General features: G+C 40.8%; 2 protein-coding genes across 3 annotated transcripts; both read right to left on the bottom strand.

The window, feature by feature from the left end:
* Positions 1-25,680: 25,680 nt before the first annotated feature.
* cox7a2l (cytochrome c oxidase subunit 7A2 like) lies at positions 25,681-43,724 on the bottom strand. The gene is made up of 3 exons (XM_073050712.1): positions 43,566-43,724; positions 37,800-37,934; positions 25,681-33,488 (listed from the first exon to the last, which is right to left on the bottom strand). The coding sequence occupies exons 1-3, from the start codon at positions 43,635-43,637 to the stop codon at positions 33,345-33,347; spliced, it is 351 nt and encodes a 116-aa protein (XP_072906813.1). The 5' UTR covers positions 43,638-43,724; the 3' UTR covers positions 25,681-33,344.
* A 17,884-nt stretch (positions 43,725-61,608) lies between these two features.
* Positions 61,609-71,512, bottom strand: kcng3 (potassium voltage-gated channel, subfamily G, member 3). Of its 2 annotated transcripts, none has more exons than XM_073050709.1 (2): positions 70,572-71,512; positions 61,609-68,130 (listed from the first exon to the last, which is right to left on the bottom strand). In XM_073050709.1, exons 1-2 carry the CDS (start codon positions 71,207-71,209, stop codon positions 67,485-67,487), a joined length of 1,284 nt encoding a protein of 427 aa, XP_072906810.1. In that variant the 5' UTR covers positions 71,210-71,512; the 3' UTR covers positions 61,609-67,484. The 2 variants fall into 2 exon arrangements, with proteins under 2 accessions (XP_072906810.1, XP_072906812.1); XM_073050711.1 differs by having other exon boundaries at positions 70,602-71,512.
* Between the last annotated feature and the right edge of the window lie 577 nt (positions 71,513-72,089).

Genomic DNA, 72,089 nt, shown 5'->3' with positions numbered 1-72,089 from the left:
TGACGTGCTGCCTGCATGGAGTTTGCACATTCTTCCTGTGGCCACCTGGATATGCTGTGGTTTCCTCCACTTCCTGAGTTGCTAGGTTAACCGGCCACTGCAAACTGCCTCTAATGGCTGGTAGTATCAGCTTGGGGGGGGGGGGGGGGGGGGTGCGGGGTTTGCTTATTTGACTGTGGCAAGAACGAAAAAATTCAGATTCAGATTCTGTTTATTGTCATTTAGAAACCACAAATGCAATGCAGTTAAAAAATGAGACAACGTTCCTCCAGAAATGAGATTAATGTAGGTTTAATGTAAATTGGTAGCAGATGGAGGGTGTTGACTCAGTGAGAGGAAGGGGCCGATTTCATGCTGTATCCTTCTGACTGCATGCTTGTATGCTGTCACCTGTTGTTATGTCCAACTCAATGATAGAAATTCAAACAAACACCAACAACAAAAAGGTTACCAGAATATTCAGCAAATACAGTATCAATTACAGTTTTCACAGAAAACAATGAAGGACTAAGGATTTATCTCATTTCACCAGCACTCCTACGGATAGTGACTGAATAGCTGGCTCCAATATTTTCTGGGTTTCCTTCAACTGCAATGGAGTTTCATGAAATTACTTCCAAAAGCAGAAAAGAAATTTAATTTTCAATAACAGAAAAGCAAACAGATGGCAAACCAGAACAAAGCAGGAGGTATATTGAATTTCTTTCAAGTTTGCTCCTCTAAGTAAATACTTCTAGAACATCTCTTTAATTCGCTGATAAATATATTAATAATAGCAAGTTTATGCAACATTTGTCTTCTTCTTCTTCTTCCCCTTGGGGAAAGGAGTCCATAAGACATTGGAGCAATATTAAGCCATTTGCCCCACCAAGTCATTATGGCTGATCTATTTCCCTCTCAACCCCATTCTCATGGATTTTCCCCATAACCTTTCATGTCCTGACCAATCAAGAGCCTACCAACCTCTGCATTAAATACACCACACCTAATGATCCAGGCTCCACAGCTACCTGCGGCAATGAATTCCTCAGATTCATCACCCTGTAGCTGAAGAAATTCCTCATTCTAAATGGATGACCCTCTATTCTGAGGCTGTGTTCTCTACTCAAAGATTCCTCCAGGAGAGGAAACATCCTTTCCACATCCACTTTATCTAGGCCTTTCAACATTCGATAGGTTTCAATCAAACCCCCCCCCCCCCCCCTATTCTTCTAAATTCCAGGGAGTACAGACACAGAGCCATCAATCACTCCTTGTGCCCCAAGCTTTTCATTCCTGGAATCATTCTCATGAACCTCCTCTGACCCTCTCAATGTCAGCACATACTTTCTTAAATAAAGAGCCCAGAATTGCTCACAATACTCCATGTGAGTCCTCACTAGTGCCTTATAAATCCTCAGCATTACAGCCCTGCTTTTATATTCTAGCCTTCTCGAAATTAATCCCAATACTGCAATTGCCTTCTTCACCACTGACTCCACCTGCAAATTAACCTTTAAGGAATCCTGCACAAGAATTCCCAAGTCCCTTTGCACCTTGGATTTTTCAATCTTGTCCCATTTTAAAAAGTCTATGCATTTATTTCTTCTCACAAAGTGTATGACCGTACACTTCACTACACTGTATTTCATTTGTCACTTCCTTACCCATTTACCCTGCTTCCTCAACACTACCTGCCCTTCTACCTATCTTCGTATTGTTTCCAAACTTGGACACAAAGCCAACAACTCTGTCATTCAAATCATTTACATACAATGTAAAACAATGCCTTCCCAACACCAGCCAATGCGGAACACCACTAGTCACTGGCAGCCAATCAAAACTAGGCCCCCTTTATTCCTACTCTTTGCCTCCTGCCTATCAGCCTATCTTCTATCCAAGCTAGTAGTTCTTTCCCGTAATACCATGGGCTCTGATCTAAAAGCAGGCTCATATGCTGCACCTTGTCGAAAGCCTTCTGAAAATCCAAGTACGCAACATCCACAATTCTCCTTTGTCTCTCCTGATATTTCCTCCAATAATTCCAACAGACTTGTCAGACATGATTTTCCCTTGAGGAAACCATGCTGACTTTGGCTTATTTCATCATCTGTCTCCAAGTACCCCAAAACCACGTCCTTAACAATCAACCATCTTCTTCCCAACCACTGAGCTCAAGCTAACTGGCCTACAATTTCCTTTCTTCTGCCTCCCTCCCTTCTTGAAGAGTGTGAGGCATTTGCAATATTCCGGGTCTCTGGAACCATTCCAGAATGTAGTGATTCTTGAAAGATCATTACTAATGCCTCCACAATCTCTTCAGCAACCTCTTTCAGAACCTCTTTCAGAGCCCATGTGGTCCAGGTGACTAATCTATCTTCAGATCATTCAGTTTCCCTAGCACCTTCTCCCTAGTAATAGCCCCATGACACGCTCAACTTCTGACATACTGCTAGTATCTTCCACAGTGAAGACTGATGCAAAATATTTATTCAGCTTGTCGGCTATTTCATTGTCCCCATTACTACCTCTCCAACATCATTTTCCAGTGGTCCAATATCTACTCTTGCCTCTCTTTTATCTTTATATATCTGAAAAACCTTTTGGTGTCATCTTGGATATTGTTGGCTAGCTTATATTCATGTTTAATCTTTTCTCACCTTATGGCTTTGTAGTTGTCTTCTGTTATTTTTTTTAAAAGCATTGCAATCCTCTAACTCTCTACTAAATTTTGCTCTATTATATGTCCTCTCTTTTGCTTTTATGTTGGCTTTTACTTCCCTTGTCAGCCTTGGTTACCTCATCATGCCTTTAGAATACTTCTTCTTTGATATCTATGTATCTTCTGAATTTCTCCCGGAAACTGCTCCCATAGCAGCTCTGCCATCAACCCTGCTAGTGTCCCCTTCCAATCAACTTCGGCCAGCTCCTCTCTCATGCCTCTGTAATTCCCTTCACTCCACAGCAATTCTGACACATCTGACTTCAGCTTTACCCCCTCCAATTGCAGGGTGAATTCTTTCATATTATGACCACAGTCTCCTATGGGTTCCTTTATCTTAAGCTTCCTAAACAAATCCAGATCCTTAAACAACACCGAACCCAGAATAGGTAATCTCCTAGTGAGTTCAACCACAAGCTGCTCTAAAAAGCCATCTTGTAGGCATTCTACAATTTCTCTCTCTTGGGATTCAGCACCAACCTCATTTTCTCAATCCACCTGCATTTTGAAATCCCCCATGACAGTCATAACATTGCTCTTTTAATGTGAATTTTCTATCTCCCGTTGTAATTTGTAGAACATATCCTGGTTACTGCTTGGAAGCCTGTATATAACACCCATTAGGGTCTTTTTACCTTTGCAGTTTCTTAACTCTACCCACAAGGATTCTACATATTCTGATCCCATATCACCTCTTCTTAAGGATTTGTTTTCATTTTTGACCAACACAGCCACCCACCCTCTCTGCCTATCTCCCTGTCCTTTTGATACAGTGTGTATCATAGAACCATAGAACATTACACCACAGAAACAGGCCTTTTGGCCCTTCTCGGATGTGCCAAACCATTTTTCTGCCTAGTCCCACTGACCTGCACCTGGGCCATATCCCTCCAAACCCCTCTCATCCTTATTCCTGTCCAACTTTTTCTTAAATGTCAAAAGTGAGCCCGCATTCACCACTTCATCTGGCAGCTCATTCCACACTCTCACCGCTCTCTGCGTGAAGAAGCTCCCCCTAATCTGCCCTTTAAATTTTTCCCCCTTCACCTTTAATACATGACCTCTGGTTTTTTTCTCCCCTGGTCTCAGTGGAAAATCCTTTGGTGTTTATCCTTGGGTGTTAAGCTCCTAATTATAATATTCTTTCAGCCACAACTGAAATTTATCTTCATGTGAGTGTTGGCACGTGGCCTAGTGGACAAGGCATCAGACTAGTAACCTGAAGGTCACTGGTTCGAGCCTCAGCTGAGGCAGCGTGTTTGTGTCCTTGAGCAAGGCACTTAACAACACATTGCTCTGCGATGTCACTGGTGCCAAGCTGCATGGGTCCTAGTGCCCTTCCCTTGGACAACATCGGTGGCATGGAGAGGGGAAGGCCTGCAGCTTGGGCAACTGCCGGTCTCCCATACAACCCTGCCCAGGCCTGCGCCCTGGAAACTCCAGGCGCAGATCCATGGTCTCTCAAGGCCGACGGATGCCACCACGATATCTTCCACAGAAATCTGAAACACTGCCCTCTGCACCAATGTCTCAGCCACACACTCATCTGTTAAGTAATCCTGTTCTTACACTCACTGTACGTGTCACCGGCAACAATCCAGAGATTGCTACCCTGGAGGACCCATTTTCAGTTTTCTTCCTAGCTTCCTGAATTCTCTGTCCAGGATGTTCTCACTTTCTCTACTTATGTCATTGGTGCTAATATGTACCAAGACTTCTGGCTACTGACCCTTCCCCTTTAGAATGCTGTGGACGCGATCCAAGACGTCCCTGACCGTGGCACCTGAGAGGCACCGTAACATCCGGGAGTCTCTTCAACAGAATGTCATGTCTTCAAACTATGGAATCCCCTATCATTACTGCAGTGCTCTTCTCCCCCATCCCTTCTGAGCCACACCACCAGACTCGGTGCAGAGACCCAGATACAGTGGCTCCCTCTGGTAGGTCATCCATTCTATTGTTAAGTGCTGAAATGGCTGATGAGGCCAATGTGGCAAAGAGAGATGGGGCGAGTGATTGTCGATTGCAGGCAAGTGAGTAGTTTGCAGATGGTAAGCTCTTTCAACCTGTGCTCCTGCTGCATGGCTTCGAGGTTCTTAATACTCTACTTTAGAGCAGGGGTTCCCACCTTTTTTATGCCATTGTCCCCTCCCATTAGCCGAGGGGTCCATGGACTCCAGGTTGGGAACCTCTCGACTAAAGGCTCCGAGGAGGCAGTGAGGATGCTACATTTCTTGAGTACAATGTGGAATGTTATTTTCTCTCCCTGCCTAGTAATTTCTTCCCATAATTAAGTATGGAGTAGTATTTAGGGACGAGTATTTCCAAGTCAATGCATTCTTTCCCCAAAAAGTGGCTCCTGAGATACAGGATGTGACTCATTTATTACAGAATTTCGCTATGAAGCTTTGAGAGTAGTGTGGTGCAGTCTGGTTTGTGAGTATTAAACGTAAGGCACATGCTCTCATATGTAAACAAGTTAACAACATCTCAGGGCTTGGGGTTCAACTGTGCGGAAATGTGAATATTGGCCATACAGATTGCTCATCCACTGAAGATCAATTGAGTTTAGGTTTGGATTGCAGTTGCTCTAACTGAACCAGTTCACATTAATTCCAAAGGTTAGCTCCAATCCCAGCAGAAATCTATTAGAGCTGAAGTTCAGCATTGGTGCAAGAAAGTTTGAGAAAAATGGTGAGGCAATGTCAAAAGTCTTCAGTAAGATTGACATTGACTTGTAAGGGGGTTTCTTCTTTTGTGGGGGTTTTTGTGTAAGGGGGTTCTTTTGTTACTGCTTATGTTAATCAAAATGGCTTCTTTGTTTTGTTAAAAGTAGGAATGCTTCTTTGTTATGATAAGTGCTTTCTCGCGCAGTTTGTTTGGGTTTAGAATTTACTGATAACGAGAATTGTATTCATTTGTTAACCAATTGGAATTAACGTTATTCTCTCTCTTCTGAGTCCGTAAGCTATTGTTGGCGGGCTTTTGGGGAGTCGGCGCGAGGGGGTGAGAAAGAGAGAGGATGTGATGCTGTAAGCTGGGCAATGGGATGGACCCTGTGCGGGGGTCCGAGGCCAGGAGGTTCGGCGAGGAGAGGAGACGAAGACAGACGTGCCGGGGGTGCTTGGTTGATCACTTTGCATGGTCCTGAGCTGTGAGTCGGGGAGGTCTGAGGGGATTGAATGGTGGCCAGAAGACTTCGTTAATTGAGCTCCAATGTTTGTGCACGAAGTGGTTTGGACTTTGATAAGTTCTGGCGCCTTTTCTTTATTTTATTTTCCTTCATATATACTGTATTGTTATTAGTCACTTAGTTCTAGTAAGATCTATAAAGTGTAATCATTTAATCGCATATGGTGTACTGTCTGTTATTTGGCACAGTGGGGACATCACACAGCGTCCACACAAGCTGATTACCCAGTTTGGTGGGGCCGAAGGCTGCTCCCCCAGACAGAAGCGAGCTGAGCGAGCCTGAGGCGTGCCAGGGGGCTACAGACTTATTGTTTGGCATCATGACTTTAACAAACATGACACAAAGGTAAATTTCTATGTGTAACCAAATTGGAGGATGGTGCTCACAGCCTTTCTAATTGGTGAAGTAAAAGTTTATTATGAGGTTAAATAAAGATCATGTATAGTGGCTGGTGTTGCTTACTTTTGAAGTCCGTTGTATGTTTTAATGAAAGCAATCCACATAGTGATTCTGGAAGTACTGCTTTGGCCATTGAGAGGAGTACTCTGGCATTCATTTTACCTGTGGGAAAATCATGAAGACCCCTCTACAGATACCATCTTTTGATTTGTCTCTTTTCATGAAGATTTTGCCATTTCTGAAGTGCACTGGAACATTTCTCTCTTCCCAGATGTGAATGATGTGACAGTGTTAGAGAGTCCAACGGCTCAGGAATTACACTTAGCTCCACCATGCCTGTGCTAGCCCAGATGCACAAATCATACGCTATGCTTCCTCTTTTTTTTCTCTAATAAAACCTTCAATAACCTTGTCAGCAAAGATTCCCTAACCTTGTCATATTTTTCTTTCACCCTTACTAGCTGTCCCTGAAATCTTGACAACTCTCTTTTAAAAGCTTCCCACATGCACCTGCTCTGTTTTCTCTAGTTTCTCACATGTGCCATCAAAATCAGATTGTGACATTCAATGTCTTAGTCATCTTTAAGAACTGATTTTTCTTTGATAACCCATTTATCTTTCATTAGATTGTCATCATGAAGCAGTGATGTCACTGCACAGATGATTTAATGTTTTATATAGTAGTACATTCAAATGACCTTAAATTAACTTATTCATTCTTTGCTTAATGATTTCTTTAGGGACCAAAACATTCTGTAGTAAACATTAAGTAGTTTTCTGCATCAGCAAAAATTAAATGGAAACAGCTTACTGGTTTGCAGGGGAGTGGAGTAAGAAGGAGGATTAAATTTAGGTCAAACAGGATTTAAGCACACTAACAGACACTATTCAGCCTATTCATTTAGTGGAAATGATTACTCCCAATATCAGCAGATGGTTTAATCATATATGCCTCTGCTTGTCACCATATTGCATTTTCCTTCACTCATCTAGTTAACCTTTTACGTTATTGGCATGTTCTATGCCCTTGTCACTAACCCTAATGGAGCATTTCACAACTTCCCACACTGTGTAAACATAAATTTCTTCGGTTTTCTGGCCTAAGTATACATAATTTTTTATTCTTATGCCCTTAGCTCCTGCTGGGACTGTGGTCAGTTAATACCATAGGCAGTTATTAGTAATCCTTGATGCACCAAGCATAGCAACGTCTCCTCATGAATGTTATCACTGCAGGTAGGGCGACTTTAGATTTGAGTTTCACCTTGCTTGAAGAACAGCAACAAGCAAACATACAAAGGAAGAAAGAGGTTCTCAGCCCAATTTTTTAACCTCTAAATGAATTTAAACCACTTTACATGATATGTGTTTAATTTGCATCTGTAAATTGCTCTTGGCTATAACTTCTCAGTATGTGCAATGTTTATAATACACCATGTATTACTTACACTCATTCAGCACTGAATAACTCAATATCCAATGACTAATTCTGAGAGCAGTTAACACAAACCAGGCATTTTTTTGTTAGCATGCATGTCCTACAGAAATTCACTTTGAATTTAAATTTAATAGTTTTCACAAATTACCTTCACAACTGTGTGCGTCACAGAAGTCTGAATAATATAAAGAAAAATATAAAACCGATGTGTCAAAGGTTCATAACATAGGTGAGATGGAGCCACTAATGCAGCTTTAGTTATTCGTGCCCTTATACTGCCTTTTGATACCAGAGTCGCATTGACACCTTAAAAATATCATTTATAACCTCTGCATTTGCTTATGTTGGTTGCAAGCAACTATGTTGTCAAAATAAGGCTTTATTTTGCTTTGCTCAGTGGCAGAAGAGCATCACTAAAGCAAATTCTACCTTTAACTTATTTTTTGAAAAGCTTTATAAAGATGTGCCTGCATTTAAATCTCTGTAAACAACTGATCCCTGCCTGTAACCCCAGTCAAAAAGCAGATGACACAGGTCAAAAGCCAGAAAGCGATAGAGCACGTATGTGGAATTCTTGCCTCCACCTCTAACCCCTACATCACAGCACTGTAAACATAGTAACAATGAGTCATAGCTCACTTTGTTATTTGTGCTTTTTAAAAGAAATGGCTTCTGAATGTGGATTTTGTTTTATTGTCCATCTCCATTTGCCCTTGAAAAGGTATTAGTGAAGCATCATTTTAAACGTTAGCAGAAACTGTGAACATTCTCCTGCGATACCATGAGATAAAGGATTTCATTACTTACACTCAATCATGGTGAAAGAATGGTAATTTATATCCAAGTCAGGAGAAAATGAAACTTGTCATTCCAGGTGGTAGTGGGTGTAGGTATGGGAGATGCTGTCAAAGACAAGCTCCTGAAATGCAGTTTTCAGATTATACTCATTTCAACCAGTGTGCCAATGGTGGAGGAAGTGAATTTTACAACAGAAGGTTAGGTGTCAATCAAGAACTTAGAACAGTACAGCAATGGGTAGACTGTTTGGCCCACAATGTTGAGTTGATCTTGATGCCAACTTACCCTAAATGTCTTCTTCCTGTGTGTCATCCCTATCCCTCCATTCCTTTCATATTTCTAAAAGCCTATTAAATGCCAGCAAACTGCCTCTGGTAACCCACTTCAGCCACCTACCCTTCTGCGTTAAAAAAAGTCTTACCTCGCGCAAAGTCAGATGAACCAAAGTTTCTCCAACCTTTCCTCACAGCTCAGAGATCATGCCCTCTAATCCAGGCAGTATCCAGCTAAACTTCTTCCGCACCTCTCCACAGTCTCCATCCCTACAAAAGGGCAACCAGAACTGCACGCAATACTCCAAGTGTGGTCTCGATGAAGGGTCTCAGCCAGAAATGTCAACTGTTTATTCCCTTTTGTAGGTGTTGCCCAGCTTACTGAGTTCCTCCAGCATTTTAGTGTGTGTTCCTCGAGATTTCCAAGATCTGCAGAATCTCTTGTGTTTCAAGTTTTATATGGCTGCAGCATAACTTTGTGCTCTTACAATGAAGGCAAGCATGCCATAAACCCCCTTTAACACTTTATCCAATGGCTTAGCCATTTTCAGTCACTATGGATTTGAACCCAAGATCCCACTGCACTTTAAGTGCTATTACGAGGCATACCATTAATTGTATACTTCCTCCTGTTATTTGACCTCCTAATGTGACCTCAAACTTGCCCAAACTAAATGCCATCTTCCAAATCACAAACAAGAGACAGTCTGCAGATGCTGGAAATCTGAGCAACACACACAAAATGCTGGAGGAACTCAGCAGGCCAGGCGGCATCTATGGAAAAATGTACAGTCGATGTTTCAGGCTGAAATCCTTCGGCAGGACTGGAGAAAAAAAATGCTGAGGATTAGAATTGAAAGGTAGGGGGATGGGAGAGAGAAATGCCAGGCAATAGATGACATTTGGAGAGGTGGGTAATGAAGTAAAGAGCTAGGAAGCTGATTGGAGACAGTAGGCCACGGAAGAAAGAAGGGGAGTGGGGGAGCATCAGACAGAGGCAATGGTCAGGCAAGTGGATAACATGAGAGAGAGTCAAGGGGATGGGATATGGTGGAGAGGGTTGGGGTGGAGGTGTTATTGGAAGTTTAAGAAATCTATGTTCATGCCATCAGGTTGGAGGCTACCCAAACAGAATATAAGGTGTTGTTCCTCCAACCTAAGTGTGGCCTTATCCCAGCAGTGGAAGAGACCATGGATGGACATATCGGAATGGGAACAGGAAGTGGAATTAAAATGGGTGACCACTAGGAGATTCCACTTGTTCTGGTGGATGGAGCATAGGTGCTCGGCAAAACAGTCTCCCAATCTACTGGGAGCATTGAACACAGTATATGACCCCAACAGACTCACAGGTGAAGTTTCACCTCACCTGGAAGGACTGTTTGAGGCCCTGAATGGTAGTGAAGGTGGAGGTGGAGGGGCAGGTGAAGCACTTCAAGTCAAGTCAAGTCAAGTAAAGTCAACTTTTATTGTCATTTCGACCATAACTGCTGGTACAGTGCATAGTAAAAATGAGACAACGTTTTTCAAGGACCATGGTGTTACATAACACAGTACAAAAAACTAGACTGAACTGACTTGTTCTGCTTGCAAGGATAAGTGCCAGGAAGGAGATCAGTGGGAAGGGACGAATGGACAAGGGAGTTGTGTAGGGAGTGATCCCTGCAAAAACAGAAAGTGGGGGAGGGGGAGAGAGTTTGGTGGTGGGATCCATTTGGAGGTTTCAGAAGTTTTGGAGAGTTATGTGCTGGACGCGGAGGCTGGTTGGGTGGTAGGTGAGGACAAGAGAAACCTGATCCCTGGTAGCATGGCGGGAGGATGGGTTAAGAGCTGACGTGCGTGAAATAGAAGAGATGCAGTTGAAGGCAACATTGATGGTGGAGGAAAGGCAGCCTCTTTCTTTGAAAAAGGAGGACATCTCCTTCATTCTAGAATGAAAAGCCTCATCCTGAGAGACTGAGAAGGGGATGGCATTTTACAAGTGGCAAGGAGGGACGAGGTGTAGCCCAGGTAGCTGTGAGTTATAGTCCATGTAGTTGGTTTATAATAGACATCAGTGGATGAGCTGTCTCTGGAGACTGTCAGAAATGAACCAGGTGAATTTGAGGGCCGAGTGGAGGTTGGAGGCAAAGTGGATGAAATCGATGACTTCAGCATGGGTGCAGAATTTATCATCACGGGTCACCCCAGTTTTACCCCATCAGATACTTTTTCCTTTCCTCATCCTCCCTAAAGCTTAACAAGCTTCTTTTGTCGTCTTCTCTGTTCTGACAAGAAGGATATTTGACCTGAAACATCTATATCTCTTTCCACAGATACAGCCTGATCTGCTGAGAATTTTCAACACCTGTACTTTATCTAGAATAAATTTGAGATATAAAGCTGTGGTGACTTTTGGCTGAGATAATTGATCACCAACAATCATAGATATCTTTGTTCTAGGTATGACTCCAAGCAGCAGATATTTTTGTAATGTCCATTGACTTTGATCTTATTAAGACTTCTTCATACCAGTTTTAATATCAGAGGCAGGGACTCTTAACTCAGCTATGGAATTCAGGTCTTTTTTTCATCTTTGGCCCAAGATGCCTGAAGCTCAGAGGCCCTGCTGGACGTATGCTGAGTGTCAGTGAGCTGGCCATTATTACGCACCCCTTGGGGCAGTCATTAACTCAATTCTCCTGCCTTTTTGTGGAGTGGAGATTCCTTGACTGTTTTTCACATTGTTGGGCAGTAGGTATTTGATAGCATAGCTTTCAGTGATACTGGTTCTGGAGCATATATCTTCAGCAATACAGCCCAAATGTTGCCGGGTCTCTATAGCCTTTACTACAGGCAGTGTACCTAGCCTTTTCTTGGTATAACATGGACTGGATGAAATTGACTTCTGAATAGCTTCTCAAATGGTGGGCATGTCAGGAAGAGGTCAAGATGGATTATACATTTGACACTAATTGACACTCACAAATCTTTATATGTTCTTGAAGCCTCCTTTGTCCTTAAATATCTATCACCATCCCTGAGTGGATCTGGAGGATGCTGGGCTTTCAACTGATTGGATCTTTAAAGAATAATCTACTCCTGTCGATTCCATACTGTTTTTACAATTTACTATGTGTACAGTTCTGTTGTGGCTTGAGGTTGGTATATGATTTTTACATATATCGGATGCTGCTCTTCTACAAGCATTGAACCAAGGATTCCCAGAAGGCTTGGCAGCAATAAGAGAGTGAGTGACATATCTGACCATGAGGTTACAGATTTAAGTGAAATAAAATGCTGCTGATGCTAATGATGATGGGTCACAGTGCTGTATGTTAATCGCTATGGGGCCATGCAATACTGTCTGTCTGTAATTGCTTTGGATGTTTATGAAAGACATGATAAGGTGCTGTGCAATTTCACCTTCCCTTTTTTCCTTCTTTCTCTTTTGTCCTGTTGGTTTGGCTGCTCCACTCAACAGATTCATTCAACCAGTACTAACCCAGACAGAGACATCTGTGACAGATAAGCTGGTGACTTTCAGAGCTGATCAACGGTGATATAGACATTAGTCTCAGTGAAACCACTCATTGAAGGTACATGATAGACATTTTCACTTACTCCAAAGCCAACAATGAAAATTTTAGCTTGCTTTTTAGGGTGATTTTTTGTTAATTTGCCAATTTTCCGCATTCTCTTTCTTTAAACTCTTACCCACTTTTGTGTTATAATTTAGTGAGTGACGTTAATGCAAAACACATACAATGAATATCAGCAGTGTATTAGCACTGCCAGTTCAGTGTAGGTTACAATAAAACCTTTTGATCAGACATGTTTTCTTCTATGATTATTGATTGGTATAAAGGATCCCAATTATTCTGTTCTTCTGAGTCTCATGTCAATGAGAACAACAGTGGATCTCCAGTGTTGAAGTCACTCAAGTAAGTACCTACTAAACAGTAATATGTGAGAACCTCTGAGTTACTTAGTTTATGTAATTATGCACTATCTTATGAAGGACAAAATCTACCTAATAATAATTCTGCAATAGATGCTTACAGAATGTATACTATTTTTCTTAAAGAAAAATATTTCATAAAAGCAGGTGGAGAGCCAAGCAAATAGGACAAGAAAGAAAGCAGTAAAAAAGGAAGGTGAAATTGCACAGTGCTTTATCATGTCTTTCATAAACATCCAAAGTAATTACAGACAGACAGTATCACATGGCTCATAACTATTAGCATTTGAAGGTTGAAATATAGTAAGAACAGTCACAGGTTTTTTGCTTTGAACCTGAAACTATGAATAAAGAAATATATTTGATATTTGACTTTGACCATCAGTATTGGTTTTGATCTTCAACCCACTATTTTTTTAAATTTTCTTTTAAAACTTTCTAAATCTGCTCTCTGTGACATTCTTGCAAGATCTCTAAACTAATAATTGTACATTTTTAGCAAAGTGAATGTCAAAATTTAGAATTCAAAAAGTGAAGAAAAGTAAAGTTCAATTTTTTCTTTATGGACAGAAAAATTGGTGCAACCTTTATAAACAGACTTTGATGTAAGTGGCCTGCCTTACTCATTCAGCTGCAAGATGTCAATCAAGTGTGATATTCAAACATGCTTTTTTAAAGAAGCCCATGGACTTCAAGAGGTGGGGGTCCTTTTATAACCTCCAAAGACCTCAGGACTTTGATTATCTCTGAAGATTTAAGGCTTTGTTTTGTTTGATTCCAGCTGAACAGAATGTTTATTTTTTTTTGGCCCAGATATATCTTCCCCACAACACCTCCCCACTCCTGGGCAACATGTAAGTCACAAGTATCAAATGTAAAAGTAGTTAGGAGAAAGACAGAGAGCAAAGATAAAGGAATCAGAATCAGGTTTATTATCACCGGCATGTGATGTGAAATTTGTTAACTTAGCAGCAGCAGTTCAATGCAATACATAGCCTAACAGAGAGAGAAAAAAATAATAAATAAGATAAAACATAATAACAATTAAACAAGTAAATCAATTACATATATTGAATAGATTTAAAAGAAGTACAAAAACAGAAATACTGTATATTAAAAAAAGTGAGGTAGCGTCCAAAGCATCAATGTCCATTTAGGAAACGGATGGCAGAGGGGAAGAAGCTGTTCCTGAATCGCTGAGAGTGTGCCTTCAGGCTTTTGTACCTCCTACCTGATGGTAACAGTGAGAAAAGGGCATGCCCTGGGTGCTGGAGGTCCTTAATAATGGATGCTGCCTTCCTCAGACATTGCTCCCTAAAGATGTCCTGGGTAATTTGTAGGCTAGTGCCCAAGAAGGAGCTGACTTCTTTCGGTCCTGTGCAGTAGCCCCTCCATACCAGACAGTGATGCAGCCTGTCAGAATGCTCTCTATGGTACAACTACAGAAGTTTTTGAGTGTATTTGTTGACATGCCAAATCTCTTTAAACTCCTAATAAAGTGCAGCCACTGACTTGCATTCTTTATAGCTACATCAATATGTTGGGACCAGGTTAGATCCTCAGAGATCTTGACACCCAGGAACTTGAAGCTGCTCACTCTCCGTTGCTGAGATGTGACTATTGATGTATCAAAGGGATATATGTACTGGATGACAGAACAGAAACAGAAAAATAATTCTCTGGATCATTTGGAGCTTACAACATTATGATGAATAGATTTCTGTCACGTTAGAATTTTATTGTAAATTGACAACAGGTAAATGAAAAAAGCCTTAAATCTTCAGAGATAATCATAGTCCAGAGGCCTTAAGAAGCTAAAATGTGGATTAGTCAATCTAGTCTGGATCTAATATCCTATGTAAGTCTGCTGAACTGGAACCCTGTAGTAACCTAGAGCTCTAAATCTGACTCAGCCTCGACCTTGACTGACTGCATTTCCAGGCCGAGAACTCCAGTCTCCCCTTCATCGACCACCACTCTGCAATCCCCTGTTTCTCAGGTGCCACCATCAGCTCTTGGGTCCTCAGAGACTCCATCTTCCTTCCATCCCACCAACCCTGAAAACCCCAACCCTCTCCTCTCCTCAGATCCCTACCAACCCTCTTCCCCCTCAGATCCCAGCTCCCATCTGTGCCAGATCTTCACAGTTCCCTCTGAGGCAGAACGTTCTGTCCTCAGTAAGGGCCTCACCTTTGCCCCCCTACAGCTGCACCTCAGTGCGTTCCGTGCCCACCATGACATTGAGCTCTCCTTCCACCGCCTTCGCCTCCATGCCTTTGGCAAGGACTCTCCACCCTGCACCGATGACCCCTTCTCCTGTTTTCAAACCTCCTCGTCTTCCTGGACACCCCGCTCTGGTCTTCTGCCTGCTCTGGATCTTTTTATTGCCAACTGCTGAGTAGACATCAACTGTCTCAACCTTACCACTCCTCTCTCCAACTCGAACCTCCCTCCTTCCGAATGCACTGCTCTCCACTCCCTCTGCACTAACCCTAACCTCACCATCAAACCCACAGATAAGGAGAGTGCTGTAGTAGTCTAGCAGACTGTCCTCTACCTTGCTGAGGCCGGGTGCCAACTCTCAGATGCCTCTTTTTACACACCCCTTGAACAGGACCCCACTAAGGAACACCAGGCCATTGTCACCTGCACCATCATCAACTTTATTAACTCTAGGGATCTCCTATCTACTGCCACCAACATCATAATTCCCTTACCCTATACCTCCCAGTTTCTACCTCCAACCCAAGATCCATAAACCTGTCTGTCCAGGCAGACCCATTGTTTCTGCTTCTTCCCACCCCATCAAACTTATATCTGCGTACCTCAACTCCGTTTCATCCCACCTGGTTCAGGCCCTTCCTACCTACATCCTTGACATGCTCCGGATCTTTTCAATGACTTCAAGTTCCCTTGCCCTGATCATCTCACTTTCACTATGGATGTCCATTCTCTATACACCTCCAACCCCATTAGGAGGACCTCAAAGCTCTCAACTTCTTTCTGGACACCAGAACCAACCTGTTCTCCTCCACAACCATTCTCCTCCATCTGGCGGAACTGGTCCTCACTCTCAATAATTTTTCCTTTGGATCCTCCCACTTCCCTCAAACCAAAGGTGTAACCATTGGCACTCACATGGGTCCCAGCTATGTCTGCCTTTTTGTCGGCCTCATGGCACAGTCTATGTTCCAAGCCTACACTGGAATCACTCCCCAACTTTTCTTACACTGCATCAATGACTGCAATGGTGCTGCTTCATGCACCCATGCAGAGCTTGTCAACTTCATCAACTATGCCTCCAACATCCACCTTGCCCTCAAATTTATCTGGTCCATTTCCAGCACCCTCCTCCCCTTTCTCGATCTCTCTGTCTCTATCTTTGGAGAGAGTCTATCTACTGATATTTTTTTATAAATCCCCTGATTTTCACAGCTACCTGAACTGTACCTCTACCCACCCTTTCACTTAAAAAAATGCCATCTACTTCTTTCAGTTCCTCCGCCTCCACCACATATGCTTTCAGGATGAGGCTTTTCATTCCAGAATTAGTGAGATGTCCCTCCTTCTTCAAAGAAAGGGGCTTTTCTCCCTCACCAGGTATAGGGTTCCTCTTGTCCTCACCCACCACTCCACTAGCCTTCACATCCAGCACGTAATTCTTCAAAACTTTCGCCATCTGCAATGGAATCCCAACACCAAGCACATCTTTCCCACCCCCCCAACTTTCCACTTTCTACAGAGATCACTCTCTACCCAACCTGCTTGTCCACTTGTTCCTCCCCACTGATCCGGCACCTGGCACTTACCCTTGCAAGTGGAACAAGTGCTACACCTGCTCCTACACCTCCTCTACCATCCAGAGCCCTAAACACTTCATCTGTGAGTCTGTTGGAGTCATTTACTGTATTCGGTGCTCCCCGGTGTGGCCTCCTGTATATCGGTGAGACCTTTTTGCTGAGCACCTACACTTCATCCACTAGAAAAAGTGGAATCTCCACTTTTTATTCTACTTCCCATTCTCATTCCAACATGCCCGTTCATGGCCTCCTCTACTGTCATAATGAGGCCACACTCAAGTTGAGGGAGCAACACCTTATATTCCATCTGGGTAGCCTGCAACCTGATGGAATGAAAATCAATTTCTTGAACTTCCAGTAAATCCTATTTCCTTCTCTCACCTTATCTCCTTACCTGCCCATCATCTCCCTATGGTGCTCCTCCTCCTTCCCTTTCTTCCATGGTCTTTGACTCTCTCCTATAAGATACCTCCTTCTCCAGCCCTTTATCTCTTTCACCAATCAACTTCCTAGCACTTTACTTCACTGATCACCTACCACTTCGTACTTCCTCTGCCCTCCTCCACCTTCTTGCTCTGACTTCCCATCTCTTTCTCTCCATCTCAGCTGTTCACTCATTTTCCACAGATGCTGCCTGGCCTGCTGTGCTTGTGTGTGTTAACTGTAGTATGAGTTCCACATTGAAATATCTGACTGGTTGTCCTATAGATCAAGTAGTAGTGTTTGACGGCCATTTAGAGTAGAAGTTGGCCTAGCTTTTGCCGCAGACATAGTACTTCAGCCCTGTGCAAACTTTTGATCTGAAACTTTGACTTACACCCTTGCCTCCACGGATGATGCGAGTTCCTCCAGTATTCTTTTATTTTTGTTACAGTACTTCAGCTGGTGACAGTCATGGAGTTATCGAGCATGGAAACAGACCATTTGGCCCAACTCATCTATGCTGACTGAGCTGGTCACATTTACCTGTAGTAGATCCATGTTAATCTAAATCTTTCCTGTCCATTTATTTATATATATATATATATATATATATATATATATATATATATATATATATCTCTCTCTCTCTCTCTCTCTCTCTCTCTCTCTCTCTCTCTCTCTCTCCTCTCTCTCTCTCTCTCTCTCTCTCTCTCTCTCTCTCTCTCTCTCTCTCTCTCTCTCCTCTCTCTCTCTCTCTCTCTCTCTCTCTCTCTCTCTCTCTCTCTCTCTCTCTCTCTCTCTCTCTCTCGCCAGGTGAATCTGTGGAATTCTTTGCCACAGGCAGCTGTAGAGGCCAAGTCTTTATGTATGAGGGGTGATTGATAAGTTCGTGCCCTAAGCTAGAAGGAGTCAATTTTAGAAATCCTAGCACATTTATTTTTCAACATAGTCCCCTCCTACATTTGCATACTTAGTCCAGCAGTCATGGAGCATACAGATCTTGGACCTCTAGAACATGTTCACAGCAGGGGTGATTGATAAGTTCGTGGCCTGGGGTAGAAGGCGATGAGATATACAGCTCTCGTTACATGCACCTGCAATTCAACTCTTTGAGTGATTATGCAGAAAGTTTGAAGTTAATAACTCATCTCCTTCTACCTTAGGCCACAAACTTATCAATCATCCCTGATGAGTTATTAACTTCAAACTTTCTGCATAATCACTTAAAGAGTTGACCTGCATGTGCATGTAACGAGAGCTGTATAACTCATCTCCTTCTACCTTAGGCCAAGAACTTATCAATCACCCCTGCTGTGAACATGTTCTAGAGGTCCAAGATCCGTATGCTCCACGACCGCTGGACTAAGTGTGTAAATGTAGGAGGGGACTATGTTGAAAAATAAATGTGCTAGGTTTTCTAAAATTGACTCCTTCTACTTTAGGCCACTAACTTATCAATCACCCCTCATATACTTATGGCAGAGTTTGATAGATTCTTGATTGGTCAGAGCATGAAGGGATATGGCGAGAAGGCAGGAGGTTGGGGCTGAGAGGAAAATTGGATCGGCCATGATGTAATGGCAGAGACGAAGCAATAGGCCAAATGGGTTAGCTCTGCTCCTGTACCTTATGGTCTTATGGTCTAATCGTTCCCACATCTACAACTTCCTCTGGCAACTTATCCATATATCCACCATCCTCTGTATGAAAGAGTTGCCCCTCAGGTCCCTATTAAATCTTTCCTCTCACTCCTTAAAAATATGTCTCTATATTTAGACTCCCCCAGCCTTGGGGAAATGACTATGACTGTTTACCTTATCTATGTTCCTCATGATTTTACATATCTCTATAAGATTACCCTTCAGGAGAAAAATTCCTAGCCTCTCCTGCTAACTTAAGTCCTCCAACACTAACAACATCCTTGTGCATTTTTTCTGCATCCTTTCCGGCTTCATAACATCCTGCCTCGAGCTGGGCAACCAGAACTGCACATGTCACTTCAAGTGTGGTCTCACCAATGATTTGCACAAAAATGACATTCCACTCCAGTACTCAATAATCTGATGATGAAGCATGTCAAAGGTATTCCTCATCATGCCATCTACCTGTGTCTCCATTCAGGGAATTATGTACCTGTATCCCTCAATCTGTCTCTTCGACAAAACTCCTCATGGCCCTGTCACTCAGAGCAAATGGCTTATGGCTTACTATATCAAAATGCAATACCTTGAACTTGTCCAAGTTAAATTCCATCTGCCATTTTTTGGTCTAATTCCTCTGTTGATCTAGATCCCATTGTGTTTTAGATAACGCTCTTCGTGGTGAGTTTTGTCAACTCTCAAGTGAGCTGATCAATTTAGCACATGTAGACATGTGTAATGGCTTAATAGTTCAGACACAGAAGGGAAAGATTACACTTAATGGAGCACAGAATTGAGTTGCAAACTGAACACTATTAAGGAAATGTGTTATGTAAATTTAGAGTAATTACATGAAATTTTTGATTTAAGGTTGTTCTCTTTGTATAAGTTCAGAATGGTTAACAATTTGCCAAATACTTAATTTCATTGTAGATTCCTTAAAAAAATACTGAGAAAATCTGACTTCCAAATTTCAAAAATATTATCAAACTTTGGAAAAACAGTGCTTTAACCTATCAATTTGTCTTCTCCTTGAGCTTAAAAATCTCCAAGTTAAAAATGAGTATGAAGGATCTGAGACCTGAAATGTTAACCCAGATCTTGTTGCCATCGTTCTGGTCACCTACCTACAGGAAGATTGAAAGAGTACAGAGAAATTTACAAGGATGTTGCTGGGACTTGCAGACCTGAGATATAGTGAAAGGTTCAATAGATTAGGATTTTATTTCCTGAAGTGTAGGAGAATGAGGAGAGATTTCATAGAGGTTTCCAAAATCATGAAGGGTATACGGCGATTACAAGCAGGCTTTTTCGACTGAGTTTGGGTGAGACTAGGAGGGTCATAAGGGTTAAAAGTGGAGTAATTCAGGCAAAGCTGAGGAGGAACTTCTTCACGCAGAAAGAGGTGAGAGTGTGGAATGAGCTATCAGAGGAAGTGGTGGATGCAGATTCGATTTCAACATTTAAAACAAATTTGGACAAGTACATGAACTGGAGAGTTATGTTGCATGTGTGGGTCAATGGGACTACTCGGAGTAACAGTTCGGCTTGAACTACATGGGCTGAATGGCTTGTTTCTTTGTTCTAGTGCCCATCAAATCTGTGTCAGTTTTCTATCAGAGCAAAAGTAACTTGGTCACTGAAGGTTAAGGAAGAACATTCAAATCCTCAAAAAATGAAAAGACTGTAATTGCTTGACATGTTAATGCTTTATATGCATTATAATTTTCAAACCTGTGTATTTTTAGAGAAAGAAGACTGGACAGCAGGTACCAAATTGTTTTAGGAAGCCATTTGGTTATTCAAAGATTGATGCTGGAACTCTTGCATTTAATTATATTACAGTTTTAACAAGGCCCATCTTCTGTTGGGGGCAAGGCTATGAGAAGAGCTGATGTACAGAAAGGCATGTTGTAGAAGCCTGTTGATTCTCAATCAAAGCTGTTCCCCTTCCAGAATTTGCAGTCACTTGTGTGTCCCCCTTTCTCCTTCAATGACCTGTTGATGTACTGTGTATTTAAAATAACTGGTGAGATACTGCTTCAAATAAAGAGGGACTCCTTCGCTTTTAAATTTCAGCATTCTTGAAAATTATTTTGCAACTTTAACAGCCTTAGTTGATTGCATAAATTACTTACATGAGTGATGGATTCTTTCAAACCATGCAACTTATGTAAATGTAAACATTTACAGATATTAGTAATTCTCCATATATAACTTAATAAATGGGTACTTGAAGAATTAATCTCCTGGATCAAAAAAATAATTGGCAATTGCTAGATTTAGGTGTATTTTAATGGACATCTGAAGTACAGAAGAATTATTAACCCCTGAAGAAGGAACTCCATGTATCAACTCCCGTCAAAGTTAGGAGAGCAAAGTAATGGTACTGTTGAAATCAATGATTTTAAAATGAGCAATCATTGGAATATGGTGAAATACTGATATGTCTTCAGTATTTATTATTTTCCTTTTGCGTTAGATGTTTTCCCTCCTCTAATCAGGATCCAGGTATAAGCTACCCAAAGGGTCATTTTCAAGTGTTGCCACCAAAACTAAGCAAGATTAGGCTACTGATCACAAAATGTATTGTACCAAGTTTCATCAACTCAACCATTCTCTCCACAAATCTGATGTAATTGTACATCAGACAGTACAATTTGGAGGTAGGACTTCTTAACAATTTACCTCTCAATCTCCTGGCAGCCAATGATAATCTCCTGATGCACCCAAGATTGTGAAATTGAATGAAATGTAAAAAGGGCATTGGTCAGACTACATTTGGAGTATTGTGAGCAGTTTCGGCCCTCATATATATGGAAGGATGTGCTGGTGCTGGAGAGAATCCAGAGCAGGTTTTGATGATGATCCCAAAAGTGAAAGGCTTACATACAGATGAAGAGCATTTGATGGCTCTGAAACTGTATTTGCTGGAGTTTATGAGGATGGAGTGGTGGGAATCTCATTGAGACCTACTGTATATTGAAAGGCTTGGATAAAGTGATGTGGAGAGGATGTTTCCAGTAGTGGAAGAATCTGGCACTGAAGGACACAGCCTCAAAATAAAAGGACATCCTTTCAGAACAGAAATATGCCATGATCAAATGACAGCAGATTCAATGGGTCAAATGGTCTAGTTATGCTTCTGTGTCCTATGGCTTAACAGGGAAAGGTGTATGCTGTTTTCTTTGGTTTGGAAAAGGGGAATGGCTTAATTAATTGCCTGTTGAAAGGAGTATATGCAATAGCAACTCCAAAAAAAATGTAGGTGAGTTTTTTGATATATCTTATGATACTCAGAAAGTGGTGGGTGCATGGAATGCACTGGCAGCAAATGTGGTAGAAGCAGATACTGTAGGGTATTTTAAGAGACTCTTTGATAGGTACATGGAGCTTAGAAAAATGGAGGGTTATGAAGTAGGGAAATTCTAGGCAGCTTCTAGAGTAGGTTACATGGTCGGCACAACATTGTGGGCCAAAGGGCCTGTAATGTACTGTAGATTTTATATGTTTTATGTTCTATATAATACACGCACACACACATACAAGTTCAAATATATCAAGGATATATTTTGATATATCTTAGCTATAACATAAAAATCAAACTGAACTCTAAAAAATTTGAACTTCCATAAACCTCAAGTATGTAAAGCAAAATCCTTCAACAAGTTTGCTTTAAAGGTGTAAATTGATTAACAGACAGTGGGACATATCTAGTTGATCTTGTTTTAAAATTTCCACCATTTTCTTACCTATTATATTAGGCTAATCAGTCTGTACTCTTGAGTCAGATCTAACCTTTTTAAAATATTGCTATTATATGTTGTGTCTTTCAGGACTATAGCCAGTGCTAAACAAATTTTCTCAGTCTCCCTTGACTTCCTGTTACAATCCTGGTGATGTGAATTAGTCATATTAGTCAGGTTCGTGCAAATACAGTTAAATTAGTTTCTTTATTGTCACATACGCTGATGTAAAATGAGAAACTTGTTTTGTGTACCATTACAACAGTGTATTGAAGTAGTACAAGGTCAAACAATAATAGAATGCAGAATAAAGTGCTTTTCAGGTACACAATAAGATGCAATGTCAAGATTTCATCTTATTGTACTAAGGAACCATCCAATAGTCTTATAACAGTGGGATAGAAGGTGTCCTTGAGGCTGGTGGTATATGCTTTCAGAATTTTGTAATCTGCCTCATGGACGATGCAACATCATATCTCGATTCAAAAGATATAAGTATTTTGGAAGGACCAGTATTTAGGATGAAAAACCAGTTTTATTCAATGCAATCAATGGTTTATTCAATGGTTTCTCTGAGAAACTAGATTTATTCTATGCATTTTGAAAAATTGAATGAAATAGTCTCAAAATGATATGCTAGTCAGTGGTTTAAGTTGGTTTGAAATAGCTAGCTCATCCTTCATTTTAAAAAATATATACTTCTTATTCAGGAACATTTCAATTGATGTGCAATTATTTGGAAATATACTTGCATCTAGAGTATTTCAGCTTTCTGTATAATGGAAAGGCTGAGGCCTTCAGTTTCCATGGTAACTGAGGATAGTCAACTGATTACACAAGTTCTCTCATGGGTGAGAATTTGCTTTCAGAAGTGCACATATTTTCTTGCAGAAAATACACAAAAAAACTTACTTAACCTCATGCTCATCAAACTGTCTGTGACAGCTGCATCCATGCTAGCACTGGTGGAAACTCCCACCTCACAAAAGCAAAGTTCCATCCTCACTGCACAGACAACATCCACTGCTGAGAATCAAAGAACGTCCGCATGTAAGAAATGTGAAATAAAAACAGAAAGTGCCAGAAATGCTCAACAGGTCAGACAACATTTATTGGAGAGTGAAACAGAGTTGTCACCTTAAGTCAATGCCCCTCCACTACAACTGGAGAAATGAGTAAATAATTATGTTTTGTGTTCCAGAGAGAGGTAGTCTGGTAGAGAGAATAAAGGGAGGAGATCAAAGTACAGATCTATCTAGTTAACAAGTAAATGATAGCAATTAGGGAGAGAAGAAAACACTAAAGAATAGGCTGTAACTGTGAGAAACAGCACCACATAGTTGTTGAAAATCTGAAAAATGAGAGAATGATTGAGATACCCGACAAATCAAGCAGCACCCATAGAGAAAGAAAAACTGAAGTAACATAAATATGAAAAGATGGTCACCTGAAAAAGCAAAATACAGATATTGAAATCCAAGAGCTGAAGGTCAATGAGGCATTTGTTGACCTTCATTGGAAGTGTTTATCATGTTGTGTGGTACTACGATTATCCTGGGTCGGATAAGCTCAGCACACATCTGGCAGACAGAGCTAGATATCTTGATATATTGTGGACTAACAGCAACAATAGGTATGTACACCACATTATACCTGTCCTCATAACCCAGCATATACCTCCTTCTGCCTTAACGATCAGGCCAGAAAATCAACAGTGTAGAAGGGAATACAGCAAGCTCACTGAAAATAAAAATAAGGTGTCCGTCTGTTGAAGCTGAATTCAGGACTACCGAAGTGCTAAATAGCAAAGGTAGCATGTTACAAGCACAACTGGGAAATCTCACACTAAATGGATCAAATTAAAGCTCTTAAGTCACATACTTGTGAACAGTGAATAACAAATAAATAGTGAAAGAGGTGTGTATAAATATATATATATATACACACACACATATATTTATGTTGAACAATGACATGGCCCAACATTTGAGTGCTAAAGATGTCTTCAGCCAGATCTGCCAATGGATGATTCATCTCCACTTCCTCATGTGGTCCTCACCTTCACAGAATATATACCTGTCTGGACACGCCCCTCTGCTGACCCCTGTATGAAGGCAGTTGGAGGCACTTATCCTCCCTCAGTCTCCAGGATGTTGTGTGGTGGTCTCTTGCTACTAACCATGGTTTCTTGCAGCTAATAAAAGCCTATCGTTTGCCTCCCGTCTCCGATGAGTTATTGATGGTGCATCAGGTACGTAGCATAGCTTCCCCGTGGCAGAATTATGTTGCTCACATGGAAATGAATATTACATTACATTACATTACAGTGAATGACAAAATTCACGATATAATGAAGACACCTAGCTTTGCCCGAATGGAAGCACAGATATCTGGCAGGTAGTTTCTTGTGTTTCTCCTGAACATATATCTGATAGCATCAATTATTCCATGTGCTACCTTCTGTTTGTAACATTATGTAGTGAATCCAAAATGTAATACTTGGGAAAAATTCAGATTGTGATTTAATTTTCCTAACAAAACCAGGGCTGTGCTAATGGTCAGATCAGAGAATAAAATTATCCAAATAACAGGTTTTCTTAATATATATGTGTACTTCCCTGAGAAATAAAGGATGTGAAATGGTGTTCACAATCACACAAATATTTACTCAAATTAGTTTCATTCTCCATTTTGAAGTTTCATTCTAGATTCTAAACATTTTTCATAAAGTAAAATAATGAAAGCTTAACAGTTTTGCCATTTAAACTATTTTCTTGTTGGATTACTCTTACAACTCTTTTGCAGTCCCATTTCAATTTATAAAAGCACGTCATAGAAATCCTATGAAATATAGAAAATGAGTTGGAGCAAAGTATCTTTGTCCAATGTTTAAGCTGTAACACAGCATTAATGTGCAAGTCATGCCATCCTCACCCTTCCAGTCTTTATTTTAGGTTTCCAGTATCTGTGTTTTTTTTTTAAAGTTTTCATTTACTGTAACATTCTGACTGAGTACATCTTCCAGAATCAGAATCAGTTTTCTTTTCCCTGGCATCTGTCGTGACATTTGTTGTTTTGTGGCAGCAGTACAGAACAATACACAAAAAAACTAATAGTTACAATAAGAAATATAACACACATGAGTAGTGCATGGGTGAAGCCCTCTCAACTATTGAACACGTATACATGAATCGTTGTCATAGGAAAGCATCATCGGACAGCCCCACCACCCAAGCCATGTTCTTTTCTTGCTGTTGCCATTAGGTAGAAGGTACAAGAGCCTCAGGACTTGCACCACCAGGTTCAACAACAGTTACGACCATCAGGCGCTTGAACAAGCAAGCAAGTTTATTTGTATAGCACTATTCAAACACAAGGCAGTTCAAAGTGCTTTACATAGAAGAAGATATAAAAATCAAACATCAAATTTCAGACAATGCAAGAGAATAAAATCGCACAAAAATAGATATACTAAATAAAAAGTTACAGTGCAAGATAATTAAAAGCTACAGTGAAAAGTCTTAAGCCTCGATTTAAAAGAGCTTAAACTTGACACAGACTTCATATCCTCTGGAAGGTTATTCCAGATATGTGGAGCAGAGTAACTAAAAGCTACTCCATCATGTTTAGTTTTGACCCTGGGGATGCAGTAAGCAGACCCACCCAGACAACCTGAGAGCTCAGGAAGGTTCATAGTGCAACAAGAGATCAGAGATGTATTTTGGTCCTAGATCATTCAGTGCTTTATAAACCAGTAGAAGTATTTTAAAAGTCAATCCTCTGATGGACAGGAAGCCAGTGCAGCGATCTGAGAATTGGAGTAATATGCTCTACTTTCTTGGTCTTAGCAGCGGCGTTCTGAATGAGCTGCACCTGTCTGAGGGATTTTTTTTACGGAGACCTGTGAAACACCATTACAGTAGTCATGACTACTAAAAAAATGCATGGATGAGTTTTTCTGGATCTTGTTGAGACACAAACCCTTTAACTCTCGCTGTTTTCTTTAAGAAGTTAGTAGACTGACTTTGTAATTGCCTCAATGTGGCAGTTAAAAATTAAGTTGGAGTCCATCTCAACATCAAGGTTTCTGCCTTGCTTTGAGGTCTGGATCGACAGGGATTCTAAATGACTTTTGGTTGTTCTTTTTTGGCAGCAAAAACAATTATTTCAGTTTTCTTTTTTTTTAACCAGAGGAAATTTTGGCTGGAAGAAAGAGGATAACTACACACACTTGTCCATCCATTGAGGTGTTTCCTACAACCAATGATCTCACTTTAAGGATTCTTTATCTTGTTATGTCAGGCTCTCCTATTTATTGCTATTTATTTATATTTGTGTTTGCAGATTGTTGTCTTCTGTACTCTGGTTGATCTTTCATTGATCCTTTTATAGTTACTATTCTATAGATTTGCTGAGGATGCCCACAGTAAAATGAATCTCGGGGTTGTATGCGGTAACATACATGTACTTCGATAATAAAATTCACTTCGAACTTTGAGCAAGAGTCCACAGCATTTCTGTAGAAATTTGCTGGAATGTTTGGTGAGATATCAAATTTATTCAAACTCCTAACAAAACATTACTGCTCATATGCCATCTTTGTAATTGCATCACTATGTTGGGCCCAGGATAGACCTTCAGAGATGCTGACACCCAGGAACTTGAAACTGTTCACTGCCGACCCCTTTTAGGAGTGGTATGTGTTCTCCTGACATTCCCTTCCTTAAGTCCACAATTAGTTCAAGTTCAAATTTCTTGTCATTCAGCTATATACAGTGTATATATATATATATATATACAGCTAAACAAAACTCCTCTGGGACCAAGGTGCAAAACACAGTTCATATATCACATGCAGCACTTGTCAAGCATATACAGTGGTATCAAGAAAACAACCTCTCACTCAGTGTCGCAAAAACAAAGGAGCTGGTTGTGGATTACAGGAGGAATGGATACGGTCTAATCCCTATTGACATCAATGGATCTGGGGTTGAGAGGGTAAACAGCTTTAAGTTCCTCGGCATCCACATCACCGAGGGCCTCACGTGGTCTGCACACACCAACTTTGTGGTTGAAAAGGCACAACAGCGCCTCTTTCACCTCAGACTGTTGAGGAAGTTTGGTATGGGCTACCAAATCCTTGTAGAACTTTCTACAAGGGCACAAATGAGAGCATCCTGACTGGCTGCATCACTGCCTGGTATGGGAACTGTACTTCCCTCAATCACAGGATTCTGCAGAGTGGCGCAGACAGCCCAGTGCATCTGTAGTTGTGAACTTCCCATGATTCAGGACATTTGCAAAGACAGGTGTGTAAAAGGGGCCTGAAGGATCATTGGGGACCCAAGTCACCCCAATCACAGTCTATTCCAGCTACTACCATCTGGGAAACGGTACCGCAGCATAAAAGCCAGGACCAACAGGCTCCGGGACAGCTTCTTCCACCAGGCCATCAGACTGATTAATTCACGCTGATTTGAGTGCATTTCTGTTACATTGACAGTTCTACTTATTATAAATCAATATAAATTACTCTGATTGCACATTGTACATTTAGACAGAGAAGTAACAAAGATTTTTACTCCTCGTGTATGTGAAGGATGTAAGAAATAAAGTCAATTCAATTGAAATTATATTAACATAATATTAACAGATAAAAAAGTATTCGGTATTCGTACAAATTGACATAAAGTGCATATATGACATACAGTTAAATACACAGCAGTATTACTGGTACTGGCACTGTCATAATGTGTACTAACAGGGTGTTCAAAAGTCTCACAGCCTGGGGGAAGAAGCTGTTACCCAGCCTAACAGTCCTTGTTCTTAGACAGGGGTACCTCCTGCTTGATGGTAGGAGGTTAAGAGATTTTGGGATGGATGACAATGCTGAGTGCTCTGCGAAAGCAGCATTTCTGATAAATGTTCTGGATAGAGGGGGGGAGGGATGGAAGGAAGACCCCAATGATTCTCTTAGCAGTACTCTCAATCCATTACAGGGTCTTGTAGTTCCCATACCAGACGGTGATGCAGCTGGCCAAGACACTCTCAATAGTGCTTCGGTAAAATGTGGTTAGAATGGGTGGGGAGCCTCACTCTGTTCAATCAGGAAGTATGCTTTCTTGACCAAAGAAGTGTTGAGGGACCAGGTGAGATCGTCCTTCCTTGGCCTTACTGACGTTGAGTGCAAAACTTGTTATTACAGAATCATTGAACCAGCTGATCTATATCTCAGTCCTGTATGCCTCCTCATCACCATCTGAGATTCTGCCATCAGCAAATTTATAAACGCCATTCAAGTAAGGATTTCAGGTTGTACACTATATTCATCCTCTGACATTACATTAAACCATTGAATTGTGCTTAGCCACACAGTCATGGGTGTAGAGCGATGGGCTAAATATGTATTCTCCAGTATGCCTACACTTGTCAGTCAGGAGATCACAACTGAGATCTCCCAACAGGGAAATCAAGGATCCAACTGCACAGGAAATTACAGAGGCCCAGGCTTAGAAATCTGTTACTTAGTACCAAGGGATCCATTGTTGCCTCAAATTTTAATATACAGTATATTTTGAAAAATTAATCCATCAACCTCCAGTCAAGGAAATGAAAACTTGTTCTAGCCTGAATTATACACAAAGACCAATGATATTAAAAGGTAACTTAACAGTGTACAAGTGTAATCAAAAGTATTTCAGCGAGGTGAAGCACAATAATAGATAACGAAAAAATATTTGAGAGGTGAAAAATCATGCTGATATAAACAGGTTTTCTTTTTAAGGTTTGAGTAGGGATTTAAGACCATTTTGGCTCAAAAATCAAACAGAGCACCAAGGTTTCGTAAAGGAAGATTATTTATGTATTTAAAGATTAATTATGTATTTAGAACAGTACTTTCCAATCCAATGATCTGTGATGTCCAGCAAACTACCTATTTAACACTAGCCTAATCACAGGGTACTTTACAACGACCGATCAGCCTACTATTTGATATATCTTTGGACTGTGGGAAGAAACCGGAGCACCCAGAGGAAACCCGTGCAGTTATGGGGAGAACATAGAAACTCTTTACAGGCAGTGCCAGATTTGAAATCCAAACTCCGATGTCCCAAGCTCTAACAGCTTCGTGCAATTTGAAGCCTAATGCATAAATAATTACAAGCATTTGATGAATCCTAAAATATCAAAATCCTTTTGCTCTCATTTTCCTTTTTAGATTTAAATGTTTAAAACATTAAACAGAAAAAGTTATGCTAAGAAAATTTGGATGTTATTATTTTAGGATTGATTTCAACAACACAAGAGTTTATTTTTAGCCCTGCACAGTGCCAGTCTTAAATTTAAATCACCCCACAACTGCTGAAATTCATTATGCCACCTTCACCTTTCACCGATACTTTTTACTGGAATAGCTTCCTCCTCTTCTCTTACAGAATGCCATTTATTTAGTACTCCATCACTATTTCCCATTCCAGAGGACTATTTCAAATATGTCACAGTCACAAAATAGTATTACCCTACTTTACCTCCAAAGTCTCTCTCAGCCCTGTTTCGTCACATCTTTTGCTCCTCAAGATCCCTTTGTTCCTATTGATTTCCTCTAGTCTTACATTTAGTAACATACTGTATTATTCAGGAGCGTCTCGGGAGGGGTAGCACCTCTGGTGAAGGGGCTTGTTGTGTCCATTCTAGGGCAGCCCACTCACCTTTTGTCCCCATCAGACACTCAGCTCTCACCTGTGACTCGATTTCATGTGACAGCAGCCACACCCTAGTACACGGCTTTGACAGGTGGACTAAACCAGCAGACCTCATACCCCAGTGAGATAGGAATGTTGCTGTACTAGCATGTGTAGTCAGCTCTGGCAGACTGGGTGGATGAGATCAACAGTGAGGTACAACAGCCAGGAAGGTGGCTCTGCAACACATCATGGAGAGCGAAGGGCATGGCAGAGCACAGAAGAACTCGTGGTCATTCACGTCAAACAAGGAAGTCCACACTTTCACACTTTGTGATGACTACTTGTAACACTAGACCTGGACTTCCAGGGTTGAGTGGAACTGCTCCAGTGCAATGTACTTTCCATTGTAAAAACGTTCCCACCCAGGTCTCCCGTCATTGTTGGATACAATGGACAACCATCATTCAGCCTTCATGATCTTACAGTCTTTCTATCTCCAATAAAACCTCTTATCTTTTAACTATGCCAATAGACTTCAGTTCAGCATTCAACACAATCATTCCTCAGCACCTGATTGGAAAGCTGAAACAGCTGGGCCTGGACACCAAAGCATTTGGGATCTCACAACCAGACTGTGCAAGTTTCTTCCCCCAATCCATTAGACTCCTCTCAATACTCAGAGTCTAGACTGACATCTACATCATTTATTATTATATTGAAATTTGTCCTCTACTGTGTCTAATGTCTTGTTTATTATTTATTTATTTATTTATTTATTATTGTACTGCCCTGCACTGTTTTGTGCACTTTATGTAGTCCTGTGTAGGTCTGTACTCTAGTGTAGTTTTGTGTTGTTTCACGTAGAACCATGGTCCTGGAGGAACGTTGTTTCATTTTTACTGTGTACTGTACCAGCAGTTTATAGTCAAAATGATAATAAAAAGCAACTTGACTTGACTTCTGCCAGGCCAACACTCCCATGTTATTCTCACTTGGCTATGTTGGCTTGGCCACAGCAAGTGCATGCCCAACAACAGTTTCCTTAAACAGGCATTCAATTCCAAACTCTCTTAAGGCAGACAGTGAAAGATTTGAGGGTGCGATCAAAGCTTGGGATAGTCACATAACTCTGCAGAACCTCTGGCTCAAAATCACTCAACAGAGAAGCATTATTTGGGAAACTTGAGGCCCTGTATCAAGAGCGGAAAGAAATCTTGCACAAGGAGCAGGAGTGTACTGCACAACCTACCCACCCAGCTGCCCCATCAGCCACCTGTTAACCTGTCTGTGGAAGAGTCTGGCGTTCCCAAATCGGTTTTGCAGCTTTTACTGTGGTCAGATTTGCCAAAATGAGCCACTGCTCAAGGAGAATCCTCTCTCTTGTTTTTCCTTTGTAAAATGCTTTGGCTAGGTATTACAACCTTAAAAATCCATCATATGAAGGATTTTGCTTATAAAAAAGTAGCATTACAATTTACCCATTTGTGTAAATGATGGCAATATAATCTGCAAATCATGTTGAAAGAGAAAAGTTTGGATGAAAAGAATTAAGAAAAATATTAAGCTAAGATTTTTTCAATACTGACTAATCTACTTCACAATATCTACTTTCTCAATTGCAACTGATAGAATTTAAATTCTACAAATAAAAGCTAAAGGTCTAAACCTAAGTATTAAACCTGATAATCACTACAAATTTAGAACATAAGTATGCTACTTATTCTCATCTCCATGATTTAAATAAACTACTGCATCAATAGACTCAGAACTGATGGTCACAATGCCACAGAAAACTGAGGCACAATAACAACATGAATCTGTGTACATCTCAATTCAAGATCACCTATTACACTGATAATCCATTCTGTTGGTCATATCATTTATATTAAAATGCAATTCCATAATGATTTTACACAGAACCAATAAGTTCTCAGTCAACGTCTTAGTCACTTTGTATTGCTGTCGTTAGTATAAAGATCAATGACAATTACTTTACCACGTCCCACTATCAAATGAGCATTTAAGTCCAATTCTGCTCATATTAACCGTTCTTTTTGATTAAGGGTATTTTCTATAATGCAATATTTTTCCTCCATTCAGACACAGCCCAAATTATTGGTTGACATTAAGGAATAAATCACATCTCTATTAAATGAATTGTCTACATAACAAAAGTGATAGAAAAAAACCCACTAACAATGTACAGTTGGCATACCAGCCAGACCAATCACAGGATCTACAGGAAAATACTGTATACTTTACCACAAATTTTACTGCTATATTGCTCGAGATAAAAAAAGTTGAGAGATTTATTAATTGGAAATTGAGTAATTAATGGTGATGGGGGGGATAATAAATGAATGCCAATGCAATGAAGAGTACTGGTGAAAAGCTGGAGGTGACAATGGCATTGACACATTTCAGTAGATAAAGGGCAGCACAGTAGTGTAGAGGTTACTGTATTAAAACGCTAGCAACCTGGGTTCAATTCCCACCACTGTCTGTAAGGAATTTGCACTATCTCCCCATGACACATGGGTTTCCTCCAGATGCTCTGGTTTCCTCCTACATTCCAAAGATGCACGGATTAACAGGTTAATTGGTCACATGGGTGTAATTGTGCACCGCAGATTCATTGAGCCAGAAGGGCCTTTTACTGTGCTTCATCTCTAAATAAAACAAAAATAAAAATGATGGCGACCAAGATTGCAGAAATAAGGAGAAAAACATTCCAATTTGATAATGTATTTTAGATAAGCACGAGCTTGTTATTAGTGGTCATTTGAATTTATTGAAATATCACAAGTTTCCAGATGAACAACTGCCTGTGCAGATGTTTGAGACTGCATGAAGATGTACATAAGATCTCATAATTATGATAGTGAACATCAGCATTCCTCTTGGACATGACAGATACAAAAGTCCTTTTATCTTTTAAGTGAAAAGACACATTCATATTCCACCACAACTACCATTACGTTCCATGTAAAGTGCCATCACATTTCACTCATCTACTTACATTCAACCATTATCTTCCTGAACACTTTCCGTGATTCAATGGAAAAAATTTCTAATTAACCTGATCATTATATTTGTTTTTATCATGATTAAGCAGGATTCTGAAATTTGGAATCCTCGATAATAAAGAACAAAATTGACTGAAATGAGCTGCAGGGAAATCCCTGCTGAGTAAGTATTAGAGAAAGTGGTGCACCAAGAAAGAAAACCTTGAAAATGAAGTGCGAAGCGTTGTATGCCAGTCCATATCGTGAGGATTTCAGAAGTACCAGTCACATCAACAGAGTCAGTTCAATGCTGCTTTTTGGGTTGAGCTGCCAGAAACAGTGCTACCAAACAGTAAATGGCCCCTCCAATTGTCAACGCCATTGTAGTCCTGTATAATAGTCGATCGGGAACTCCTCTCTTCAGATGTACAGGCACACCATCTGACTTCTGCAAAGTAAAAATTATAATAGCTTTAAATTAATGGGATTAAATGTGCATAAATTAGTAATATAATCTTACTCATAAAAAATACATATCTCCCCTTCAAAACTTATATCCAGAATGATGCAATCAAGAAATCAGTGACAATGCCATCAACTTCTACGTATAGACACTATAAAACAATGCATTTTATTTAAATGTTTAAATATTAATGGAGAACTGGGAAATTATTTTTAAATAAGCACTTTTTAGATAGTTTGAACAGTTAAAAGATCTAGAGAAACAGGAACTGAATTTCTGGGTATGACTGATGTGCCTAAATTAGGAGTCGAGTAAAGATTGTCAATTCACAACTCTCAGTAATATATAATGCAAAAGATGTTGAAAATGGATCTCCTACGGGATCTCCCCACCAAGCAGATCTTTCCCTCCCCTCTTCCAACTTTCCACAGGGATCACTCTTTACGCGACTCCCTTGTCTACTCGTCCCTCTCCACTGAGCTCCCTCCTCGTACCAATCCTTGCAAGCGGAACAGTGCCATATCTGCCCTACAGCTCCTCCCTCACTACCAATCAGGGTTCTAAACAGTCCTTCCAGGTGAGACGACACTTCATTTGCGAGTCGATTGTGGAACTGTATTCGGTGCTCCCAGTGTGGCCTCCTGTATATCAGATTGCGAGACTGCTTCATCTAGCACCTACACTCCATCTGTTCTCTGTGGATTATCACCTTGTTGTGGTGGTGAAGTTTGTGTGGTCCTGAGATCCCGAGAGCGTTGCCGTCTGGAGCTATGCTCCTGGTAGGGTCACCCATGGCGCTAAGGTCGAGGGTGAGGTCCCTGACAAAGAACAATCCAACCAAGACCTCAACAGCAGAACAGGTGGGCAAAGTTACTTTGAACTCAATGGCTATGAAGGATGAAGGCTGCAGCAAATCCATCAGCTCCAATCGTTGTGGTTTCCATGCCACTGGAATCAGTTGGTTGATTTGTGAAGTATCGTGTGCTTCTTGGAGTGCAACATTAAATACATGTTAAACAAATACACGCACAGGCATCTTCACTCTGTGGAAATGGAACGAAGACCATCATCCTTGACCTCGAGGGATAGCCATGACGACTCCATCTGCCAGAAAAAGTCGGGTCACCCAGTGGCCACGCATTTCAATTCTAGCTCCCATTCCTATTACAACATGTTGGAAGGCCATTCCAAGGCCTCCTCTACTGCTGCAACAAGGCCACGCTCAGGCTGAAGAAGCAACATCTTAAATTCCATCTGGGTAGCCTCCAACCTGATGGCATGAACATCAAATTTTTGAACTTCCAGTAACTGCCCCACCGTCACCATAATGCATTCCTGTTTTCCTCTCAACTCACCAGCCCATCATCTCCCTCTAGTGCTCCTCCCCCTTCCCTTTCTTCCATGATTTTCTGTCCTCTCCTATCAGACTCCTCCTTCTCCAGCACTTCATCTCTTTCACCAATTTCCCAGCTCTTTATTTCACCCCCTCCCCATCTCTTGCTTTCACCTATCACCTGCCACCTTGTACTTCTTCTTCCTTCCTTTCCAGTCCTGAAGAAGGATCTCAGCTTGAAACATCAACTGTGTACTCTTTTCCATTGATGCTACCTGGCCTGCTGAATTCCTACAACATTTTGTGTGTATTGCTTTGGACTTCCAGCATCTGCAGATTTTCTTGTGTTTGAGATGTTTAAGAGCGTTTGATCATGACCATATATTTCTAAGTGGTGTACATGGGGTATTGATAAGTTCGTGGCCCACAGTAGGAGTCAATTTTAGAAAACCTAGCACATTTCTTTTTCAACATAGTTCCCTCCTATATTTACACACTTAAGGCTGATTTATACTTGTGTGATTGGGCTATGCCGCAGCCTATGCTGTAACACTGATTTTCACTTCTGCGTCGCTCTACGCCATAGCGAGCATGCCTTGGTGTGCGCCAAAACGCTAGTTGACGGTGGGGTTTCTATGCCACTGTGTTGAGTTTCTTTGTGAGAGACATGGACAAGGAAATGCATTTCAAACATTTTCGCATGTCGGCAGGTAGATTTGACATTTGGTTCATCTATTTCGCATCGGTGTACGCGCAGCCTACAGAATTGGCGGAGAAGAAGCAACCGGAAATACGTAGGAGGAAATGCGATGCTACCAAGCGGAACAATCACAGTTGTTGTGGTCTGTGTCGCCGTGGCACGCGAGTAACTTTTCTGGAGAGGTGCACGTCAACCTACGCGCGTAGAGTATGCAATACCTATAGCGTCGATGCGACCCACAAGTATAAACCAGCCTTTAGTTCAGCGGTCGTAGAACATACAGATCTTGGACCTCCAGAAAGTGTCCACAGCAGGGGTGATTGATAAGTTTGTGGCCTAAGGTAGAAGGAGATGAGTTATGCAGCTCTTTTTACATGCACATGCAATTCAACTCTTCGAGTGATTATGCAGAAAGTTTGAAGTTAATAACTCATCAGGGGTGATTGATAATTCATGGCCTAAGGTAGAAGGAGATGAGTTATTAACTTCAAACTTTCTGCATAATCACTCAAAGAGTGGAACTGCATGTGCATGTCATTCTACCTTAGGCCACGAACTTATCAATCACACATCTGTGGACACTTTCTGGAGGTCCAAGATCCGTATGCTCCACGACCGCTGGACTAAGTGTGTAAATGTAGGAGGGGACTATGATGAAAAATAAATGTGCTAGGTTTTCTAAAATTGACTCCTTCTACCTTAGGCCACAAACTTATCAATCACCCCTCGTATAATCATTTCATTTACTTGATTGATATACCTCAAACTATTTTCACCTTTTGATGAGCTTATGACCTTATGATGATCACCTTTATGCAAGTCAATTCAATTTTGTTAAATCCTCAGCTGTATTCAATAAGCACAAAGTTGAAAGAACTCAATGAGTAAATAGAATCTGTGGAGGCAAGAGATACTGTATCAAACCTTAAGTGTAACCGGAAAGATTGCAAATGCAGGAGATTTCAAAAGCGTTTGAGAATAAAGGCCTCACCCTGAGAACAAACAGGTGGAACAAAGCAATTGAGAAAATGGAACTGAACCCTTACAGGAGGCAGGGTGTGAGAAGCTATAGTCAAGGTACCTATGGGATTCAGTGGTTTTATAGAAGACTGTCTCCTGGGATGAAGAGGGCATGATCCAGAAAAGGAAGATGCATTCAGGGATGGTCCTGTGCATTAAAGTGCAAGGTGTAAGTTGATGGTGCAGGTGATGAAATTGGAGAGTTCTGCATGCATATAGGAGACAACACTGGTGCCGTCAGCTGTATTCTTCCAATTTTACTGCCTACAGACATCAGTGTTCAGTATATTCAAAATTCAAGAAGGCACCAATACTTTTAAAGAACATTGTCTATTTTGGCAGAAACTTTAAACCAACCATATGCGAGGAGGAAAGATGTCTTTGGAGTATCAATACAGTTTGAAATCATAATTCAGATAATAAAGAAAACAAGTTAAGGGGCAAAGAGAATTCAAAGGTGTTAGACTTAATTTGCCAAACAACAAAGAAACTTTTTGATAAACTCATAAAGTAGTTAGATTTTTGAATGCATTGTCTGATAATGGAGGTGGAAACAGATGCAACAGTATCTTTCAAGGGCAAATGGCAAAATAATTGAAAGAAAAATTCAACGGATGTAAGAAATATAAGCGGTGTGTCTACATAATAATTCCACAAAAGAGTGCAAGGAGACAATGGTCCAAATGGTTTTCTGTTATATTGTACTGTTCTGTGACTCAACACAAAATCAGTACAACAAATTGATGTAATAAAAAGGGGAATAACGGTTATTTCTAGACAGATAGAATATAAAAGATAGAAAATATGGAACTCATGTAGAACCTTTCTTAGGCCATAAAGACTACAATGAACTGTTCTGGTCTCCACAAAGAAACGATAGAGAAATCACAGAAGGTGTAGTCAAGACATAACAGAATAAACTGGTAAAGAGTGTTTTACAGCACAATGAAAATTAGATAAAGTGCAAGAACAATTCAAATCACCGGCCCAAATTTGAAGATTTATGAAATACTCGACACATCTGTCACATAAGGATTCTTACAATAAAAGGATATTCTCATTTTCCCCAGAGCAACACACAATTATCCAACAACACAACCGTAGCTTTAATTTCACAAATGTCATCACATTGCAAAATCTAAGATCACTACTTTCTCATTTACAAAATACTTTGTATCCCTTAAAAATGCATTAAGATAGCAACTAAAGAAAACTAAAATGAATTCAGCCATGAGTGTTTTACCTGAAAAAGTTTCTGGAAATCAGGCACTTTATTTTGTCCCAGAAACTGGACTCCTTCTCCTGATTCCGATACGACATTTGTCGGCATGGCAAATACCACAGTAGAAGATTCTGTGGAAACCAGAGGCTTCAGACCCTGCAAGTGTGAATAAACAAAAGAAACATGTTCATGAGTAATAGGAGTACATCATGGACACTGTACTTATTGATATCAGAGGGGAAGTATTCTTTAAATGGGATCATTTTAGCAAAAGCATTGAGCAATTTGTTGCAGTCCCTCACATCGAGCATATCCTTGCTTAGAAGACATTAAACCAACCATCTGTAACACAAGAATCAAATCATGCTTCATTGTATCGATGTCATAATTACCTTCAATACACGTAACTTAGAAACATTAAAAGCTGTTAATAAGGGAATGTTACAGTAGCAAAGTACCAGAGGAATATATTCAGTGGTGTTATACAAAATTAAATTTAAAGTCTTCATGCAAAATGTATAAATCTTTTTTTTTTTTTCTAAATTTTATTTAATTAAATTTTTAAATGATTACAAGTGAAGAAAAAAGGATATGTGACCCTTCCCCCCTCCCCTTAATCCCTCCCCCCTAACTTCCCTATATAAAAAAAAAATTAAGAAAGAAAGAAAAGAAAGAAAGAAAGAGTGCCTGGTTGTTGGAAGGTCTCCACATGCTCCATGGAGTTCTTAATAACTTTAGTATATGTATTTATTTCTTTCCCCAAGTAGCCATTAATTTTCTCTTCAGAGCACCTATATATTTAATCCTGTCTTTTGTAAATAAGGGCCCCAGATTTTCAAAAATGTTTCATATTTATCTCTTAAGTTATAAGTAATTTTTTCTAATGGAATACAGCCATAGATTTCTTTTTTCCAACAATCTATACTTAAATATGTATCTGATTTCCAAGTAATTGCAATAGCCTTTTTGGCTACAGCCAGCGCAATTTTTATAAATTCTTTCTGATATTTATTAAGTTTGAGTTTTGGTTTTGTCCCTTCAATATCACCTAGTAAAAGTAATATTGGATTATGAGGAAGTTTTATTCCCGTAATTTGTTCCAATAAAAGTCTTAAATTTGTCCAAAAAGGTTGAATTTTAGAGCAAGACCATGTAGAATGTAAAAATGTACCAGTTTCTTGGTTACATCGGAAACACTGATCAGATAAACTTGGATTTAATTTATTTATTTTTTGTGGTGTAATATATAATTGATGTAAAAAATTATAAATGGGAATCTAAATGGATACGGGAAAAGAAAGAATCTCCTATATTAAAACATTTGATTGATTTATGGAATAAGATAAATGTTGATGATGAGACAAAAAAATCTTTATTAGCAAAGAGATCTTTAATTCAAAATAGACTTATTCCTTTTACAATGGACAATCAACTTTTATATAATTGGTTTCAACAAGGGATTAAATATATAGGAGATTGTTTTGAAGGAGGTATATTAATGTCATTTGATCAACTAAAGAATAAATATAAAATATCAAATAACACTTTATTCTGTTACTTTCAATTAAGGGCTTATATAAGAGAAAAACTAGGTCAAACAATGTTATTGCCGAAATCTAAAGAAATAGAAATTTTAATTCAAAAAGGAAATATTAAAAAATTTATATCTTGTATGTATAATTTGATTCAAAACCAGGCAACTAAACAAGGAGTCCATAAGTCAAGACAAAAATGGGAAAATGATTTGAATATTAAAATTGAAGAAACAAATTGGTCAAGACTGTGTCTTGACAGTATGACAAATACAATAAATGTTCGGTTAAGATTAGTGCAATATAATTTTTTACATCAATTATATATTACACCACAAAAAATAAATAAAATGTATAAATCTTGATTTAAGACTTGAACATTAATGGTTGCCATTTGTACAAGTAAACCACTGAAGCGTTGGAAGTATATCAGTATCCAAAAAGGACAATGTGTTGTAAAGTTGATTCATCTTAAGTTTCCAATGCTGTTAAGATGCACATAAACACCTTAAAATAAAAGAAGTGATAACTGCTATCTCAGCAGTGGACAAAAATTGTCACAAGGAAACCATTCAATTCCACAGCTTAAATCAAAAGTCATGCATTTTGGATTCTTAAAAAAGATTCAATTATTTTTATTTATTCGTTTTTCAAGGTGTGTCATCATTGCCAAGACCTACTGTCATTGAAATGTCAGTGAGCCAACCACTTTTGGAAAACTGGAGCTGTGGAAGTGTGAGATTAGGTACTGCTATCAGATGAATCTAAAGACAGGCTTATCTAAATGAAGAAAGGCTGCAAATGAGCAAAATACATAGAGATCCAACTGCTCTTGTATATAAATTACAGTTAGGCATGTGCAGCATCTAATCTGTGAGGCAAATGGCATATTGCAAGCAGATTGGAGTTGAGAAATAAGCAAGAGAAATAAACAATCGTATTAGATACTCGCAAGGCCACACCTGAAGTACATGCACAATCTTGGCCCTTTATTTAAGAAAGGATCTAACCATATAACTATGTAACAATTACAGCACGGAAACAGGCCATCTCGGCACTTCTAGTCCGTCCCGACGCTTACACTCACCTAGTCCCACTGGCCCGCACTCAGGCCATAACCCTCCATTCCTTCCCTGTCCATATACCTATCAATATTAGCACTGGAGGCATTATTCAACTATGCTAATTACTGGGATGAAAGAGTTTTCTGATCTTTAGCAACTAAGGAAGTCAAATTTATGTTCTTCATTGTGGGGTTGATCTCGAGATATTTCCATCCATCGGTGGGAGAATTTTGAACAAGGAACATGGCTATAAGATTAAGCAGCAATCATTTAAAACAATGATTGGACAAGAACATGGAACAGTACAGGCCCTTCAGCCCATGAGGTTGTGCCAACTTTTAATATCTAAGATGGTTGATAGAGTGCCTAAATAAATAAGCTGGTTTGTTGTGCATAGTGTCGAGCTTCTGGTAACGTTGGGACAGAATTCACCTAAGCAAATGGAGAGTATACACCTTCCTAATTTGCCCCTTGTAGCTGTTGAAAGGTAATGGGGTATCAAGAAACAAATCTCTTCTCATAGGATACCCAGAATCTGACCTTGGTCACTGTATTTATCCGAGAGGTTCATTTAGTTTCTAGTCAGTGGTGACCCACTCACCCCTTAGATATTGATGGCTTTAACCATGGCGTTAGTAACACCTTTGAATGTCAAGAGTCAGTGGGTAACTCTCTTATGTTGCTGATGGTTGTTTCTTAGTACATTTTGATGTACATGTTCCTTTTCACTTGTTCAGCCACTAAAAAAACTGCTGTCTAGATCTTGCTAGTTCACATTGTCAAGTTCACAAATGACACGACAGTGGTGGGGCTCAACACCAACAACGGTGTGACGGCCTGCAGAGCTTGAGGCCTGACTGCAGGCAAAAGTAATCTCTTCCTCAATGCCAACAAGGCAAAGGAGATGTTTATCAACTTCAAGAGAACTCGTACCATTCACACCCCTCTTTACATTAGCAGCGCAGCAGTGGGACCTACAAGCAGTTTCAAACTCCTGGGAGTGCACATCTCACACAACCTCTCATGGTCTCAGAACATATCCTACACAGTCAAGAAAGCTGAACAACCCCTCTACTTTCTGAGGAGGCTGAAGAGAGCCGGACTATGCACACCAATACTCATGACCTTTTACAGATACATAGTAAAGTGTATCCCAACATGCTGCATCATTGCACGGTACAGAAACTGTAGTGCAGCAGACAGAAAAGCTTTACAACGTGTAGTCAAAACTGCCTAAAGCATCACAGCAGCCTACCCCCGAGCAAGGATGAATATACAAAAAAGTTCAGGGAAAAAGGCCTGCAATATCATGAAGGATCACACCTACACTACTCAGACTGTTTATCCCACTCCCATCAGGGAAGGAAAACACACAGCATCATCACCAGGACCACCAGACTCAAAAACAGTTACTCTCCACAAGCCGTAAGGCTGATCAACACCTTTACCCACTATTTCACCCTCCACACCCCAAACCAGCTACTTTATCACTTCCTATCAGTCACTGTATGAACAGACTCTCCTGCATGTAGCATCACTTTATGTACATATAATCAACTCATCTATTTATATTCATTGTTTTTTCTTGTTGTGTTCTTTCTGTTAGTGTGCTTTTTATATGCTGCATTGCATTTGGAGTAACAATTTTGTTTAAGGACCACACACACTTTACACTTGCAAACTGGAAATGACATTAAACAATCTTGCTGCATGCAGGGACTGCTTCATTGGCCAAAGAACTGAAAGTTATGCACTTATTGAATATAAAATAATGCAGCACAGGAACAGAATGTTGTGCCAAACTAATTAAACTTGTAACTAAACTGAGCGTTTCTACCTTCCACTTGTTGGACATTCAAATACCCAACTCCTTTTAAATACCGCAAGCATATTTGCCTCTGCTACCAAACTTGGCAGTATATCCAAGGCACCCACCACTCTCTGCGTAAAGAAATACTTGCCCCCCTCAGCTTAAACGTACAATAGATTTCGGTTAACTGGACCATCGGTTAATCGGGGCAGCCGTTTATTTGGGACAACTCTTACAGAACAAAAAATGATTAAGAAAAGAGCCAGGATTTCCTTCCTTTATTTGAGACACTATGCCACTTAATTTGCAGAGGACACTGTTGTCGAACAGCTTCCAACCAGCACCAGTCGCATGCGCTTCTGTGGCAGTTACACTTCACTGTTTTTAAGCATTTTTAAAAAAAGTAATATCAGCTGCATGTTTGTCTTCAAAATGCTGCGATTTCTGTCACTGATAGTTGGTGCGAATTAAGTAGTATGACAATTCAGAACTGTTTTGCTCGCTATGGTTTCAAGCATTCAGGCTAGATCTCAGAAACAGCTGTGAGGAAAAATGACAAAACAAGAGAAACTCTTCTGTTGCTGGAAATCCAGGCTACACATGAAGGTTCTTGGCCTGAAATGTTGACTGAAATCTTTTCCACAGATTCTGCCTGGCCTGCTGAGTTCCTTCAGCATTTTGTGGGAGTGAAAATGAAACTATTTCATTACTTCAACAAGATAAGAACTATGAGGATTTTGAAAATATCAATGATCATCTTGAATGTTACAATGAAGATACGGACAATGCATTTGTTGACAGCATTTCATGAAGGCAGTCCATTATCTGCACTAGGTGCCTGTGCTGGATCTGTTCATTTACATCAGAAGAACACGACGCAGGTTATTTCCTCCATCGATAAATATTAAGAACTAATACAGTTTTATAGTACTACATCCTTTTAACTATTCCCATGAAAATTCAGCTAACTGGGGCAGCCACTTAAATGGGTCAAAATGTACTGGTCCCCCTGTGCCCCAATCAACCGGAATCCACTGAATTAGACAATTCAACCCCGAGTGAGAAAAAAGATACCGGCTACCTCTCTGCCTCTCACATTTTATAAGCGTTTATCGGCAAACGGTTGCGGTCTTATGAAGGTCACAGCTTATAACGCCACAGCTGTTTCACATAGAGTCCCACAGCTGGGACAAGCTGTGCCTGGGAACTCGGGGGCTCAGTTTAACATCTGACTGACAAGGTGACTCTCCCATATGTGTCAGCGAAGGGTAGAATGAGGGCATCCGCCCCTGGCAGGCGTTGTTAGACGCCGGTAACCGGCGGGACAAGGTCAAACCGGGCACCAATCTACCCAACAGCCGCGCTACTGCTCGACTCCTACCTGGGGGCTGTAGGCGGCCGGACCGGCACCGCCGCTCAGCCTCTGCGTGAACCCATCAAACCTGTAGAACATGGCCCGCCGCTCACTCACAGCCACCCTCCCAATCCGGCTCCAGGCTGCACAGGGAAGGGAAGGCCTCGGTTCGGGCCTTCCGCGTTCCTGTCGTCATCCGGGCCGTCTCCGAGGTGCCTGCATGCTCCTGCTTTTACAAATAGATGAATGAAGGGGAATAGTGTCTCTGTAACCGTTTGTTTTCAAATAGAATTCAGTAAGATGCAAGTTGATGTGCATGCTGTGCACGGGAATTCAGAAAGAAAATGCTGAAAATTATCAACAGGTCAGGATGCATCTGTGATTGAAAACGCTTCTTCAGAACTGCGAAAGGGAGAAAACAAGCTTCTTTCAAGTTGCAGAGGAGGTGGGCAAGACAACAGGAATAACAGATAGTCTGCTGGAGAGACTCGGCAGGTCGAGCAGCATTTGTGGGAGCATGGGATGTTTCTACGGGTCAGAACAGAAGGAATGTCTGTTAAAGGTTCCGGCCAGAGTTGCTATGGGGATAAATTTTGAAAGGTTGTCTGATAGCTGGGTTAATGAGACAGCTAAAGAGGCAAAATGAAAAACAAGGAATATAAAATGTTGTGAAATACAGAGGTATAAATAGGTCAAGGTGTGTTAACAGAGAAAATGGCTGGGCTAAAATCCCAAATATATGACATTATGATACACAGAAAGCTAATTTTTCCTTAAGTTGTTAAATTGTACATTGAGTCTAGAAGCTACTGTGTGCACAGACAGAACATAGAAGAGCCAAGGGAGCAGTCCCTTTGAAGTGATAAACGGTGGGGAAGATGTCTATTGATCAAATCTTGTTGGCCAGGGAGAGTGAGTCATTGCTTTGACCAGGAAGGGGGGTAGGAGGGAAGATAAGTTCTGGAAAATGGATGAGGTGGATTTCAGGGCTCTCTCAACTATGGTAGAGGGGATATCACAGTTCAGGGTGAAGGAAGTTATGTTCTCAGTTGTTCCTGGATGTGATCTGAATATTTTAGTGGATGAATCTTGAATGGCTAGAATCCTCAGTGATTAGTATAATTAGGTTTATGTGTGGCAAAAGCTCTTGCCATTTCACCTGCATTTGGGATTGCCCAACCACTGAGGGATAATTTTAAGAATCAGGGCTGTTTTGGGCAAGTGTTCTAGATAACCTAATAAAAAACAGTATAGTACAACACAGAAGGGGCCCTTCAGACCACAGTGCTGTGTCAACCTATATAAACCTACTCCATAATCAGTCTAATCTTTCTCTCCTACATGGCAAATAACTTTCCATTTTTCTTACATCCATGTGCCTATCTAAGAGTCATTTAAATACCCCCAGTGTATCAGTCTCAACCAGCAACCCCGGCAGTGCATTCCAGGCACTTAACTACTTTCTGTAAAAAAAAAATTAAAAAAAACACCTGCCTGTGACATCTCCCCTAAATCTTACTCTACTTGCCCTAAAAGGGGCGGGGGGGGGGGGGTCCTCTTGTATTAGCTATTGTCACTCCTGGGAGAAAAAAGGTGCTGGCTCTCCACTCTATGTTTCTTATAATCTTATACACCTCTACTGAGCCACCACTCATCCTCCTTCACTCCAAAGAGAAAAGTCCTGGCTTATAAATAAGTCATGTTCTCAAATCCAAGCAGCATTCCCTCTGGGCCCTCTCTAATTCTTCCACATCCTTACTATAATGAACTGACCAGAAATGAACACAACACTCCAAGTGTGGTCCAACCACAGTTTTATAGAGCTGCAATATTGCTTTGCTGCTTTTGAACACACTTTTATGGATTGAACTCCATCTGCAACTTCTTAGCCCAGCTCTGCATCCTATCAATGTCCTGTTGTAACCTAACACAACTTTCAATACTATCCGCAACACTGCCAACCTCTGTGCCATCTGCAGACTTACTAATCCTCCCTTCCACTTCCTCATCCAAGTCATTTATATTAAAAAAAAGAGCGGGGTCCCAGAACAGATCCCGTGGAACAGCACTGGTTACCGACCTCCAGTAGAAAAATGCTGCATCTACTACCAGGTGCATGAGATCAGAATCAGAATCAATCAGGTTTATTATCACCAGCATGCATCATGACATTTATTAACTTAGCAACATCAGTACAATGCAATATATGATAATATAGAAAGAAATTGGAGGATCAGAGGGATCTTGGGGTCCAAGTCCATAGGACGCTCAAAGCTGTTGCGCAGGTTGACTCTGTGGTTAAGAAAGCATACAGTGCATTGGCCTTCATCAATCGTGGAATTGAATTTAGGAGCTGAGAGGTAATGTTGCTGCTATATAGGACCCTGGTCAGACCCCACTTTGAGTACTGTGCTCAGTTCTGGTCGCCTCACTACAGGAAGGATGTGGAATCCATAGAAAGGGTGCAGAGGAGATTTACAGGGATCAACAACACACACAAAATGCTGGTGGAACACAGCAGGCCAGGCAGCATCTGTAAGGAGAAGCAATGTCGACGTTTCGGACCGAGACTCTTCGTCAGGACTAACTGAAAGGAAAGATAGTAAGAGATTTGAAAGTAGTGGGGGGAGGGTGAAATGCAAAATGATAGGAGAAGACCGGAGGGGGTGGGATGAAGCTAAGAGCCGGAAAGGTGATTGGTGAAAGTGATACCGAGCTGGAGAAGGGAAAGGATCATGGGACGGGAGGCCTCGGGAGAAAGAAGCGAGGGGGAAACACCAGAGGGAGATGGAGAACAGGCAAACAACTAAATATGTCAGGGATGGGGTAAGAAGGGGAGGAGGGGCATTAACGGAAGTTAGAGAATTCAATGTTCATGCCATCAGGTTGGAGGCTACCCAGCCGGTATATAAGGTGTTGTTCCTGCAACCTCAGTTTGGATTCATTTTGACAGTAGAAGAGGCCATGGATAGACATATCAGAATGGGAATGGGACGTGGAATTGAAATGTGTGGCCACTGGGAGATCCTGCTTTCTCTGGCAGACGGAGCGTAGGTGTTCAGTGAAATGGTCTCCCAGTCTGCGTCTGGTCTCGCCAATATATAAAAGGCCACACTGGGAGCACCGGACGCAGTATACCACACCAGCCGACTTCTCACCGATATAAAAATATATAAAAGGACACTCCGGGAGTCTCACCAATATATAAAAGGCCACACCGGGAGTCTCACCAATATATAAAAGGCCACACCGGGAGTCTCACCAATATATAAAAGGCCACACTGGGAGCCTCTTAGCTTCATCCCACCCCCTCCGGTCTTCTCCTATCATTTCCCATTTCCCCCTCCCCCAACTACTTTCAAATCTCTTACTATTTTTCCTTTCAATTAGTCCTGACGAAGGGTCTCGGCCTGAAACGTCGACAGTGCTTCTCCTTATAGATGCTGCCTGGCCTGCTGTGTTTCACCAGCATGTTGTGTGTGTTGTTGTTTGAATTTCCAGCATCTGCAGATTTCCTTGTGTTTGAGATTTACAAGGATGTTGCCTGGATTGGGGAGCATGCCTTATGAGAAAAGGTTGAATGAACTCGGCCTTTTCTCCTTGGAGTGATGGAAGATGAGAGGTGACCTGATAGAGGTGTATAAGATGCTGAGAGGCATTGATCATGTGGATAGTCAGAGGCTTTTTCCCAGGGCTGAAATGGCTAGCGTGAAAGGGCACAGCTTTAAGGTGCTTGAAAGCAGGTACAGAGGAATGTGAGGGTTACGTTTTTTACGCAGAGAGTGGTGAGTGCATGGAATGGGCTGCCGGCGACGGTGGTGGAGGTAGATACGATAGGATCTTTTACGAGACTCCTGGACAGGTTCATGGAGCTCTGAAAAATAGAGGGCTATGGGTAACCCTAGGTAATTTCTAAGGTAAGGACATGTTCAGCACAGCTTTGTGGGCCAAAGGACCTGTACTGTGCGGTAGGTTTTCTTTGTTTCTATGAAAAAAATAAGTAAACCAATTGCAGTAAGTATATATATGTTTATTAAATACATTAAAAATAGTGCAAAAAGAGAAATAATATTTTTTTTTAAAGTGAGGTCATGTTCATGGGTTTAATGTCCATTTAGGAATCATATGGCAGAGGGGAAGAAGCTGCTACTGAATTGCTGAGTGTGTGCCTTCCGACTTCTGTACCCCCTTTCTAATGATAACAATGAGAAGAGAGCATGTTCTGGGTGATGGGGGTCCTTAATAACGGACGTCACCTTTCTGAGGCAGCATGCCTTGAAGTTATCTTGGATACTACGGAAGCTCGTACCCAAGATGGAGCCTGCTAGTGTTCCAACTTTCTCTAGCTTCCTTTGGTTTTGTGCAGTAGCCCCCTCCTCACCTTACCAGACAGTGATGCAGTCTGTCAGAATGCTCTCCACAGCACATCTATCAGAGTATTCAAGTGTTTTTGTTGACAAACCAAATCTCTTCAAACTCCTAATGAAATCTAGCTACAGTCTTGATGATTGAAAGCAGATCAGGAAATAAAGATGAGGTGTGATCTTACGGAATTTAGTAGCAGAGTGTCATGCAGGCTTGTGGACTCATCACGTGAGGTTTTGTTGGGGGGGGGGGGTTGGTTTATGAAGTGATTTCTAGAAGCAGAAGTATAAGATTCAATGCAAGTCTCCAAATCAGTTACAGAATAGAGAATAAAGGGTAAAGATAATGTGAGCATGAACTTCAGCAGAAAGAGATTGTTGACCTTTTTGCATGATTGATTGGATCAAGATGATTTGTTTAGTTACTTTGTTTAATGTACCATGTTTACAGTTAGGCTAATACTTATTTTAGCATGACACCAAATATATCGCCTAAGTATGTCAGGAATGTGAATTCTAGACAGGGTACATTAGATGTGTTCATGTGAAAATAAAGCTAATCATTTTTTTTCGTTAAGTATGGGCATTGCCACTGCTGTTGACAAGTCTTATTGGAGCTGCGTGGAAGGTATTCGTGGCCATTAAGCTGAAAACAAACCACAGCTGATTTCACAGTCTCAAGCCATGCATTAGAGCCAGTCGTAAATTCTCCACAGTGTCTCCCATGCTGTGGTAGTTTCCTGGCAGGCATTGTGAAGTATTTAGCAATAGCTTGTGCTTAGAAAATGATTTTCTTCAAAACAGTGTGTTTAATCTTGATGCCCAGTGAACAGTTTCCTAGAAAATTTGTTCCATCTGCTCTTCTATGAAAATGTCAGCCTGACGCCTATCCTGAAGTTTAAAGACGTGAGCTAAATAGTACTTGCATAAAAGTTAGCTGAATGCTACTTATATTCATGTTCAAGTTCACAACACTTCTAAAACCATTAAAAATTGGACCACTGCAATGCCCAAAGACACAAATTCTCAATTGAGCTGAGATAAATAAATACATATCTGGAATTCAGACATAAACTAGGCTGCAGATGTTCTCTCTATATTACATTGGAAGTCAAGAGGTTTTTTTTTCTGAGCCTCTCTGTTTAAAAATCAAACTCAAGTTTCCTTGAAGAAAGCAAAACTGAGTCTAGAAATTGGAAATAAACATTGGGCTATTTCAAGAATGTTTAACTAATTTGTAGTGCTAGCTTTATGTTTGACTCGTGAGTTGAAAATCTACCCTTTTGGTTCTTCCTGAGTTGGTCTTTGAGGTCTCTGTGTCGGTGTGTAGACAAACATTTGCTTTCAAGAACATATATATATTCTCTATCCAGCTCTCTCATTTAATGAACATTTTCATATACTTACGCTTCCAACCCTTTTTGTACAGAAATAATAAAACCAACCCCTTTAAATGCAGCAATACAGGTAAGAAATTTAAATGTTTAATATACTATCATAAAAAAAGGTTCAGTTACCTCTGGCAACAAAAGCCAAATATTACAATCAACAGCATTCTAATATAGCCTTGCCCTGTAAAATAAAGACCATAACACCCAGGAGCAGACTCACCCCATTTTGTCCATTGATTCTGCTCCACCATTCCATCATGACTGACTTATTATCCTTCTCAACCCCATTCTCCTGTCTTCTCCCTGTAACCTTTGATGCTGTGATTAATCAAAAATTCATCAACCTCCAGCGTAAATATACTCAATGACTTGGCCTGCACAGCCGCCTGTGGCAAAGGATTCCACAGATTCATTACCGTCTGGCTAAATAAAATTTTCCTCATCTCTGTTCTAAATGGATATTGCTCAATTCTGAGGCTCTGCCCTCTGGTCCGAGACTCCCCCACTATAGGAAACATCCACTCTATCGAGATCTTTCAATATTTGATGGGGTTCAATGAAATCCCCCATCATTCTTTTAAATGCCAGTGAGTATAGGCCCAGAGTCATCAAATGCTCCTCACATGTTAACCCTTTAATTCCTGGAAAGACTCTCATGAACCAACTCTGGACTCTGTCCAATTCCATTACATCCTTTTGTAGATAAGGGGTCCAAAGCTGCTCACGATACTTTAACTATGGTCTGGCCGATGCCTTATAAAGCCTCAGAATTACATCCTTGCTTTTGTATTCTAGTCCGCTCGAAATGAATGCTTATGTTGTATTTGCCTTCCTTACCTCCGACAAAGCCTGCAAATTAACATTAAGAGAATCCTGCATGAGGACTCCCAAGTCTCTTTGCACCTCTGAATTTTTAAATTTTCTTCTTATTTACAAAGTAGTCCACACCTTTATTTCTTCTGCCAAAATGCACGGCCATTCACTTCCCTACATTATATTCATTAACCACTTCTTTGACCATCCTCCCAATCTGTCTAACTTCTTCTGCAGCCTCCCGGCTTCTTCAACACTACCTACCCTTCAACCTATCTTTGTATGATCTGCAAATTTGGCCACAAAGCTTTCAGTTCTTTCATTAAAATCATTGACCTACAACGTTGAAACAAGCAACCTAACACTGATCCTCTTTGTACACCACTAGTTACCAGCAGCCAACAAGAAAAGGCCCCATTTATTGCCACTCTTTGCATCCTGTCAGTCAGCCAATCTTCTATCCATTCCTGTAATATTATGGGCTTTTATTTTATTAAGAAGCCTCACACGTGGCACCCTGTCAAAGGTCTTCTGAAAATCCAAATAAACCACATCCACTGACTCCCCTTTGTCTATCCTGCCTGTTACTTCCTCAAAGAATTGCAACAGATTTGTCAGGCAAGATTTCCCCTTTAGAGAACCATGTCGACTTTGGTCTAATTTATCATGTCCCTCCAAGTACCCCAAAAGCTCAATCTTAATAACAGACTCCAACTTCTTTCTGACCATTGACAACTGACAATTTCCTTTCTTCTGCCCCTCTCCCCGCTTAAAGAGGGGCACGACATTTGCAATTTTCCAGTCCTCAGGAACCTTTCTAGAATCTGGTGATTATTGAAAAATCATTACTAATGCCTCCAAAATCTCTTTAGCTGCCTCTTTCAGAATGTAAGTCCAACTAGTGTAGGTGACTTATCTACCTTCAGACTTTTCAGCTCCCCAAGCACTTTCTCTTTAGTAATAGCAAGAGCACTTACTTCCTCCCGCTGACATTCATACATATCTGGCATTCTGTTAGTGTCTTTCACAGTGAAGGCTGACACAAAATACTTATTAAGTTCCTCTGCCATTTGTTTTTCCCCTGTTACTACCTCTGCAGTGTCATTTTCCAGTGGTCCACTATCCATATTCATCTCACTTTTACTCCTTATGGAAAAACCCTTTTTATATTCTCATTATTGGCTAGCATATCTACATGTTGCATCTTTACTGTGTTTATGGTTTTTTGAGTTGCCTTCAGTTGTTTTTTAAAAGTTTCCCAATCCTCTACCTTCCCAATAGTTTTTGCTATATTGTGTGCCTCTCTTTTGTTGTTATGTTATCTTTGACTTTCCTTGTCAGCCATGGTTGCCTCATCCTCTCTTTAGAATACTTCTTCATCTTTGTGATGTACAGTATCCTTCCTGTACCTTCTGAATTTCCCACTGAAATGCCAACGATTGGTGCTCTTGATGCACCATCAATAACTCACTCTGAGACGTAAGAAGCGAGATATCGGCTTTTATTGACTGGAAGAATGAACAACACTACATCCTGGAGAATGAGGCCGGGCTCAGGCCTCAATCGCCTTTATACAGGGGTCTGTGGGAGGAGCCACAGGAGCAGTCCAGACAGGTATATGTAGTTCACCACAGCTCTGCCATTATTCCTGCTCGTGTCCAGTTCCAATCATCTTTGGCCAGTTCCTCTCTCATTCATCTGATTTTAGCTTCTCCTTCAAGGCTCAAGGTACATTCTGAAACTGCAGGGTGAATTCTATCATAGGATCACTGCCCTAAAAGGATTCCTTGACCTTAAGCTTCCTGTTCAAATCTGGGTCATTATGTAACACCCAATCCAGAGTTGCTACTCCCTTAGTGGGCTCAGCCACAAACTGCTGTAAAAAGCTATCACACAGACATTCTATAAATTCCCATTCTTGTAATCCAGTACCAACCTGATTTTCCCACTCTACTTTCATATTGAAATCCCCCATGACTATCGCAACCTTGGTCTTTTTACGTACCTTTTCAATCTCCCTTTGTAATTTGTAGCCCACATCCTGGCTTCTGTGCAGAGGCCTGCATATAACTCCCATCAGAGCCTTTTTACCCTTGCAGTTTCTTAACACAAAGATTCTGTACCTTCTGATTTTGTCACCTCTTTCTAAGGATTTGATCTCATTTTTTACCAATAAAGCCACACCACCCCCTCTGCCTACATGCCTTTCCTTTTGATAGAATGTGTATCCTTGGATGTTAAACTGCTAACTATGATCTTCTTTCAGCCATGACTCAGAGATGCCCACAACGTCATACCTGCCAATCTCTAACTGCATTACAAGATCATCTGCCTTATTCCATAAACTGCATGCATTTAAATATAACACCTTCAGTCCTATACTCATCACTCTCTTTGAGTTTATTACACTTTAACTCATCCTACTGACTGTAATTTTGCCCTATTATCTGCCTATTTTTTCTCACGGTCTCACTACACATCCTCAGCTTTATCACTCTGGTTCCCATCCTCAAGCCAAATTAGTTTAAACCCTCCCCAACAGCTCTAGCAAACCTAGTAAGAATATTGGACCCCTTCAGGTTTAGGTGTAACCCATCCTTTCTGCATAGGTCATACCTTCTCGAACAGATCCTAATGATCCAGAATTTGAAAGCCCACTGCACCAATTCCTCATCCATGCATTCATCTGCCAAATCATCCTATTCTTAATCTCACTGGCATATGGCACAGCCACCAATCCATAGATCACTACCCCAGAGGTCCTGCTTTTCAACTTCCTGGCTAACTCCTTATATTCTCTCTTCAGGACCTCCACCCTTTCCCTACCTATGTCTTTGGTACCAATGTGTACCTCAATTTCCAGCTGTTCACCCTCCCTCTTTAGAATTCCATGGACCCGATTTAAGACGTTCCTGATCCTGGCACCTGGAAGTCAACGTACCACCTGGGTGTTACTTTCACGTTCACAGAATCTGATTTCTTCTTTCCTAGTTAGGGTATCGCCTGTCACTACTGCACTCCGCTTCTCCTCCCTTCCCTTCTTAGCCACAGAACCAGAGTCAGTGCCAGAGACCTGGTTGCTGCAACCTCCCTCTGGCAGGTCACCCGCACCCCCCGCCCCAACTCTATCCAAAGCGGTATACATTACCAAGGTGACCAGCCACAGGGTACTCTGCACCACTTGCCTTTTCCCCTTCCCTCTCCTGACGGTCACCCAGAGGCCTGCTTCCTACCTTAAGAAATAAGAACTGTCCATTTGTTTGTATTTAAAACCTTACTTGAAAAACAACTCAAAATAATTTTTTTAAAAAGCCTCAGGAATGTTACTTTACTGTCTTTTTACAACAACGTACTGCAATATTTATGAGAAGTCTCCATTCTGCACATCATGGTGATGGCCCAAACAACATGTACTATAGAGATCTAAAGTGCATCATCTGCCCTAATTCCACCAAAATTAGCATTTGAGAAGAGCCTGTAAGCTTCCGCACTGGAACTCAAAACTGATATTGGATTGATAAGAACAATAAGGAAGTTCTGGAGCTAATCAATCACAACTCAAGGCATTCCTAAACTGGAGACGTCATGGTGGAAAAGGAAACAATTCTACAAATTTCTATAGTTTGAGGTATATTCAAAAAAATTTTGTAACGAAAGAACTCATGGTGGATGGAAAAAAGGTACAGGCGATCGAGTAGCTAGACAATAACCATCGCATGCATTCTGCAGTGCTGTCGAGATAATTACGGCCCAAATATCCAAGAACCCACTTTACTGAGAGACAAGAATAGAAGAGATCTCAAGGATAGAGAGCTGGTCATTAGCCACTGGAAAGAGTAATTTAAACTTTTCCTCAGTCAGAATTCTCTTTTTGACACCTGTTCCTGACTCCATCCCAAAGCATCCTCAAAGTAAACATACTACCCTCAAATTGAGTTTTTTTGCAGGTATTCACTGTAAAATAATGAAATGCAATAGAATCAATGAAAAAATACACACAAATAAACACCGACAAACAACCAATATGCAAAAGAAGACAAACTGTGTAAATACAAAAAAACTAATAATAATAATAACAATATAATAAATAAGTAAATAAATAATACTGAGAACATAAGTTGTAGCAAAACAGTCTTCACAAAATCCCCCAAATCTATTGGCAGGTCGGGTCAAGATCCCAGCAACAAAATTTTATTATACTCAACAAGCTTCAGTCAGTGGAGTATATCATCCACATGAAGACAGAAGAGACTGTGGATGGAATCACAAGCAAAGTACAAGCTGCTGGAAAGAAAACTCAGTGGGTAGGTACTTGTTGTACCTAATAACGTGGCCACAGGGCCACTGAGTGCATGTTTGTGGTCTTCTGCTGCTGTAACCCATGCACTTCAAGGTTTGGCATGTTGTGCATTCAGAGATGCTCTTCTGCACACCACTGTTGTAAACGTGTAACCAGTCTGGCCATTCTCTCCTGACCTTTCTCATTAGCGAGGCATTTTCACCCACAGATCTGCTGCGCACAACTTTTTTTTGTTTTTCACACCATTCTATGTAAACTCAGGCCATAATGTAGTCAGTTGACATATTCAGCACCTCACATCAATAGAAGTATGTCAAAGTTTTACTTGATGTGCTTAATCTTTGCAAACCTCTAAGAAAGTAGAGGCGCTGCTGTGCTTTCTTTGTAATGGCACTTATGTGCTGGACTGAGGACGGATCCTCTGAAATGATAACACTGAGAAATTTAAAGTTGTTGACCCTCTCCACCCCTGGTCCCCCAATGAGGACTGGCTCGTGAGCCTCTGATTCCTTCCTTCTGAAGTCATCATCAGCTCTTTGATCTTGCTGACAATAAGTGAGAAGTTGTTGTTGTGGCACTACTCAGCCTGATTTTCAATCTTCCTCCTATATGCTGATTTGTCACCGTCTTGGATTTGGGCAATGACGGTGCTGTCATCAACAAATTTAAGTACGGTATTAGTGCTGTGCTTAGCCTCACAGTGTAAAGCAAGTAGAGCAGGGGGTTAAACACACAGCCTTGTGGTGCGCCTGTGCTGATGGAGATTGTGAAGGAGGTGTTGTTGCCAATCCGAACTGACTGGGATCTGCAAGTGAGGAAATCCAGGACCCAGTTGCACAAGCAAGTGTTGAGGCCTGGGCCATGAAGCATATTGATCAGTTTTGATGGAATGATAGCATTGAATGCCGAGGTGTAGTCAATGAAGAGCATCCTTACGTATGCATTTTCACTCTCCATATGTTCCAGGGCTGAGTGAAGAGCCAATTAAATGGCATCTGCTGTTGACCTGTTGTGACATTAGGCAAATTGGATCAATCCAGGTTGCTTCTCAAGCAGGTGATGTGTTTAGTCACCAACCTCTCAAGGCACTTCATCAGAGTGGATGTAAGAGTCGACAGTCATTCAGGCAAATTACCACCTTTTTAGGCCGCGGTATAATTGAAGGTGCTTGAAGCAGGTGGGTACTTCATACTGCTGAAGCAAGAAGTTTAAGATCTCAGTGAACACTCCAGCCAGTTGATCAGCACAGGTCTTTAGTACTTGGCCAGGTACCCTGTCTGGACCAGATGCTTTCCTTGGACTTATCCTCCTGAAGAATGCTATCACATTGGCCTTATAAACTGAAATCACAGGACATTTAGGAGCTGTGGAGTTCACAAAGATGCCTCCAGATTTTGACAGTCAAAGCGAACATAAAAGTCCACCTCGCACAGGAGATAACTTTCTGGTGGTCAGACCTGGACCTCTTGTATTTTACTTGGTCACCAGACCTGGATGCCACTGATCTGTCCCTCAGCAGATTGCAGATCTCATGGTTCATGTGGGGCTTCTGGTTGGGGAAGACTCTGAATGATTTTTTGAGGGTATACTTGTCTGTGACTGTCTTTATAAAGTCTGTGACAACCATGGTGTATTCGTTCAGATCCTCTGATGAATCCTTAAACATGGTCCAGTCCACCGACTCAAAGCAATCTTGTAGCCATTCTTCTGCCTCCCCTAACCACCTCTTTGTTATCCTTAAGTCCGGAGTCTTGATCTTTACCTTCTGCCTGTATGCAGGTTGAAGAAGCAAGCCAGATGATCAGATTTCCTGACATGCGGTCTAGGGATTAAACGGTAGGCATTCCTTATCATAGTATAACAGTGGTCGAGTGTTTTGGGACCTTTTGTGCTGCAGGTGATATACTGATGAGCTGGGATTTCTTTAAAGGAGCCTGATTGAAGCCTCCAACTATGATCTGAAGTATTTCTTATTTGCTGATCGCAATACTCAATCCCTCAAGTACTTGCTCAACATCAGCCTTTGGTGATATATAAACTGTGGTCGGTCAGGATCATAAAGAAGAACTCTCTTGGTAAGCAGAATAGTCGACATTTATCATTAGGTGTTCCAGAATGGGGAACAAGAGTGCGACAAGATTGTTATGTCCGAGCACCACGAAGAGTTTATCATGAAGCATAGATTCTAGACCACCCAAAGTGGCACCAACAATCATTCCATGGTCAAAGTCACTTAGATCACGTTTCTCCCCATTCTGTTTGTTGATCTGAACAAGTACTGAACCTCTTGACCATGCTGTCACATGATTGGCTGATTAAATATTTGCACCAACAAGCAGGTTGCCAGGTGTAGCTAATAAAGTAGCCACTGGGTATCAATACATCGTGTTGTTGAGTGCCGTCGAATCGTCGTCGACTCACGGTGACCCTATGGGTAGGTTTTCATGGCAAGATACGGGAGTAGATTGCCAGGCTTTTCTCCCGCGCAGATATTGCTGCAGGTTGGGGCCCGGCCGGATTCAAATTCAGGACCATCCGCCTTGAAGTCCAGTGCTGATGTCACTACACCACCAGCTGGCCCGTGTGTGTGGTTTTAGTATACTTTATGTATTGTATTCTACTGCTGCTGCAAAACAACAAATTTCATGACACTCTATGTCAATGATAACCTAATTCTGATTCTGATTCTGATTCTGAGATCTTGAATGAATTAAGTCATAATCAGCCTCTGGGGATTACTGAAGAACAAGGTGGAACACAGTAAGAAAAAAGTTACCAAAGGCAAATTCAGGTCTTTATGTGTTGCTTCTTCCTTTTAAATACATTTGTATCTGACAATTATAACTAATATACTTGATGCACTGTTAATATGTTTAGAATCGATAAAACAGATTAACTATCAAGTAAATGAATGTAGAGAATCTGCTTGTTAGCCCAAAGCATGGTGATAGTTTACTTGTGATTTACCTTACATTTCTTTTTGGGTTAAATATCGTTATGATTTTGCATAAATATATTGGACATATAATAACTAAAGTAGGAGATGAATTAGGAGATGATTAGGGTCTAAATGAGATCACTGGGCACAAAGAAAAGGCTGGGAATATCAATAACTGTAGTGGTTCTGTTCCTGATGAACTTAACGTATTCTACGCAAGAATCGAACAGAAGAGGAGCATCCCGCCCCCTCCGGATGAACCGGACCTGGTGGCATCGAGATTCATCATCACCAAGGAAGACGTTAGAAAAGCCTTCCTGAAGATAAATCCAAGGAAGGCGACGGGCCCAGATGGCGTCCCAGGACCGGTTCTCCGGGCCTGTGCAAGCGAGCTAGCTGGAGTGTTTGCTGACATCTTCAGCTGCTCTCTGCTTCAGTCTAAGATCCCCTCATGTTTTAAGAAGGCAACGATAATCCCAGTACCGAAGAAAAGCAAGGTGGCATACCTGAATGACTACCAACCTGTGGCTCTGACATCAATTGCTATGAGGTGCTTCAAGCGATTGGTTATGGCACACATCAACCATAACCTACCGGTCAACCTCGACACTTTGCAATTCACCTACCGGAGCAACAGGTCAATGGCAGATGCCATTTCTCTGGCACTACATTACTCCTTAGGACACCTGGAGAATAAAGACGCATATGTAAGGCTCCTTTTCATTGACTACAGGTCTGCCTTTAATACCATCATTTCAAATAAACTGATTCGTAAGCTCCAGAACCTGGGTCTTAGCACTCAGATCTGCAGCTGGATCTTCAACTTCCTCACAGACAGGACCCAGGCTGTAAAAATAGGGGACAAGCTCTCCTCTACAATCATTCTGAGCACTGGTGCCCCACAAGGCTGTGTACTCAGCCCCCTGCTGTACTCACTGTACACCCATGATTGTGTAGCCAAGTTTCCATCGAACTCAATATATAAGTTTGCTGATGACACCACAATTGTAGGCTGTCACACAGGTGAGGAACTGCTAGAAAGTTCAGCAGTCTAATGAACAAGGGGGCAATTAAAAGAGAGAGAAGACTCTGACTTGGTTTTGATAACACTTTTAATTGTGACCTTGAGAGAGAGAGTACTGCGCCAGATGAGACACGAGCTGGGAAGTCGCCATGGTAACAGCTCAGAGCGGTTGAGCTAATGGATGGCTGGAATTTCGGATGGATTATAAAAGTTGAGGCTTTGGTCTGATAATGGCAGAGGAGACACGACGCGGGAGAATTGAGGAAGCGACTCGAGAAACCACTGGTGGAGTTTAAGACCACCACGAGGGTGAAGGCCACGGACCGATTAATTTCGACCCGTGATTACCAATGCGGGTAAGAGCTTGCCTGTGGGGGTCTGCTGGTGGTGAACCTGTGCCGTGGGTTAGTAGACCGTTCCCTAGAAGGGGTTCTGTCCATCTGTGTCTGTGTGGGGTTCACACAAAGTGACTCTAAAGACTTCGGAAGCAAGAACAACTAAAGCTGCCAACTTAAACATCAACTCAATTAACTCTCTCTCTCTCTCTCCATCAATTCAACTCGACGCAACACAAAGTGAACTGAACGGCTTAAACCTACCTAACACCATAAGACTGATATCTACCTCCGGGACTATTATCTTTGTATCCACACAAACATTTACGGAGATATATATATAAAATAGTTTATAACCTGTATCGTATTATCCGGTTTTAATGATATTAATTCGTAGTAGTAATAAATATAGTCTTAATTTACAGTAAACCAGACTCCAGGTGTGTTCCATTTCTGCTGGTCCTTTTCAACTTGTCACGGGATTCGTGACAAGGCCATATCTTGGGTAATGATGAGTCTGAGTACAGACAGGAAATTAAGAACCTGGTGGCATGGTGCAAAGACAATAACTAATCCCTCAACGTTGGTAAGACGAAGGAATTGGTTGTTGACTTCAGAAAGAGTAGCGGACCGCACGACCCCATCTACATCGGTGGTGCGCAGGTGGAACAGGTCAAAAGCTTTAAGTTCCTCGGGGTGAATATCACAAATGACCTGACTTGGTCTAACCACGCAAAGTCCACTGCCAAGAAGGCCCACCAGCGCCTTTACTTCTTGAGAAAGCTGAAGAAATTTGGCCTGTCCCTTAAACCCTCACTAATTTTTATAGGTGCACCGTAGAAAGCATTCTTCTAGGGTGCATCACAACCTGGTATGGAAGTTGTCCTGTCCAAGACTGGAAGAAGCTGCAGAAGATCGTGAACATTGCCCAGCAGATCACACGAACCAATCTTCCATCCTTGGACTCACTTTACACTGCATGCTGTCGGAGCAGTGCTGCCAGGATAATCAAGGACACGACCCACCCAGCTAACACACTTTTTGTCCCTCTTTACTCTGGGAGAAGGTTCAGGAGCTTGAAGATTCATATGGCTAGATTTGGGAACAGCTTCTTTTCAAATGTGATAAGACTGCTGAACGGATCTTGACCCGGATCTGGGCCGTACCTTCCAAATATCCGGACTTGACTTGCACTACCTTACTTCCCCTTTTCTATTTTCTAATTATGATTTATTTTAAATTTTTATTATATTTACTTTGATTTGTACTTCAGGGAGTGCAAAGTGCAGAATCAAATATCGCTGTGATGATTGTATGCTCTAGTATCAATTGTTTGGAGACAATAAAGTAAAGTAAAGAATCCAATCCTTAAAATATGGACCTGATGCCCTGGGAGTGGGCATTGTCAGAGGTGCCATCTTTATAAGGGGTATTGCGCAGAGACTTATCTCTTCTGTTATGTGGACATAAAGAAGAAGATCTCACAGATGCCATTTTGAAGTTACACCTTTTTATCTCACCAACATTAATCCTTCAATTAAATCACTAAGATTATTTGGTTGAAATATTCAATAACTGCTGTTTGTGAGTGATTTTTGAGTGTTGTGTTTCCTGCCTTACAAGTGATGACAATTGAACTCTACTTCATTGACTACAAAGGACTTTCATATTTACTGAGTCAGTGAAAAGTGCTGGAAAATTACAGACCTTTATATGTGACGCGAATTCCAAAGCGAGATCGGGTGCATTGATCAAAATGAGGAAAAAAATTATGAGATTGAGTATGAGAGGGCAGTAGATGGAAAAGATGAGGGTTAGAGGACTCGAATGGAAGGAATAGGAAGGTATTTTCTGAGGACTATTCATCCCACCATTGCTGCTCCAAATGGAGCCAATATTCTTTCTATCCAAAGGCAAAAGAAAGTAACCTGAGTAAAAGACAAAAGAGTAGAATAACAGATCATGCAAGGAACAGAAACTAGCAGGAATGAGTCTCTGATTTACTGTGCACAGTTTCACTGGTGGTCAATCAGTAATGTTAAATATCTATGCCTGGAAATTCCATAAGGTTGCTCCTGCATTCTCTCAGTGGAAAGTTTGCCTAAGTCCTGAAGAAATAGCTGTGCAATTATTCTTTTAAAGTAATGGATGAATTGGAGAGAAACTTAATGAACATACTACTTCTTTTGCATCTGCAGCTAAATCTGTCAACTGTTTCCTTCATTAATCCGAATGGCAACTGCCTACGTTACCTTCTCCAATTGCACGTTTTTCTTAATGCACAGGTGGTTTTGGCTTAATCAGTTTTGATTGTTGGAATGGTTTACATAATTAGTCACCGTTATAAATAAAGGTGTAGGACTTTATATCGAGATTTATGAAAATAAGCACAAGGTGGTTGTCCTTAAAATGTGTCCATCTGCCACAGAATGAAAGCAGTTTATTTTATATTTGAGTATTGTGATATAAATAATGATTATATCAGTGACTTTTTGACTGATATGCCTTACCAACTTACTTTCATCTTTGGCTTTGTGTTAATTGTAAAGATCATCAGAAAACTTCACCTCTAACTCTGCTCCATTTGAAGTTTACACTTGGCCCAAACTTTCTGTGGGCTGCATCTTGGAAATTTAACAAGTCCATATCTGAAAATTGTCCACTGCATCTTTTGCATTGAAGTTATTCTGGATTGGGAAGTTAATTTCTAAACTTGTAGAAAGAGATTTGCTTGATCATTGGACTTCATGACAAGGATGAATCCCATTTGGGAATCTCCACAAGCTGACTATTCAGAAAATTACTAAATCCACAGCTTTTGATAAGTACCTTGCCACATTTTTATGATGCTTGTGTTGCTCACAATGGTCCAATATTATGTTTTTTATTCAAAGAAAAGCACGGGTTTTGGCGGTATAGAAAATACATTTTACTACAAAATTACAAATAAATTGGTTTGAAGCTTGTTGTATGTACCAAATGATTTTAATATTTTAAAATATATTTTCTGCAAATGAGCTGAAAAACAGAATATTAGGGCCAAAACAAGGAATTATCTTTTACAAAAATCTGCAATTGACTTGAATATCCTCCAGGAATGTGTTGATTTGTCACTAGAATTGTAACATGCGGCAGCTGAAATGGCCTCGTTACTTCACTCCTTCTCTCCCTCCCAACAATCCACAGGAATCTGCAGTTTCGCTGATCCATCTGCATTCACTTGCAGGGGAGGGACCTGGTCCACTTAAACATTTACACCTTCCACCACAATCATTCAGAGACACAAGAGAATGCAGATGCCAAAATCTGGAGGAACTCAGTGGGTCAGGCAGAATCCATGGAGGAAAATGGATGGTTGAGATCGATTATCAGGAACTCTAGTGCAAGATCATGACCATCCCTTTGCCTTCACATTTGTTGCTTGGCCCACTGAGTTCCTCCAGCAGTATAACTTTTGCACCTCAATCATTCAGTTCAATTCCAATGAAGGCAACCATGTGGCGAATCACTGCACACCTATCTGCTGCTTGTTTAGGACTCTTGTTGCCACCAGGGATACAATTCCGTTTGTCCTTTGTGTTGCTGTTGGAATCATCCTGAAAAGAAATCAGGTTGCTGTATTTAGAACGGTTCTCTAGGTTCACATTGCAACTATTTCTGCAAGATTCAAGAACATTGGGAGATGGGTGGGTAGTCAGGCTCTGAAGCTTACTTGTGGAGATTCCTGAACACTGGTTATTGCCTTAGTCTAGAAATTGGGGGTCAACTTTGACAAAATCTAATGGAAAGTTGCAAAGGTTTGGGAAGTCCGTGTTAAAACAAAGTTTACTGCTGTCTGTGAGATAAATTCACTTTCTTTTGATTTCCCCACTGCGTTTTACTCTGGATTATACCTTGCTTTGACGATTGCAACTAGAGATGTGCTCCACGGAGATTAACATTTCTCATTTTCCTCTCAGTTTCTGAAGGACTTATCAGATTTTCTCAATTTATTTTTAGTGCAGATTTAATTAAAAGTTTTGGTGAATGCTTCACAGTGTTGCTCATCTGGATGTTATTTAAGATTATTTCTGTTCAGGGCATGCTTAACATATCATAACTGGCTGCTTGAAGTGTCCTGTTGTGGCTTTGAATCTGATCTCAGGAACTTCTCAGTTCTTCGGCTGCTCGGAGACTTGAGGAAAATTTGTTTGTGGACGTTCATCTTGTCTTCACTCCCAGTTTCACTTTCTTATACAGGAGATCATTCGGCTGGCTAAGGAGGAGTATCCAGTTGAATCTTTTCTGTAGGTTACTGCAAATCAATTCCTGTCCACACATGTTTCTATACATGATGAAAGCTTCTACTTCCTGCCACCATCCCCCAACTAAATTCAGTCCAGGCGTTTTATATACTCTCATGTGTACCCTCTCACCTGAATTGTGTGAAATATTCCCACTGTTGTTGAACAGTGATTCAGATCATCCTAACTCCTACATGCTACATTTTAATGTCTTAATGCAGGGCTCTGGGACCAAGCATTCCCAGATCCCTCTGCACTTCAACTCATCTTATGAACTCAACTGAACAAGACATGAACCTATCATCTTGTCTTGTTTGATCTCCCAGTACATTACCTCATTGAATTCCATTTTGCCCACCTGACCAGTCCACTGATACAGTAATGCCACTCACAATAGTTTTCCTCTTTGCTGTCAGTCATTTGGCCAGTTTCATAGAAATTGTAAATGTCTTAATCTACTTTCCTCCCAAAGAGCTTTAACAAAGAAAACTTGCAACTACACAGCATCCTGATTAAGCACTCTCCAAATACTTAAAACCAGTGATGATTTTTAAAATATATTCAGTTTGTAACATAAGAAATGCAGCAGTCAATTTGTGCTCAATAATTTTCCTCAGCTGATAATAACCAGTGTTTTATTTAAAGGTTCTTAAATTTGGCCAGGTCACCAGCAGAATAATTCTATTCTTCTTTGAGGTATTGTGATGGGATCTTTAATGCTTATCTGAGGAAGCAGCTGGTGTGTTTAGCTAATCCTAAACCCAATTGCTCCTTCAATACTGCTTTGGAATGTCAGGCTACATTTTGAGCTCAGATCTCTGGATTGGGAATTGGACCTACAATCTTCCAACTCAGAACATCACCAGTTGAGTTACAGCTGCCAATATTTCACATTGAACCCTGCAGAACTTGATTGAAAAGAGCCTTACAGTCATAAAAAAAATCACCTTGCCCAAAATTCTTTGCTTTCTATCACTAAGCCAACTTTGATCCCAGAATGCCATTTTCGATCGGAAGTGATAGGGTTTTATCTTACTGAAAAGTCTACCATCTGAAAGCTTGTCTATGGCTGTATTAAATGTTTTTATAACCATGCAATCATTATCGACCCTCCTTTTACTATTTAAAAATAAGATCAAGTTTTTGAATATATCCTTCCCAGGATTTATTTATCATTCTATCCTGTATGTTCTAAATAATGGTTAATACTATTGAATTACTAATAGTTTTCTCACCAACAATATAAGGCACAACAAAGAACTAGATCCCTCAGTATTTTTCAATCAATATATTTATTACGTTCAGTATTTCACGGTCTGCCTTTTTCACTACAGTGCCTGCATCATTTGCTTATTTTTTGGCCTTTCATAGACCTTGTTCTTTCCTTACTTATCTTTTGCTCTTCACATATTTATAATACATATTTTGGTTTTCTGTAATTTTGCTTAAGACTGTTTTATGTACTAATAGGTCTTTTTTCATGTTTTTGATAGCTAATCAATGACCCACAACCAGCTCTATGAAAGAGCAATGTAGCTGGTTCCACCACCTGCTCACAACCACTCTATAAAACTTGTGAATTTCTTCTTTTCAGATATTTATTCTAATGGTACAATTGAAACTGTCCTTGGTACTTCTCATGCCACTGAATCCACATCCCGACCACTTGTTGAGTAAAGAAAGCTTCACCTCTTATCACTTCTGATTCTGTTGCCTATAATTCTATTTCTTCATAGCTTTATGCATATTGAAAAAAAATCAGCACCCACAAACAGACACAGTTCTTCAGTTGTGTCCAAACCAATATTTTATAAAGGTTCATTATTTTTTTCTGTGCTTTTGTACTCTGTACCTCTATTTTTAAAACAGAATGCTATTTCCATTTTAACCACTTTCTCAACTGACCTGCCACTTTTAACCAACTTTGTTCATAAAGACCCAGACCTCGCTACTTTGTACCGATTGGAGAATCGAGCAATATATATTTTTTAAAGGTTTGGCTATTAAAATTTAATAGTTCACGTTTCACACTTTGTCCGCCACCTGTCCACCATTCGACCAGGTTGAGTATGTATCCTTGAAGAATGTTCTTTTTCTCATAGTTCACAATTCTTCCAAGTTGCATGCCATGTGCAGATTTGGAATGTACTTCCTGTCGCTCAGATCCATTCATTGATACAGTATATATTGCAGAAACTAGTGGTTGCTCTACTAACTGCTGGTAAACTCCATCATACACTTCCCTCTAGTTTGAAGAACATCTGTTCTTTGTTTCCAATTACTTAGCTAACTTTTTATCCATGCCACTAGAGCCATTTTTATTCAGTGGTCTTCAATCTTTTTTGTGGTTCTTTATCAACTACATATATTCCCCTCACCATCTCAGTTGTCAGTTGAATATAACTTCTCATTAACAAATCAACGCTGGCTGGCCCTAATTAATCCACACTTGTCCAAGTGACCGCTAATTCTATCGATGATTACTGGTTTTAGAACTTTAACCTCCACCAATGTTAAACCAAATGGTCTATAATTATTGGGTTCACTCCACCTATCTTTTTAAACAAAGTTGTATAATGTACAATTTTCCAATCATCGTGTATCACCCTTTAATCTATTGGTGTTTGGAAGACTATGACCTCTGCAACTTCTTCTCTTACTTTCACATTTAGACCAAATAACAAATTGTTTTCAAGTGTAGACAGTTTTAAGTATATTGTCTGAGGGTGTACATAGCAGGATGTACGAACTTACATAAAGGTAACTTTTGTTACACCTAATCTGGGAATTCTAGAACCATCAGGAAAAAATTAATTTCTGCCCCAGTTATTACATAAGATGCTGAGTACACAATTTTTGAATTACTTCTTAAGCATCTAGGCAACAATGGCAGACCCATCCATAATTACCCTAAAAGACATGACAATAAGACACCTTCTTGAACTGCTGCATTAGTGAAGGTGCTCCCACAGTGGTTTGGGCAAGGCATTTTAGGATTTCAATCTAATGACAATGAAGGATTGGCAATGTTTTTCCAAAACTGGATGCTGTGTGACTTGGAGGGGAGCATTCAGTTGGTGGTGTCCCCATGCACCTGAAACCCTTGTGCTTCATGACCTTGGAGGTCATTAGAAAATCAGATAAATAACTGCAGTTATTTTGTAGGTGACACATGCTGCAACTTTAGTTTGCTGGTGGTAGAGGAGGTGCTGTTGGGGGTGGGTGTTACGCAGGGTGGGGTATTTAAATTTCAGGTCACAAATGGTGTGAGAATCAAACAGGATGTTCTGTTCTGAATAGTTTCAATTTCCTGAGTGCTGTTAGGATTGGACTCTTCCATCACTCCAATCATGGGAATAATAAAAAGGCTTTGGGATGTCTTGGACATTGGTCAATTGCCACTGGATAGGTCTGTAATGACTTGTTTTTGTTGCCATAAAACACATATTGCTGGTCTAGCTCTATAAAAGTAATGAATATTTGTTTGTCGATCTCTTGGTGTACACTTACTGTATGCCAAACTCACTCTTGTGTAGATCAGAATAAGAAATATTTTCTACAACATTAAACCAGAATTTTGTTGAGGAATATAAATGAAAATTTTTATATAAAATGCCAACAGAAACAATTAAAAGGGTATTCTCAAATGGTCAAAATACAAGTTCATCCGCTCCTAAAATTTGATCGAAGTAACTAATTCTTCCAGTTCTATTCTAAGGAGGATTATCCAGCTGCACCTTACTCTTCAACTGTTCTACAGTTTACCTTTCTCTGGCACTAACTTTGAAAGCAAGGTTGCTGTTGCATCAATGTGAAGATGCCAGCAAATCAATAGTAGTCTAGTACCCTGCACCTTCCCTCAGCAACCAACTCCTCCCGGCATATTATATAGTCTAACAAGCGTGAATGGGATCAAACGTAAAACAATAAGGAGCTCTTTTTATTGAAGATTAGTTTTAGGCATACAGTATTGGATGAAAAAGCCGAACTCCAAAGGTTCTAATTTCACCAATGGTTAGTTCAAGCTTGAATTGCCACTTCTATTAGCCCACTGACTAGATCAAACAATATCTGCACCGGATGCTTAGCAAATTGAAAATGCTGCTGGATCCTGTCTTCTTGGCATTCTCTCTCCCCACTCCTTACACAGTAAGTTTTGTTGGCTGATGTGTGTTTACCGGTTGTTAAATGATCAATATGAATAATAATTCCTCAGCTTGTGGGAGGGGTTCAGTTTTATTCAGAGCCTTGGACTTATTGTGAGTGAAACTGATGTTATCACTTTTCTGGGAGTTGAAGTCCATTTTATTGTTTTGCAATGAATTTTGATCCCGAGCATTCTACCACGAATCTCCCTCTACCCCTCAACCTGGGTGGTTTGCTATAGCGCAGCCTCTGGACTCTCAGTTGAGTACAAGAGTCCACAGCACAGAAACAGGCCATTCTGCCCAACTGTGATCCATGCCAGTCTGAGTTTCTCTCACTTCATCCCTCTCCATCAGTTTAGGTACTCCAAGGATAAGCTCCGACCGCAGCGAGCCGACCTGAATTTGAGCTCATGGTAACAGTGCACGAAGCTGTGGTAGATGAAAGTGATGGGCAGTGCAAGGAGGACAATGCCACTGACAACACACATTCCTCCCAGGATCCTGCCCGGAACGGTGAACGGGTACATATCCCCGTAACCCACAGTAGTCATGGAGATGATCACCCACCAACATGAGGCGGGGATACTGGTATATGCTTCATTTTTATCCTCCAGGTCAAGCCCGCTTTCCAACAACTGGGCAAGGGCGCCAAATATGGCCATAGCGACGCAGATGAAGACAAGGAGCATGACCATCTCCCGGTAGCAGCGTTTTAGGGTCAAGCCCAGAGTCTGCAAACCGATGAAGTGCCGAGCAAGTTTGATGACCCAGAATATCCGCATCATCCTCAGGACCCTGAGCGTCACACCAGCCCGCTGTAACTGAGAGTTCTCCCCGGTGAAGAAGGACATCAGTACGGAAATGTAATACGGGGTGATCGCCATCAGGTCGATGATGTTTAAGGGCTTTCTCATAAAATCGCACTTGTTTTTCGAGACGAGGAACCTCACGATGCACTCGGCCGTGAACCAACCCATGCAGATCGCTTCGATTATCCTTTAGACAGAAAATACAGAATTGAGTAAAACAAGCAAACAGTATTAAAGCAAAATGAATGAATGTTTGGATGACATAACAAACCAATATGTCGTGAAGGGGCAGTTTCAAAGTTATCTCCTAGGCAACAGTACCCTTGTTCCATTAATGCCCCGACAACACATTGTGGATACCACTGAAAAGATTTACATTGTCCATCGGATTGTTGTCCTTAAAATATTAAAAGTGTGCGCCATTCCTTGCGGGGGATACAACTCACTGCAATAACCTTTAGCTTTTCCTCAAAGAGTTACGATCAATGACAGCTGACTTGGCAACAAAGACGTTAAAAATGTTTTTGTTTCAAATTCATCTTTTAACCCGGGGAGAAATCTCGACTGCGTGCAGTAAGGAACTGAGTGTAACTGTAATATCTGGCATGTTTTTAAAACGTTGCTAAATTTGTGATAATCCCTTTGTACGATTGGACTCCAGTACAGATTAATCATTTAATCGTTTTTCGCAGGATTCGTTTTTGCTTTACAAGAATGGCTTTTAACTTTTAGTTTTCAGTATTGTTTTGGGCTATGAGAAGTTATAAAAATGTACAAAAGAACAATAGTCTTGCTTTCATAAAGTGTCTTCGACTATCTCTGGACATCCTAAAGCGAATCATAGTTACCTTTCGAACTGGGTTTGTTGTATTCTGGCATAAAAATCCTTACGGCAAATATCTATGATTGAGCTGATGGGAAGATAAAGTTTTTGGCGAGGACTCCAAGAGAACGGCGAACGTTGCTTGGAGACCTGTTAAGTCTTCCAAAGGCTGTAAGGGAAGATTGTACGCATTCAGTGATACACGGGTATCAGGCTAGAATGTGTGCCTAAAAGCCTGTGAATGTGAAGCCACAGCTTTTTCTCTGGGGAACTATCCGTCCTACTTTACATTATCAAAGGTTATTTTATTAGCTGCTAGATTTTATTTTTGCATACCATCCCGACGAGACAAGGATAGAGATCCACGGTAAATGTATCGAATTTTTAAAGACGTTTCTTGGAGATATTTAAAAACACTGAGCTATTAATATTAGTCACTCATGGATTTTGCTTGATCTTGAAGTCATTTAAATACAAAAATAGGAAAATATATGAACGAGATGAAAGCAATAATAGTGGAGAAACTATGGCTTTAGAAAATTGCTGTTGTTCAGTTCCAAGTTTAGGTGAAGAGAAATGTTTTATATTATACAAAGGATGAGATCTATAGGGGAGTGCCATTCAATCTGGATATTCAGGAGGAGATAAAATGCCGGGGTGCTCTAATTTACTGACTTTCCAGTTGTGTATTTGTTTGGTAAGTAGCAGCATGCCATTGTTTGGCGCTCCAATAAAGGCACAAATTTACTTCGACTTAAACTTGTTCGCATTTACAGAGCTTAACAAGGGTCTGAAGTGAATGGTTGTACAGATACTTTTTGAAGAGATTTGTACTCTTGCACTAATTAAATTCACTGTTGAGATAACTGATTGTGCAAAATCTAATGGAGTTGCCACTACATGATCTATTCACACCCCATGCATATTCAATTCGGCATATTGTTTGCGGATTTTATATATGTTTGCAGGATTCGGCAGAAACATGTTGATTTTCTATCCAGTTTCCCGGTGAGCACGCAAAAGGATCTGCCTAGTTGGGAACATAGTCCGCCGATTAAGAAGTGGTCCTTTGAAATCCGACATGATTTGTTCGTGGTGGGATGCTCTGCAATATGCCAGGAATTGCTGGGATGTAACCAAGTGCCATTGAAAAAGAATAGGCAACAAAGAGGTAGACGTGCAGACATGGAAGGAGAGAAAACTGAACGTAATGCTTCTTTCACGACCCTATAAAGAGCTTATAAATTACCTACGAAGTAGAATTACAGTCGTGAAAGACTAGCAAATTTACAATGATCAAACTTCCACGAATAACATGGCGGTGGGGATAAACGTTGGGTAGGTAACCCAAGAGATCTTCCCTGTCCACCATATGGTTTATTTCATCCCAAAGGCCCCATATTCAATGGAATGCATGCCTAGATTCTGGAGATCATGTTTACGTTCTGGAGTGAAACTAGAACCTTTGACTTAGAAATCAGTGAGGCAAGTCTGCCACCTTGAGAGACAGATCTGTAGCCAACCCTATTTTCCCGATTTGAAATGAATTTGACATTCTAAATCTGCAAGACGTCAGTAGCCCGAGCTGCACACGGGGAGAGGGGCGAGGAGTTTGTGTTTTATTAAGTTTCTCTTTGTGAAGTCAAGACACTGAAAAGAGACAAAAACAAGACACAGATTTAACCATGACATAAACGTACTTTGGAAACACATTCATGGACAAGGGACGCTCACAGCCCGAGATGAGTAAGACTTACATTTATAAAGAAACTGAACACCATAAATTAAAAAGGAATTATAGATACCCTGATGGTCCCATTAAATTTTCTGTGTACCTGTGCTCCTCCACACTGTTGTTTTCGGCTGTTTTCCAGTCTGGCAGAGTGCTAGCGCACAGCACCACCATGGAAACAATAACAAATAGAACGGACACGGTGGCCAGAATCTGGGCCGCTACAGACGAGGTGGGCTCCTCAAAAGTCCTCCTCATCCTGTCCAGCCATTTCCTATCAAACTGAGATCTGTTTTTTAACTCCTTCTTCTTCTGTTTTTTTAGCTCTTCCTCTTCCTCTGAGTAGAAGGTGTAGGTGTCGGACATCCTGTCATCTAACCGCCTTTGGCAGCAATATTCGAGGTGCGAGCGGTCCAGTCCCCAGTAAATTAACTCGTTGTAAAAGGACAGTTCGCACATGTGAGGGACAAACCGGAGCTTCCCATACTTGACGTAGAGCATGATGAACCCGAAAGCCTCGGAGTGCCTGTCAAAAAAATACTCGTTCCTTTCGTGATCATAGTCGTCGCACACTTCCAGCACCTCTTTCTCCGAGGCGCAGCTGTGAAGTCTGCTCACCCTTCTGAGGGGGAAGTCCTTGATCACATCCTTCGGGAACGAATACCGGGTCCCCCCAACATTCAGGATCAAAGTGCCGCTTCCAAATTTCATCTTCCGCCAATCCCCGACGCTGAATTTACTTTCAGTCCACTAAGTGCACGGGTTTCGCTCTCACTGCCTGGAACATTTATTTGCACAGATCCTCCCTGGGTTCCCACACTGGTGATGTCAAAAAGTTATCAGGCATGGCAGTTGAAGCTTGAGACCGTCTCCCTGCGCGGGGAGCGAAAGCAGCGTTTGATCCTGGAGCCGCTGTTGGTCCGCTCTCTCTCTCTGTTCAGCCCCACTGGCGGGATGCAAACAGGACTCCAACACGAGAATGACGCGAAAGGCTTCCACTAACCACAGCGCCGCTCCAACTACAGCCTGCAATCGACTTGATCCTATGTAATATCACATCCTCAGCAATGATCTGGGCTTACACGTGATATTACACGAACATTCTGACTTCCTTATTTGGGCCACTGTGTCTTTGTGATAGTACATCCCAATATAATTGTGATAGTACAACCGAATGGGCAGAGTTGGCCTCCTACCTGTTAGGAAGGAACACGATTTTACTTTCCGAGTGATTATCAAAAACCGAATTTACGTAAACGTAAATCGCTTTAGTTTACTTGTCTTCGATGGAAATTTGTTTGGTTTTTAGATCAAATGTTATTAACTTTGGAACCACCGAGGCCTGACAAAAGTTAAATATGTACTTTTCTATACTTTTTTCTTCAGTCTCCCTTCGTGCCTCTTCAGACGCTTTGATCCTATAACATAACTCGTACGGAGCAAGCTGAACATCAGACCGACCAGAGTTCTGTAAATCTGGCCAGCAAAATCTCTGATCTGACCATGCCTGTCTCCAGTGTCGGTGATTTTGTCAGGAATTGTCGTATTCCAGAATACATGCAATTTCAATTAATAGCTGGACTTCATTGTT

This window comes from Hemitrygon akajei, chromosome 7 (assembly GCF_048418815.1).
Source record: "Hemitrygon akajei chromosome 7, sHemAka1.3, whole genome shotgun sequence".
In the NCBI taxonomy this organism is placed as follows: domain Eukaryota; kingdom Metazoa; phylum Chordata; class Chondrichthyes; order Myliobatiformes; family Dasyatidae; genus Hemitrygon; species Hemitrygon akajei.
The sequence above is the reverse complement of the archived record's forward strand: the minus strand, read 5'-3'. Positions and strand labels throughout refer to the sequence as shown.

Coding starts and splice junctions, on each gene's coding strand:
- kcng3 (XM_073050709.1), bottom strand. CDS start 71,209: ATGAAATTTGGAAGCGGCACTTTGATCCTGAATGTTGGGGGGACCCGG. Junction 68,131..70,571: donor AATTTAATGGGACCATCAGG/GTATCTATAATT, acceptor TTCTGTCTAAAG/GATAATCGAAGCGATCTGCA.
- cox7a2l (XM_073050712.1), bottom strand. CDS start 43,637: ATGTTCTACAGGTTTGATGGGTTCACGCAGAGGCTGAGCGGCGGTGCC. Junction 37,935..43,565: donor CGGCCGCCTACAGCCCCCAG/GTAGGAGTCGAG, acceptor TCACACTTGCAG/GGTCTGAAGCCTCTGGTTTC. Junction 33,489..37,799: donor ATTTCCAGAAACTTTTTCAG/GTAAAACACTCA, acceptor TTTACTTTGCAG/AAGTCAGATGGTGTGCCTGT.